This window comes from Pan paniscus, chromosome 1 (genome assembly GCF_029289425.2).
Source record: "Pan paniscus chromosome 1, NHGRI_mPanPan1-v2.0_pri, whole genome shotgun sequence".
NCBI classification, from domain to species: Eukaryota; Metazoa; Chordata; class Mammalia; order Primates; family Hominidae; genus Pan; species Pan paniscus.
This window is the reverse complement of record NC_073249.2, coordinates 127,717,035-127,789,123: the sequence shown is the minus strand read 5'-3', so window position 1 is coordinate 127,789,123 and position 72,089 is coordinate 127,717,035. Positions and strand designations below refer to the sequence as shown.

General features: G+C 36.1%; 1 protein-coding gene across 1 annotated transcript; it reads left to right on the top strand.

Annotated features, from left to right (window-relative positions):
• Positions 1 to 22,782: 22,782 nt before the first annotated feature.
• PLPPR4 (phospholipid phosphatase related 4) lies at positions 22,783 to 68,384 on the top strand. The gene is made up of 7 exons (XM_003808459.5): positions 22,783 to 23,326; positions 46,770 to 46,955; positions 55,541 to 55,670; positions 57,839 to 58,034; positions 59,712 to 59,769; positions 60,532 to 60,705; positions 64,487 to 68,384. Exons 1-7 carry the CDS (start codon positions 23,105 to 23,107, stop codon positions 65,810 to 65,812), a joined length of 2,292 nt encoding a protein of 763 aa, XP_003808507.3. The 5' UTR covers positions 22,783 to 23,104; the 3' UTR covers positions 65,813 to 68,384.
• Positions 68,385 to 72,089: the final 3,705 nt, after the last annotated feature.

The window sequence follows — 72,089 nt, the reverse complement described above, 5'->3', positions numbered from 1 at the left end:
AGACTGAGGAAGCAAAGGTGACTAATATTCTATGTATGTTTTCAAGTAACCTACAACATAAGGAGAGGTACCAGTATGCATACAAACAATTGTACCACAATGAAATAGATGCTAGAATAGAGTATTCAAATAGATACAAAGTATGATGGGAAGAGATGTGAGAAGAGTGATAAACTGAAACTGTAGGCTAGATTGTGTATTGCTTTTTCTTTTTTGAATGGTGTCATTGGATAACAAAACAATGGCCAGAAAGTAGCCTGACTGTACAATTCTTGGTCAAGACACAGAATGCTCTGTGAATAGTATCCTTTGCAATTAAGCAGCATGGCAGCCCTAAAAAAGGAAAATATTATGGTCTTTGGAAGTTTACAAAGACTTCCAAATGTTGGTTTTTGACTTCAGCACTTTCTAGCTCCATTAGTTGCTCATGCTTTTATTTGCAAAAGCTTAAGTCTATGACTTATGAAATAAAGATATCATTATCTCAAGTTACAAAAAAGTGAAACTAAATGCCTTAGTTCACTTGGGCTGGTACAACAAAATTCCACAAACTGGGTGGTTTATAAACAACAGAAATTTGTTTCTTCAAGTTCTGGAGTCTGGGAAGACCAAGACCAAGGTATCCAGTGACACCAAATCTGCAGGTGTCTTGATCTTGGACTTTCTTTCATTTTTTTGTCTTTTAATTCAATAGTTTTGGAGGTACAAGTGGTTTTCAGACGGATAAGTTCTTCAGTGGTGATTTCTGAGATTTTGGTCCACCCATCACCCAAGCAGTGCACATTGTAGCAGTGTAGAATGTATCCAATATGTAGTCTTTTATCCCTCACCTGTCTCCCATCTTTTCCCTCAAGTCCCCAAAGTCCATTAGATCATTTTTATGCCTTTGCAACCTGATAGCTTAGCTCACACTTATAAATGAGAGCATACAATATTTGATTTTCCATATCTGAGTTTCTTTACTTAGAATAACGAACTCCAGCTCCCTCCAAGTTTCCAAGTTGCTGCAAAAGCCATTATTTCATCCCGTTTTATGGCTGAGTAGTATTCCATGGTGTATATATTCCACATTTTCTTTATCCACTCATTGGTCGATGGGCATTTATGTTGGTTTCATGTTTTTGCAACTGTGAATTGTGCTGCTATAAACGTGTGTGCGTGTGTCTTTGTCATATATTGACTTCTTTCCTTTGGATAAATACCCAGTAGTTAGATTGATGGATCAAATGGTAGTTCCACTTTTAGCTCTTTAACAAATCTTCATACTGTTTTCCATAGTGGCTGTACTAGTTTACATTTCTACCACCAGTGTAAAAGTGTTCCCTTTTTACCACATCTATGTCATCATCTATTTTTATAATAGCCATTCTTGTAGGAGTAAGGTGGTATCTCATTGTGGTTTTAATTTGCATTTACCTGATAATTAGTTATGTTGAGCATTTTTTCATAAGATTGCCTTTCTGTAATATTTACCCCATCATCTTCACTACTTGACAAATCTTTATTTTTATATTTGTCTGTTTCCTTCTGTTTGTTAGAATGTAAGCTCTTTGAAAGGCAGGGACTTAGTCTGTTTTGTTTACTGCTGTATGTCCCATGCCTATTCTCCCATGTAGTAGATGCTCAGTAAATAGTTGCTAAATGAATAAATGAGTGGATGGCTAATATACATGCATGGCTACCTCACCATGTTTTTTTGTATACAAAGCATGTCCTTTGTGCAGTTCTGCTATACTGAGGTAAATCCTTTTTAATTCCTCCTATCTGATTCTCTCCCACAGTAATGTATTGGAATCCAGGAAAAACTGCAATCCTTGGAATGTACTTTAATCTAGCTCTTCAGACTTCCTCTGATCCTGCTTACTGTATTTCACTTGGGGAATTAAGTTATCTGAATTCAGTGCAACATTGCAAGTCTCTCCCTGTTTGTGTTTGGAAGTTGTAGTCTCTGAATGAATGTAGGAACACTAGGATAATCCCACAAAGTAGCAATTCCAGAGGAAAAAAAATTAGCCCCTCATTTTCCTGGTTTGTACAAAACAATTATTTGAGCCAGGAGCCATTTGATTGAAGAAGAATTTAGATTTTTTTATCTTTTCTCAGATGGGAAGAATTGCTTATCTTCTTGAAACAAAGCATGAGTAAGATATCAACTACATTTCTCAATTAATGGAAAATCTACTCTGGTTCTAACAAAAGATTAACAATTTTAATGTTCAGTGTTGTATGTTTTTATTATTTTATTATTTATTTTTCTGTTCTCAGTATGTTTTCTAGAAAATATGCTAAGCTGGTTTTCATCTATTAACCAGATAACTTTTTCAAGCTGAAGTCAGAATTTGTCATGAAGAAACTAGTAAACATCTGTTAGTGATGTTAAAGAAAAACATTCTGCATCCGATTTCTAGATTGAATTAGGTGAAATTTAAATTTTCTTCCAACTTTCATATGCTCTTGAAAGTAAATATATCTAAAATTTATTCGAAGAAAACATGTTTAGCAAATATAAAAACATTGCCTTACATTTACTTGTTTCTTTAGCATTCACATATTACCTGCACAAACACTAGGCAGAAACTGCTAATTGCTCACCTGAATGTCAGAATTGTGATTTTGTTGGGTTAGGCAATGTGCCCATCTTGAAAATTACATTACCCCATTTCTGATGCTGTTAGGCCTTTTCCCCTCCTCCTAGATGGAGAAGCCAACTTGTGACTAAATAAGCTCAAAGTAAGAATGCAGGAAACAGTAAAAGAAACCTGGGTTCAGGAAGGATTCATGGAATTTCTGTACCCAGCCTGGACTACCAACTTCTGGTACTGTCATGTGAAAAATAGCAAATTCCTTATTTGCTTAAGCCACTTTTGTGTGTGTGTGTGCGCTATTACTTGCAGCCAGAAGCAATCCTAGCTTTTTCACACTGTACATAAAAAATATATTATATATATTTCTCCCCATGCCATTTTAAAAATACTGAAGAGCTAATAGAGAGTAAGGATTAATTACTAAGCCAAAATTGAAAAAGAAAACAAGAACCTGGAGAGATAGTTGAGCACAGAAGCTACTTTTGGTCTTAAGGCATTTGTTAATACTGGAAATTCAGAACCTACATCTTGGTTGCTTGTAGGGCAACAGTGACAGAAGCCCAGAGCAGGCAACAAGTGGGGCTTACCCCCCGCAGTGAGCTAGGACCATGGTAGGTTACATCCTCAGGGTAAAAGTGAACCAGAAGTAGTATAGCCCTTTCAAGGAATTGCAGCCCCTTTTCAAGTTGTCTAATCAGGAAATCTCAACTTGACTTAAAATGATTTCAGGCTGATAATCCTACCAGTCACCCAGCAGGAGCAACTGCAAAACTACTATGTCAGAACTGACCTTAACATAAACTCCTCAACACATTGAAAAATAACTTTTCAATTATAATTACCAACATGTTTAAAAACAATCAGGCCTACAAAAGTTGATGGTGACAACCAGCAGAGACAAAGACAAAACAAAGATCCACAGGATCTCATATAATGGAAGTATTGGAGACAAGTTATAAAACATCTGTATTTTGAATATGTACTGGGCAATAAGAGTGAAACTCCATCTCAAAAAAAAAAAAAAAAGAAAAGAAGATAGTATAAAGCTTAAAATGAGGGGGAGAAACTGTCATTCTCAGACAACATGAAGAAAACTACAGATAAATCATGAGGATTAATGACAGAGTCTAACAATGTTTCTATATACAAAATCAATAAACAGATGTAACCCATTTTCCTATACAGCAGTAACAAACAGGAAAAAAAATACCATGTACACAGTAACACCAACAATACCAAATACCTCGAATAAATTTTGAAAAGAGATGAAAAAAATAAAAACCTCTGCCAAAAAAAACCCCTATAAAATCATTGTTGGAAATTTTACAGGAGACAAAAATATATTGAAAAATAGGTGTGTCCATGGATTAGAAGGCTAAATATTGTAAAGAGGTCAATTCTCCATAAATTGATCCATAGATTTAATGCTATTTCAGTTAAAAACCTCTTCTTGTTTTTGATTGTTTATTATTTCTGTGAAACTTGACAAGTTCATTCTAAAATTTATAAGTAAAGCCCCCAAAGAAGAACAGCGTGGAAGGGAATTGTTCTACCTTATATCAAGATTTATTGTCATGTAGTAACAATAGAGATCGCAGGGCAGTGGTGCTTGGGTAGACAAAACAGATAGACTGAGTAAAATAGAATTCTCACACAGAGACTCATGTATACACAGACATTTGATTTATGTAAGTGGTATTATAGCCAAGTGAAAGAGAAAGTTTTACTTTTCAATACATAATGTTATAACATTTGAGTATGTTTTGGGAAATAAATATTGTAACTCATTCCATAAAAAAATAATTCCAGGAGTATTATAGACCTACATATTAAAGATTTTAGTAGTTCATTAACAGACTATCTTCTTGATTTCAGATCTTGGAAAACTCTTACACCAGACACAAAAAGCCATAACTATAAAGAAAGAAGTTAATCAAATGCACATCATTAGGATTTAGAGCTTTATGATGTCATTTAGAGATATCATAAAGAAAATAAAAAGTGATAGACTGTATTTGTCAGAAAAAACTGGCAAAGAAAACATATCCAAAAGATATTTTTAAAAATCTGCATACAAATGAAAAACAAAAATGACAAGAACCTTCATAGAAAAACTGGCAAAGGATTTGAGCAAGCACACCACAAAACAGACTATTCAATGGCCCATAGATGTATGAGAAGGTGATCATCCTCATTAGAAGTTTAGAAAATGCAGCTGGGCACAGTGGCTCATGCCTGTAATCCCAGCACTTTGGGAGGCCAATGCAGGTGGATCACCTGAGGTCAGGAGTTCGAGACCAGCCTGACCAACATGCAGAAACCCTGTCTCTACTAAGAATACAAAATTAGCCAGGCGTGGTGGTGCATGCCTGTAATCCCAGCTACTTGGGAGGCTGAGGCAGGAGAATCACTTGAACCCAGGAGGTGGAGGTTGTGGTGAGCTGAGATCGCACCATTGCACTCCAGCCTGGGCAACAAGAGCAAAACTCTGTCTCAAAAAAAAAAAAAAAAAAAAGTTTAGAAAATGCAAAGTAAAACTGAAATGAGGTATCACAAACCAACAACCACATTTGTTGCAATTAAATAGTCTCACACTACAGAATATGTGGAGCAATGGGAATTCTCACACATTGCTGGTACTACCACTTTAGAAAACAGTTTGATGTTATATAGTAAAATCAAAATATTCATTCTCTATGACTAGCACTTCCACTCCTAGGTACACACCCTAGAGAAACTAGTGCACATGTGTACCACAAGACATGTATAGGAATATTCTTAGAAGCCTGATTAGAATCCCCAGAAATAAAAACTGACCTAACTATCTGTAATCTTTGAAATGCCTAAGTCATTGTGGTATTTCCACATGCTAAATTCCCTGAACTTTGGGAGGCCAATGCAGGTGGATCACCTGAGGTCGGGAGTTCGAGACCAGCCTGACCAACATGGAGAAACCCCGTCTCTACTAAAAATACAAAATTAGCCAGGCATGGTGGTGAATGCCTGTGATCCCAGCTACTTGGGAGACTGAGGCAGGAGAATCAACAGAAAAAAGGCAACAGAAAAAAGAAAAAAGAACTACATTTACATATCATACACAGAGGACTCTTAAAAATATCATGTTGAGTGAAACAATCAAGCTCTAGAGAAAGGACACATCGGGAGGTTCTGGTAGGCTGGCAACCTCCTACTTTTTGACCTGAAAATTACTCTGGAGTTAACCGTGTTGTACCTTATTAAATTATACATCTGTCTCTGTATTTTTGAATATGGGTGATTATATTTTACAATTTTAAAAGCAAAATAAAAATATAAGTAAAACCTTATATTTGTCTTGTAGGTTCATTATTCTTAAATATGTGGGGATTGGATACATTCGTGTGCAAAAGATATCTGATAAGCCAGAGAAATAACTCAATTTAGGACAACTTTCTAGAGTTTCAATATTTATAATGGGGAGAGGAGGAAAGACATCAATGCAAGTATGGAGGCCTTTGGAGGCAGTGAACAGATTTAAATGGTAAATAATTAAAATACACATGATTCAATGTGCAATTACAATGTGATGATTTTAAAAATAAATAAAATTTTAAAAACACCACACATGATTATATTACAGAATGACACCTTAATTCACATGAATTAAAAATAAAATACAAGTCTTCAACTAAGTTTTTCTCTTTTGTAGATATAAATTTATTATCCTCTTATGAAAAATGGAAAAGTTTGACAAGTACTGCTGAATGGAATGGGATACCATTAAAACGTGATCATAGGTGTATAATATGCTGAGGTTTGCATTTTCGACAATTACTCTGGCAATAGGATACAGTGATTAATCAGATACAAAACTGGAGACAGGGCTAACAGTTGGAAGGATTTTGCAGTATTCTCAATGAGAAGAGATTAGGGCATTGTGACATAAATGAGAGGATACCTCAAGAAATTAGCAAGACTCAGGGGCCAATAGGAGAGGTAAATAAGAAAAGTGTCTTGGGTGTCTGGATGAAACTAATAAAGGAATACAGGCAGAACGTTTTTTAGGAAAGATAAATCATGTGAGGTCATATGGGAGTTGGGAGGCATTAAAATGATATTTCCACCAGCAGCTCTATGTCAGCTTAGAGAGAGTATTGGGTGTCACTAGCATTACATAAAATTTAAAGTCTTGGTAACAGTAAGAGTATACAGAGCAAGTCCAATTTTTTTTTAAGTCATACCATGTACTCCCTTCTATCATATCATTTATATCTGAGGTCTTTAAAATGAGTAATGGATATCCTGTTCGATACACTAAGACTTCTCTATTGCATAGTTTTTTAAAAAATATTGTCCAAGTGCTAAACTGCCATATAAACTCTTTCCTAAAGTTGGTCTACCTCAGAAAACACCATGCTGTTCTCCTTTCTCATCTGCTTATTGGCAATCACCTTTCCCTTTATAAAAGACAGATATAATTTTCAGACACCTTGACTTGTTGCAGTAGGCAAGATCCCCAAATGCAATCTAAGATTTAATATGTTGAATTTTGAACAACTGGCTTCAATTAACTAGGATCGATTTATCCTCCTCGGATAGAGTTAAGTTAGTCAAATTCAAAATTGTAAATTTAAGTTTTAATCATAAAAATTATCAATTTCTTGGTAAGAATTCTTGTGTCAATTTCTCTTTTTTATATTTTTAAAGTACTTTGAGTGCCGTTTCAAACAGTTTTGGCATAAACTATAAGTTTTTACTTGTAATTAATGGGCAAACTCCAAATGTAAATAATACCTAATTTTATAGAGTTACTTTTACTCCTTCATCATATAAGTTTTACTGGATAAACAAAGTGGTTTTAAGTGAATGAGCAAGGTATACTTTATAGTCATTTGCTATGTCTTGGTAATATTTTTTAATATACTTCTATGAAATTGAGGAAACAGATGACCATAATGTCTAATCAACAATTTTTTAATAAAGGCAAAATTCATGGCATTTTAATTTTTATATACATTTTAGAAATAGATTGTCAAGTTGCTCAAATAAATATTTTGGATTTTTATCGAGACCGTCTTGAATTTATAGGTGAGTTCAGGAGAACTAACATTTTTTTATTATTGAGTGTTTCACTCCAAAAAAAGTATTACTCCCTTAGTATAATATCGAGAACTTTATTTTATCTCATTAAAATGTTTAACTTTTACTGTCGAAGTCCTGCACAACTCTAAGTTAATTTCTAGGGCCTGCATAATTTTTTATACTGTTGCAAATAAATACAGCTACCTTAGTTTCTTTTGGCTAAGTTTTTGTATGGTTTACTATTTCTCTTATCTATACTTTTAAATATTCAAAATCGGTGAATAGGATGAAATTAATTTTTAAATATCATGTGTTAATCCTTGCATTTTAACTATATAACTTAGTCAATATAAATTCATGTAATTATATACATAATATATATTATATACAGTATGCATATTATATATTTTAAATATATATCTTCCATTTCCTTGTATGCTTTTAATTTGTTCTACCTGTTATATTTTCTTTTCCTCTTTTTTTCTATAAGAAAATGCAAAGACTTAGAATACTCTAGATCTATGTAAGCTTTTCTTGACTTACATGCCATTTTTATCATGTTTCTTTTTCGATACTTTTATCAGGGTCTAATCTACTGCTAAACCTATCTATGTAATCATTCCGTTACATAATTTTTAGATAGTTCCTCTTCAAATATGCAAACCTAAATCCCTTGAAAAAATTGGTTCCACTTTTATCTCCATGAACAGTTACAGAGTGCTTGTTTTATTCAGGTATCCAATATCTAGAGTTAATTTGGATCTGTTTCTGTCTATTAATTCTGCTGATTCTCATTTGTGTGAACTTAACTCATTACATGTATTGTGATTTTAAGTTATTTGCCAGCCAATTTTATTTGAAAAATTATCTTTGTCTAGAATACTCCCTCAATAAATATTTGTTCAATTATCAAATTTTTAGTTTAGCTTAAATTTGATTGATAAATATGGATGAAAATGTAGCTATCTCTCTCTTACATGTGCATGTACATAAACATATATGTGTGTAGATACATGTATATGTATATCATTTTATATACTTTTGAAATTGTTATTGTGTTATGATGGTAATGAGTAGCTGGTCAACAATAGAAAACAACATTATTTCCATTAAATCTAGTCATATTCCTTTCTAATCAATACAACATTTGGTTTCGGTGTTTAAATAACATTAAGACTGTTATTCAAATGACATGTTGATTACATCTGAAAATCTGCTTTTCATGAAGTAATGTTTAATTTACTCTGATTTGCATGTCATTTTAAATAACTTACAAAAGACTCAGCACAGACTGAATAAATTAAAGATTTTTATAAGTGGCTTTTGCCATTTTATGACATTTTAAGGTTTAAATTTTGCTATGAATAATATTTGCAGAGGCAAGTAGATGTCTGAAATTTAAATATCATATTAAAATATTACTTCACTGTATTTTATGGCATATTAGGGAATATATTTCATTTCTGTCAACTTTTTTATAAAAATAAATTTTAAACTCTACTTTGTGTCCTTGTTATTCCTGTGTGTCTAAAGTCATGTCAGAAATTCACTGCACTAGGAAATTCACATCCATAGAATGTGACATTAAAGAGTCAAACACTATATATTGTGGTTGGGTAGAATGTGGTTTAAGAACTTGGCCATGAGGGAAATTAGTGAGAAATGGTATATGAGGAAAAAGTCATGGTCCATACTAGGGACAGTAAGATCAATCACATGGGTTCAGACCAAACTCAGAGACTAAAATTCAGAATTAGTGAGAATTAGGATAGATGAAGTGATGGAAATTGTGGAAGCTGTTGAATATCAGGGATGAGGATTTACTTTTCTATAAAGGGCCTGAGAGTAAATATTTTAGGTTTTGCACACTACATAATCTCTGTCACAGCTACTCCACTCTGCCATTGTAGGGTCAAAGCAGACATAGACAATACAGAAAGGAATGGGTGTATTTGTGTCCCAATAAAACTAATTACAAAAGCAAGCTGGATTCGGGCTGTGAGCCAGTCATTCACCAGCCCCTGCTCTAGGGGGTCCAAAACCCCCAAGGTCTAACTGGTTCATCAAAGAGCTGAGTCCACTTCCAATGTCAGAAGAGAGAGAATTGAAAATCTTCTTTTTGCCTGAGGCATTTTTGCTCTATTTGCTGCTGCATCCTGGTCCTCCACGGTCCAGTGCAGGTTACCTCGAGGATGCTGAGGCTCTCTCCCTCATTTGGAGCCTGACACAGACTCCATTAGTGCCCCACTTTGGGACTGCCAGGTTAGAGCTCTATTATTTCACAATCTTATGCTGATTCATGGTTCCTCAAAGCACAACACCATACAAGGTGCTACAGCTGAGGAAATGGGAGATGAGTTTCAAATCTATCTTCCCAATCGATCAAAATAAGGGGTTTATATAGTGGGGAAGGAATGTAGCTAAAGTGCAGGAAAACAAGAATTAGGGAGGGGTAGGTAAGAGGAGTTGGTCAATAGGCAGCAGGTGGTTGGTTAGGCAATCATGATGAATAATGGGTCTGGTGTTTCCTGGTCCAGAAGCAATGTTCTAGTAAATTTCAGTTCCTTGATACTACTTGGGACTCCTGATAGTCGATTTCCTGAGAAAGGAATGCAGGAAATTATCATCTCCATTGCTATCATCTTTATCTATCTATCTATCTTTCTATCTATCTATCTGTCTATCCAGGTAAGACAAATATGTTTCTCAACCTTTAAGACTGAATGGTTCACAATGAGATACCATCTCATATCAGTCATAGTGGCTATTTAATAATAAACAATAATTACATAATATTAATTTAATAAAATATATTGCTCTAATATTAATTATATATTAATATACTGTTTTAAATTAATAATTTTAAAATAATAAAATGGCTTTTTAATAAAAGTAAAAAATAACAGATGCTAGTGAGGCTATGGAGAAAAGGGAATACTTATACACTGTTGGTGGGAGTGTAAATTAGCTCAACCATTGTGGAAAATATTATCGTGATTTTTCAAAGAGCTAAAAGCAGAACTACCATTCAACCCAGCAATCCCATTACTGGATATATACCCAAAGGAATATAAATCATTCTACCATATAGACACATGCACGTGAATGTACATTATAGCACTATTCACAATAGCAAAGACATGGAATCAACCTAAAGGCCCATCAATGACAGATGGGATTTTTAAAATGTGGCACATATGCACCATGGAATACTATGCAGCCATAAAAAAGAATGAGATCATGTCTTTGCAGGAACATGGATGGAGATGGAGACTATTATCCTCAGCAAACTAATGCAGGAATAGAAAATCAAATACCTCATGTTGTCACTTGTAAGTGGGAGCTAAACAGTGAGAACTTACGAACACAAAGAAGAAAAAACAGATACTGGAGTCTACTTGAGGGTGAAGGGTGGGAAGAGGGAGAGGAGCGGAAAAGATAACTATTAGATACCGGGCTCAATTCCTAGATGGTGAAATAATCTGTCCCACAAACCCTTGTGACATGAGTTTACCTATGTAACAAACTTTCACATGTAACCCTGAATTTAAAATACAAGTTTTAAAAAATAAAAAAAAAAACATTAAGACTAGGAGGTTCAATTTCTATGTTTATTAAACTGTAAATATCAATTCTGTGAGACAATTGGGCTGGTTTCACTTTCTTACATGAGGATCCTAGCTTTTTAAATTAAATCAAACAGATTCATTTTTCAAAATACCAGAGGAAACAACTTTCGTGGCTTCCTTGGCCTTAAAAGTCTTCCTCAGGGATGTTGGGTCCTATTCTATTTACACCTGCCTAGATCAACTCTTTTTAAAGTAAAGATCTGCTCCAAGATGACTTCTCTCTTTTCCTGTAGAATGAACTTGCAATTTGTCTTCATAAAAATAAAATTTAGCCTTGTTCAAAAGAAACCCTTATTCAGGTGTGAGATCATTTTCCTGGAATGCAAGAAGTCCTTTCTGGAAGGGCTAGACATTCTAAATGGAATAGAAGCTCAAGTTTTTAAAATGCAAATTAAACCAACACTTTGTGTATTGATTCTTTTTAACTTGCCAGTGCCCTACTTATCTTTATTCTGGCATCACCTCACACCTGCTGGCTTCTCACACAACTTGCACAATTCACCAATCAAAATCTGCCAGCTGCAGTTAACCCCAGTGAGCTGCGCCCACGGGCAAGACGTATGTGCCTGCAAGTAGAGAAACTCCAGAATTACTATATAAGAGGGGTTGATGGGCATCCTTGTCATCACCTCTCCATGCAAGTTGTGGGTGGCAGCAAATTATGCAGTGGTGAGTAACTTGTGTTACGGCTTAATTTGTAGTCTATTGTGATGCGTCTCAGGATGATGGCATAGTAAGACTGATTATAGCTTGAAATCAGATAGTGATTGGTAACACTTCATACTTTAATCCCACAGAAAAAATCTTACAACATCGTTAGTATTATTCTATATTGCTTGCACTTTATAAAGTGTATATTGCACAGAGATTTTTGTTTATAAGTGAAAGGAACTCACAAACAAGTAACTTAGGCAAAAATAGTTGGGGGAGGAGGTGATTACAAACTCATATACTGAACCTCAAAGGTTGAACAGAAGGTTGTGTTGGAGCTCTTCTTCTAAGTAGTTGAACTCAGGGACTAAAAGCTCTTGAGAATTTCTATATCTCATCTCTTCTCTATTAATGCCAGTTTTATTCTCTTTCACAAGTGTAAGACTTTCTTCATTTGCTTGAGGCGACATGAACATAGGCGGCTTTGGTACTTACATCTGTACAGCTTTGCCACCAGAAAGAGAAGGACACTCTTCTCCTTTGATTCTAGTTAGAAAACTCCTGGGTATTCAGATAGGCTCCTACTGGTTTCATGATCATCTCTGGACAAATCTCCATGGCCAGAGGATATAGGGTAGCATAAATGATAGGCTTCACTTCAGTTGTGTGCTCACCCCACTATTAGTGTGGTGCAATCTAACAGAAAATGTCCGGGTGTCTCAGGACCACATATTAGCTTGTATTTGGAAGAGAGGACCTCTCTCAAAAGAAGGGGTCATTGCAAACCAAAGCGACAGATATTTCCTATACGTGGAATCAAAGTCAAAGTTTTATGAAAGAACATTTTATTGAATGATAAATTAATAACATACAATTGCATGTGATGGGCAAGTCAATGAATCTGAGAATTCTAAAGATTAAGTGAGCATAGTCTCCCTATTTGCAGAGACAGGACTAGAGATTCTCTGTTGTTTGTGACTCCACATCTATATGAAATCACATTTGCAGCCAAGAGTGGTGGCACATGCCTGTAATCCCAGTGCTTTGGGAGGGTGAGGTGGGAGGATCACCTGAAGCTAAGAGTTTAAGACCACCCTGGGCAACATAGTAAGATTCCAAATCTACAAAAAAAAAAAAAAAAAATTGGCCAGGAATGGTGGCACACACCTGTAGTCCTGTCTGCTCAGGAGGCTAAGGTGGGAGGATCATTTGAACTCAGGAGTTCAAAGCTGCAGTGAGCCATGACCACATCACTGCACTCCAGCCTGGGTGACAAAGAAAGACCTCATTAAAGAAAAAAATAAAAGAAAAAAGAAAAGAAAGGAAAGAAAGAAAGAAATCGAGTTTGTGTTACTGTTATGTATCAAAAAGGAGTCCAGTATAAATAGAGTCATTTTTCAACTATCAATGAACAAATCTATATCAAAGGAGTAACTAAAGGGTTAAAAATTATTTAAAGTCTGTAATTTTATGTATTTTATTTTATTATTTTTAGAGGGAGTCTTACTCTGTCACCCAGGCTGGAGTACAGTGGCACAATCTCAGCTCACTGCAACCTCCACCTCCCAGGTTCAAGTGATTCCCCTGCCTCAGCGTCCCAAGTGTCTGGGACTACAGGTGCATGCCACCATGCCTGGCTAATTTTGTATTTTTAGTAGAGATGGGGTTTCACTGTGTTGGCCAGACTGTTCTCAAACTCCTCACCTCAAATGATCTGCCTGCCTCAGCCTCCCAAAGTGTGCGATTACAGGCATGAGCCACCACGCCTGGCCAATTTTTATGTATTTTATATACTGCTGTGAAATTGAAATAAACTTTAATTCTATATGTTTTATTTTAAAGTTATGAAGTGTCTTAATTTTAGCAATAATCTTGCTTCAGCTCTTTTGATAGGAGCTTCGATAACAAATAGTATACATGAAAGTTTTATGAGTGTTAGTAAAGGTGGTTTTTCATATCCAGGAAGGTGTTTTCTTTCATTAATTTATTCTAAAATCATTTGGACTTTTGCCCCAATTTTTCTTACAATTGGTTCTGAAACATAATGTCTATCATCACAACAGTCAAATTAAGAGAGGGTGTAAAGAAAAATTGTATTTTAATGTGACAAATAAAAGTCCCAGCCCACAGAAGAGTTCAACAAGTAAGGAGAACAGGACAGGTGGGAAGATGTATGCAAGAGCCACATAGATGCACAGGTAGAGAAAACGAGGACAACTAACATATAGATTATAGAACCATTTGGAGCTGTCTTAGCCTGGGAACAAACCCGGAAACTTCAAAGGGGAATCAAATCTTTAGTAGAATTTAAGATGCAATATTTAAGAGAAGGCATGGGACTAGAAACTGCGGAGAGAAGAGGGGACAATAAAGATCTACTTTACTGAAGCATATTTCTCAGCAGCTCCTAAGAGATGCTCAAAATTCCCATGTTGTACTAATCATAATACATAATCTAACTTGCAACCAATGGATAATTACTAAAGGATTGAGAGAATGCACTTCTTGTTGGAGCCGATGGCATTCTCATAGTGTCAGGAGAGAGAAAGGGAGAGAGACAGGGTGCTTATTCATTTATATAAATTATAAAATCAGTAATTGAACATTCAAAACATTTATGTTGTTCCAGTTTTATAGTCATCACTGTAGAAGGAAGGGTAAAAGGAATGAAATTTATTTATTCAATAAAGATTCGCTGAACTCTTGATATGTACAAAATACTATGTTAAGGGTTCAAAAAGGAAGAAAAGGTGAATTAGATATGGCTTATACTTTCAAGAAGAAAAATATTATTGGGGGTAAATAAGACAATCAAGGCAAAATTTTTATACGTGATCTACAAAAATGTCCAAAGAAAGCTCTAAAGGATCACATAGGAGGGAAAGTTTGAGGAAATCTCATAAGGAGGTTACTTTGGTTTGAAATTTGAAATATCATTAAAGGAAGAGTACAAAAAAGGCTTTGATGCAAGATAATATGGTTTATAAAATGCCATGTAGCCTAGGATGTCTGGAGTTAGTGTCTGTACAGGGAGGAGAGGTAAGATGGAAAGATTGGTGGAGGCCAGGCAGAGGCCCTTATATGCCAGGCTAAAGACTGAATACAATTTTATAGGCAATGAAGAATCATAAAGCACTTTTGAGCAAGAGAGTGGCATGATCAAAATTGTGCTTTAAGAGAATTTTCATGGCGCAAAGTTATAGACTTGATCAGAAAATGGAAGATTCGTAGTTAGGGAAATTAGCCACTAGGCTATGATACTGTCACTGAAATAATGAAGTGAACAAAATGGTAAGAGCAGACATGGAAAAGAGGAAATGGAGAAAAGAGAAATGACGTGTTGTTTCTCCAATTCACTCATACAATTTGAAGTACAAGATGAGAATATATCAAATAAAATAAAATGATTTATAGCCTTGTGCTAGATTGTGCAGTCAAAATAAGGTCTACTGGTATTCAGAGAGATGCCTTTGAGAGCTAGAGTAGCAAGGACAAAATTCAGAAATGTGAGATATGAGTGCATTCCAGGAGAGTAGAACAGCATGTGAGAAGGCACAGGAACAGAACAAAGATGGTGCAAGTGCAGCTCAAACAAGCTCATCAGAGGAGAGGATACATCTCTGCAGAGCGGGACACAAGACAAGTGTCTAGGGGGGCAGGACTTACCCAGAGGGGTGTTGTATGATGGAAGAGCCTGAAGGCCATAGCTGACTTTTTTAGGAAACCAGGCATTAATTGATGCTAATGGAAATACGGAAGAGAAAAATACGAAAGGGCAAAAGTTCATTGGAAATTCAAAAGAATTTGGAGACTAAATATAAGGGACACAGGCATGCATAAATCAAGGATGATGACAAGATTTTTAGATTGAGTGGTTTGGATCATCTTATACTTTAAATAGCTGCTGCTTGTTACTTTGCAGGAATATAGTGGAGAACCAGTTGCAGTGTGACACTGAAGAAAAAGGAATGGCCAATTTATATGTGTGTATTTCTCAACCCTTTCACACATAAACTAGTGTATTAACACAGCACAATAAGGTAAATGTTTTAAAAGGGAATTGAAGGCAGCTTTGCAGAACTTAGTAGGAAAAGCATCACATTTTTGTAGTATGTGAACATGAAGAAAAATCAAGTTTTGGAGAAATACTTTAAATTTAAAACTTCCAAATAAAATCTATTCAATTTTTAAATGAGAAACTTGAGCTTACTTGAGCTTACTTGTGCAGAGAATGGCTACATACATTTTCTCATCAGAATTTTTACTTTTGACCTCTTTAAATTCTTGATAGTAACCATTGAAGAGAAACTTTGCACAAGTAGGTGATAAAAATCTGATATCATTGCTTTATAGTCATTAAAAATACAACAACCCTTGAAATTACATGTGAAGAATTCAATAGCACTGCCTTCATTGACAAAAGTAATGTTTAAATTTCTTGTGATAAACTTAGATGTTTCTAAATCCAATTAAATATCTTTTATCACATATTGCAAAAGAAAAATAATGCTTTATTTGCAGAATGTACATTCATTTTTAGAGCCATTGCTATGCAGGTAGCATGGAAGCCATAAACAAGACATATCTGTACCCATGGACAGAATTTACAGAGAGAAGACAGAAATAGCAATCTCTTCCCTCTGTTGTACCTGTGAGGAGAACCGTTGGATCTCTCCACTCTCCAAGCACCTTTAACAGACCACACCTAGGGGTGTGCCCGGTGCTCCTTGGGCAATAACATATGCTGCAGCTGGTTGTCCAGTGGGTTTCCAAGTAGTGGGGCTCCCTCTTGGCTATATTTAGTACATTGGGGTGCAGCAGCAAATTCTGAAGTTGTTTCTCTTCTGATTTATAGCCTTCTGAACTTGCTGTCACGCACTGTTCCACCTTGAATCTGGATTATTGCAACCAGAAGCAATCTGCATTGAGACTTTGCACAGACCCTGCTAAGGCCCTGAGGGGATCAATATCTTATGGGACAGTTGAAACCCATTCACAACACACTGGTATGACAATGCACAACACAACTCTGCAATGAACTTTTTGTTTTGTTGCCTATATCACTGCTGTAGGTTATCCTGGGGAAGCCACTGATTTCCAGGGCAAAGTTATGTTCCTGTGGGATGAAGCTCCGTAGATTCATGTAAATCAGCTTCTACCATATCCTGATAGGGAATCACAGAGGACCATAGTGGACAAAAGTCATTGATGGTAAAAAAAAATAAAAAATAAAAAAAGGTAAAATTATATTTAAAAAATCTCTTGCCTGGGTCAGGCATGGTGGCTTACACCTGTAATCCCAACACTTTGGGAGGCCGAGGCAGGCAGATCACTTGAGGTCAGGAGTTCAAGACCAGCCTGGCCAACATGGTGAAATCCCATCTCTATTAAAAATACAAAAATTAGCCTGGCGTGGTGGCATACACCTGTAGTCCCAGCTACTCTGGAGGTTGAGGCAGGAGAATCACTTGAACCCAGGAGGTGGAGGTTGCAGTGAGCTGAGATCGTGCCACTGCACTCCAGCCTGGGCAAGAGAGTGAAAATCCATCTCAAAAAAAAAAAAAAGAATTTCTTGCCAGAAGAATTGCCGTTAGGTAAATTTGATGTTAGATTAAAAAACAAAAAAGTCATGTCTTCTTATCAAAGGTATGTGACTTTTTTGTTTGATTGTGGGCACAGAAAATGTTTTTACTTGTTGTGGGCACATAAAATGGGCTCTGGCTAAATTAATGAGAAAGACAGGAAAGAGGAGAGGAAAGGATATATTTGGAAAGAAAATGGGGATATAAAAGGAAACAAAAGAAAAGAAAAAAGCCAGACTTCTTAAGGGAAAGGTAAAAAGGACAGTTCAGAGAACCAAAAGGCCGGCATTAGTTATCATTCTCTTTTCTTCTATCATGCATCAACACCAACAATTTTCTGTCTCTGTATCACTTTCCTCAAGATTCAGATTCCTGGGGAACGGGGTCCAGTTGCTCACATTTGGTCACTATCCTATCTGGCCTAGGGCCGACTGAATACCTTCATTTACAGTCCTAGTTTGGACTGTAGAAGTGGGACCGTTTATCATGAAAATTCAAGAAACCATCACAAAAAGAAGGAATGATGGCTCCTGAACAAACACACAACAGATGTCCATTTCACTCCTCTAACCTATACATTTTAGATGTGGAAACGGAGTCCCTGAGTTAAAATGCTCTTATTTACAGCCGTGGAATTAGTCAATGATGAGGCTGTAACTAAAACATCACTTTCTCATCCTTCAGAAGCTTCTCATTTCAGTGTTTTTCCTACTTCACACATCTGCATATTCAGTTATGTTAAGTTTCTTCCATTTAGAAAAATGCAATAAAATCTTACATTGTCCCCTTAAAATGTGGTGGAGTGGGCTGATATCTGAGAAATACGTAACTAATTTAAATATATTTTTATGACCTTAAAGATAAATGTCATGCAAATACCCAAAGGGCAAATAGTTGCCAGGAAACAGAAAAGCAGTTTGCATTTGGCTATGGGCACACAAATCCAATATAGAGAAAAACGACTTCTTTCTTGTCTGAGAAGTCTGACACTTTAAATAATAGTGTCAAATGCATTTTCAGGCATATTTTTTCCAGGTTATTTGTGCTATGAAGTACTCTGTCTCGCGAAATGTCAGAGGGCTGCTTTTTCAGTGGGTGCCATTTTTCATTCGAATGCACTGAAACAGGATTTCCATTGAAAATGTTCAAGTTCTGTGAGGCACATTAAATTGTTTTTAATGTCACTATTATAATGTAGGGCTGCAACTAGCATACATGAAGCAACATTCAATATAAAAGTTTTGCACTTGGCTTCAATGTGAATTTATGTGGTAAAGATGGGATGAAACATATTTTTTAGTTTTGGAGTGTTCTCTAGTAGCCTCTGTGCTGTAAATGGTTTGAATGTCAACTCCTCTCATGGACTTCCTTGACTACCTTTCTTTTTCTTTTTATTATTATTGTTATTATTATTTTATTATACTTTAAGTTCTGGGGTACATGTGCAGAACATGCAGTTTTATTACATAGGTATACATGTGCCATGGTGGTTTGCTGCCCCCATCAACCCGTCACCTACATTAGCTATTTCTCCTAATGTTATCCCACCCCTAGCCCCTCACCCCCCGATAGGCCCCAGTGTGTGATATTCCCCTCCCTATGTCGATGTGTTCTCATTGTTCAATTCCCACTTATGAGTGAGAACATGCACAGTGTTTGGTTTTCTGTTCTTGTGATAGTTTGCTGAGAATGATGGTTTCCAGCTTCATCCATGTCCCTGCAAAGGACATGAACTTATCCTTTTTTATGACTGCATAGTACTCCATGGTGTAAATGTTCCACATTTTCTTTATTGATGGACATTTGGGTTGGTTCCAAGTCTTTGCTATTGTGAATAGTGCCACAACCACCATTCTTAAGAAGTTTCTCATTGTGATTACAACTGCACCTTAATTGTTTGTTTAGTAGTCTATATCACAAGATATAATTATATGTTTGTAAAGAGAGGCAGTAGGTGTAGCCCTTAAGATCACATAGCCTGCAGCAACCTACTGAGTTCAACAGTCTCAGCCCTACTAATTATATCTATGGTCCTTCCATAAAATCATAGTTTACCCCCTGAGTCTCAGTTTTTTAACTATAAAATGTGATAATAATGATACTAATTTCATAAGGATCTTGTGAGTACGTGAGGTAAGATGCAAAGTATTGTTAATGATGCTTATTCCATAGTGAGCTTCATGGAGGTGTTGTCTATTACTATTACTAATTTATTGTCTGTGTCTGTCTTCTCTTCACCTACATTAGCCTGTGAATTCTATGAAGGCAACAAGCATATATACTCTTTTCTCCAGTGGGTGTCTTGTGAGAAATATGCCTCTCACATAGCCGGGGATCAATAAATACTTGTAGGTTGAATGGATGGACTGATGAATGGATGAGCCAGTTTTACATTTCACCAAGTGCTTTCACATATATCGTCACAATTAAGCTACCAGGCATTGTTGTCAGATAGTACCAGTACTCTTCTCATTTTACATAATAGAAAACTAAAGCTTGGAGATACTAAGTGATTTGCTTATGAGCAGAGTTCAAACATTACAAATCCTGAGCTCAAGTTCATGTCTTCTGACTCCAAATTTTATTCTGTTTGGGTTCAAATTTTTCTATTTATTTATTCTATCTCTGAGTTCTGTCTACTGATTTTTTTTATAAAATAGGGAAATCATTTGCCCTGTTCACTTCATTGCATTGTTTTGAGTATCAAAAGTGAAAGTAGGTAATATATATCAAACTGTTACCCCAATGTAAGACATTACTATGGTGTTTAGTATTTAAGGGAATCTTTAGCTTGATTGTTTTATGAAATGCTATATATTAGAAAAATAAAATTCAAAAGAAGAGAGACAGAAGGAAGGAGAATCTGACCTAATGAAAGATAAAGGATTTACAATAAGTATTGGCTTTGAATTCTGAAACATTTCCTGATCCTTGACAATGTGAGCAGGTCAATCTGGGCAGACCAGCTAGGGAGGAAAAAAAGAGTACCTTTCTGATGTTTTGACAATTTGTTGAATTGTTGATGTATGGTCAGCATACATCTCTGATATTTCATCACATACCTTCAGGTTTTTTTGCTATTGAAATTAGGTGGGTATAGGTTTAGTCTTATATTTCACCTCTTCTCAAATAAAAACACTGAGTTTCCAGGATGATAACATCTCTCTTAAGTTTAATATGTTCTAGCTTATTTTTTACCTCACCAAAAATTGTAAATTTTCTTGAGGTACCAAGAAGGTTGAAAAAAGAAAGGGCTCCAGTACCCACCCCCTCCACAAGACAAAGTAACATTGGTAGTAATGAAAAGTATAACTACTGATTAATGTAATAGTTAAACAGAATCAACAAGCACTTAATGAACATATACTATGTGAAAAACTATGCTATACGGTTATATAAGCATCACTTAATTTTATTGTTCCATTTATTTCTTCACTATGTACTGACAACCTACTCTTTGCCAGGCACACTTGTAGTTACCAGAAAACACAATAATGAAAATGTGCTTGACTTTACGGAGTTCACTAGTGGGTGAGGCAGACAAGATAAAAAAGGACACAGAAATACTTGATATACTATCAAATGGTGACAAATTCTATGAAGAATAAAATAGTATAAAAGAATAAAGAGTAACAGAGTTCTGAGATTATGAATCTACTCGGTGCATCAAACACAACTTCCCTGAGGAGTTAAAATTTGTGCAGAGATATGAATTAAATGAGGGGTTAAGCCATGCAATTTTGGCGGAACAGAGTTCTTGGACAAAGGAACAGTAAGTACAAAGCTCCTGAGGCAGTGAAAGGCTAGGCTGGAACGGCCAGACCATTGAGGTGCAAAGTGATGTGAATGAGGTCCTAGAACCAGGCAAGGTGGCCAGGCAGGGCTTTAAGGAAGAGACGGGAGGTTTGGACTTTCCATTGAAGTGGAAGAGAGCTCTTGGAGGGTTTGGGTAGGGGAATAAAACAATTGGGTTTACTTTCCAAAGGACCTTTCTGGCTGCTGCGTAGGGAATGGTTTGTAGGTTGTGGGAATGGCAAATGCAAAAGCTGGTAGAACAGTTAGAAGGCCGTTAGCTTATTCCAGTCTAGGCAAGAGATGGCGGTCGCTGTGTGTGGTGGGGGGTGAGGGCAAGCATTGAGTTTAGGAAGAAGATGTAGTTCTCTTCTGATTACTTCTATTTTCTAAGTGAAATAAGAGTTAATGTCATGAACTGAGAATGAGGAGATTTGAGAAGTGAGAAGTTGTGAATGGGAAAATGGCTGGACAGAAAAAATTATAGAATCGTGGCGGCAACTCCAGGACCTACTTGGAGTTTGTGGTCATGAGTTGGATGTGAGACAGCATCATGCGGTTGTGTGTTTTTCTCCAGCCACTTTCAGTTGCTCTGGTAAGGGCAGAGAATTGGGTTCAACTAAGCCGGGATATTATCAGGTGAGTATGGCAAATTGGGAGGCGGAAACAAGCAATTATATTGCTAGACTTTGGAACCCAAGCCTGGCAGAGGAAAGTGGGGGCAAGAGTGGTGTTGGCAGTGAAATGAGTATATTATTAGATAGGATGGTCCCATACTGCCAAAGACCTATTGGAGGAGCAACTAAAAAAGGGAAATGGATAAATGAGTTGGGAATTGGCCATCACATGCTTGAAATGGAGACTTGGAGATATTGGAAATGGCCTGGGACATGTGATCACAAAATTAGGTCATCTTTATTAGTATAATATCATGTCTCGTGTTTGCTGGGTCTTTCTCTCTTCTATATCAACTTGATACTTCTGGTTGCCAAAGTAATCACAAAATTGAGACTAGCCATGTATACTGCCAACAAGATGAAGGACTTTAGATTATTAATATCTGAAGACATACTTCTTTTTACTGTTATGATTGCAATACTGACACTGTTCTGGGGGTGTGACAGTGAGATTAGAACATACAGTAGCCTCTGGGCTCAATGAGGATGCCCATTACCTGTGCATTCACACATCTGCCTCTCTGGATGCAAGGAACTCACATCATTCCCACACAACCGGTAGTGTTTGTTAGTGGGTGCTTCGATATGGAAGGGAGATAAGGAGTCTCCTAGGCAGAGAATCCCCCGTAGGAGCTGCCATTCCTGGGTAGCAACAAGCTGTCAGTTAATGCCTACCTCAGCCTACTTTTCAGTATGGGATCCAAGATCTCATTTCGTGCAGGTAGGGGTTGGTTTTCTTGCTATGGGTCAGCGCGCTGGAGCAGGGCTTCTGATCCTTAGCATTCTTTAGTGGCATTCCTAGAGTGACCTAGGAGGCTCCCCAGGAGGAGACTAGGTGGCTTAGCTCCTCAGCCTAACTACTGCAGAAACCAGGAGTGCGTCCCCCTTTTCGGATTCTTGACGTCAAGCTCCGACAGCCTTGGAGCGTCGCAAGGGCGGTAGAGAGCTGAGGGAGGGTGACAGGGAGGGGAAGCCATTGCAGCAACAGCTTGGAGGAGGGAGCTGGACGTCGTCTCTCGCCAGAAAAACGGGGAGCAGGAGCCAGACTAGGGGAGGAAGAGGACTGGCCCGCTCAGGGAATAGCTGGGTTGCTGCAAAAAGGGGCGGGGAGAAGGCGGGGGCGCTGCATGCAGCGCGCTGGCTCCAGCGGTGGCCGCGGGGAATGTGACATCAGCGGCGCCGGGCGCTTGGGGCTGGAGGAGGCAGCTCGCCTCAGCTGCGCTGTGCACACCTCGCCCGGGGGAGGACGCAGACCCGGGCAGGCGGCAGGGATGTCGGCGAAGGAGAGGCCAAAGGGCAAAGTGATCAAGGACAGCGTCACCCTCCTGCCCTGCTTTTATTTCGTCGAGGTGAGTTGGCCCAGTGCCTTGGCATAATGCAGATCCTCTGGGCATCTCCTGAGCGAATTCAGGTCCTGGACAGTGTTGGAGGCGCAGAGATCCTGCCGGGCGCGCGCGGCTGTCCCCAAATGCCCGACCCTCCCCTCTTCCCCTAGATTTCACAGCAGCTCCCCGAATGTGCCTGTGAATACCTGTCAGCCCGGGGTGATTACCATTAGAGGTGTCGCTGCTGGGTGGCCTGCAGGGAACGGATACCTGTGTGAGTGAGTGTGGTTTTAGTTCCTTGGCCCTCCTGTAGTGCCTGTGTGCACAACGTCCGCTAGTGCCCCAGAGGGGCCATGATGCCCATATTTCGGGATTTGTGTCTTCAACCTGCCGAGTACGTGTCGGGAACTCCGTGTGCACACAGCTATGCCTAGGGCATATGAGGGTTGAAGGTGTTTACATAGTACAAATATTGTTAATTGCTTTTATTGCTCCTGCCCCCCCCCAAATCCTTCTCCTATTATATTATTTTGGTGCTTACATACGCTTCTGAAATTGGATCTGCATCTCTAAACATCAATCATCAATGTACTGGCCTCTTTCCACAGTAAAAAATACATATTATATATGTGTGTATACATAACTATATATAATATTTTAAATCTATGACATCATCTGATTTTACATGATTTGTATCTGAGTATTTACTGTGCTGAGCAGTATTATAGATAAGCAATTAAATGCAGATGTATCCGTAATGACCCTCTAACTTACCAAAATGCAGTATTTGAAGGAGAAACAATTCATAGGAGTGTTATAAAGATTGACAGATACAGTGATTCCATGTACTGTGCTCCATTGCATTAGGAAGACATTTTTAAGCAAGAGGTTTATTAAATTACAGATACTAAAGGGTTGTATTGCATAGGTTTAGGGAAATCAGATGGTTTTAGGCACAAAACTATATTCTGTTTAGTTAGAGTCTGGGTTGCATAGAGAATTATAAGACTGTTGCTGAATCATAAATATCCTTCTCTGGCCATCTTTTCAGCCAAATATGGAGGTTTAGCCCTTCGAAGTGCAAACAGTAGATTCTGTATTCAATGATTGTAAGGCTTATCTGTGCTGAGGAATAGTCACTGCCTTGAAACTTGGGAGAAGAGACATTGTCGGACTGTTCTTATAGGTAACAATATATTTGGAAGTTTTGTAGAAGTGTCATAAATTTTTTAAATAATTTCAGTTTCAAGAAAGATGTATGTGACTTGCATAAGTTTCAGAGAAATGATGGGTGACCCCTGCATTCATGAACCATAGAAAAGAAGCAAATAAAAAAATCTATGTATTTAAAATAATGAATCCATTTATTATCCTTTCTCTTTTCACAAGAGATTTTTGGGAACATGGTTTAGGTAATTTTTGTTGAAAGATAATAAAGAGCTTTCTCAAGAAAAATGTAGGTAGCAGAAGATTCCATGATGAAAAGGGCGAAGGAATAGAAAGATGAGATACCTGCCTTCAAGTTCAATCCATCAGACCACTTGTCGCATGGCTAATCCGTGTAGTTTTGTATTATAGTGATTTCATTTGTGTCTGAATCAATGACATTTGTCTAGGAGAAATCAGTTAATGGCTGAGTTCCATCTCCAGGAAGGAACACACCTGAGGTCAGCTAGAAGCTGACTACATGTGGGTTGCAGCTATATGGCTTCAAGGAAAATGCCCTCATGAAAGAGGAGGCAAACCAGAGAATTAAGGATGTGCCTTTACAGAATGTACGTGGGCGCTTTTGAGGCATCTTTAACCGGAGTACATGTCCCTTAAGCAAGAATTTTAAAAGTACAAGTGCCTCATAATGCATTTGAATTGTGTGTTTAGGAACAGACATCTCACAATTGTTACTTCTTTTCCATGAGTGGAAATAGCCCAGATTCATTACTTTTACTTTGGCCTATTCAGATACCCTCTATGAATTCCTTAGCAGGGCAAGCTGTAGAACAATTACTTGAACACAATTCACGGAGTTTACATGAGCATTGATGACACTGTATCTTGGGGTTAACAGACTTCAAAGACAGAGTCACACAATTCGATTGCAAATTATCTTCCTAAAAATTAAATGCATGATGAACCACTAAAGAGCCTCCAGAAAATGGGAGACTGCATTAGTATAAAAATTATTTAAGGGTTTGACCACATGCACTATCACGCTCCTTTGAAATGACTCATTTTGAAGGTGGTGAGAATGCACTAAATTTACATCTCCTTCGTAGGATGAATAAACATAGCTTGAATTTGCATGTTAGTAAAATGCTCTAGAGTAATGACACTTTGCTTTACAGCATAGTTTCCCAAGACCTTAGAAATTAAGATGGAAAAGTGAAACATGAGTGAATCTCCTTCTGTCACATATCAGTCTAAAGCATATATTCTTAGCCTTCTCTGTTACTCAAACCATAATTTAAGTAACAAGAAGAGGCTAACAAAACAGATCTCAGGAGAAAACAGTCCCTGGTTCTCAAGTCAGTGACACCATGAGCAACTTACACTTTGCCTTTTTTCAAGGAGTTTAGAAGTTTTAAATTACTAATTCATGATAGGTATGAGATGTGAAGAAACTTTAATTGGGAAAATGAGGGAAGGGAAACTTACACTCGAGCCAGAGGGGGCTGAAATCAAGATGGACTGAGTTGTGTCAGGAAAATGGCAGCATGCTCTAGGAAAATCCTGGGCCTTGCAGACAGATTGACTTGGTTCAAACACCGCCTTTGGCAGATACTACATGAATAATTCTGGCCAAGTTACTTCTCTCATCCTTAGTTTCTTCACATATAATAGAATTTACATAATATAAATATAAATACACCTGTATTCATACATAAGAGAAATTATTATACCTACATCTTAGAATATTGAATATATTATGAGGTTAAAGGATCATGACTGAGATATGGTAGGCAATCAAGATATGTTAGTTCCTTTCCTTTCTTATAACTGTTCTTGACCTGAAATAAATTATTTTACTTATAGTTTGGACTTAAGGGATCAAGTCCTGACAAGGTCTAGCTTAAGAGTTCCCATTGTTGAGAAGAAGTCATCTTCTCCCCAATTTCTAGAAATAGTTTGGGCTCCACAGGCTTCTTGAAATGGACTTGTATTAATTGACACAAATGGGGAGAGTGAAGTACTATTTACAGTTTGTACAAGAATAATGACAACCATTTATAAAGTACTTAGTATGTACTAACAATAAAGCTAAATGCTTTACATCCACCATGTTGTTCAATCTTCAAAGTTTCTCTTTAAGAAAGAGGCCATTATTATCTGTGTTTTGAAGAAGAAACTGAAACTCATAAAAGTTAAACAACTTGCCCAATTTTATAAAGCAAAGTTAGAGGCAGGGCTGGGTATTAACTCAAAGGTCACGCTCTTCACCACTGCAATAACAATCTCTCTCAACTTGTTGAAAGAACATTCACATAGGCAAAGTTACTTTCTATGGTTTCTCACTGGTAAAAAATGAAGATGTAGTAAGGCAAGGGCACACTGACAAACAGGGTGATACAGTTTTCTCTGGCAACAGATCAGCTTCCTCAGCTCAGTTCCTCCTCCACTGGGAGTGTCCAAGCACAAAGAGTTGGAGGACAGTGCATACTCCCCACATTGGCTCATCAGTTAGTGGCTAGTGCCCCTCAACAAGAACTCTGGATAGATGCAAGGAAGGAGTAAAGATGTTGGCAGCCCATTTGCAGAGTGTCAAGGTATCTCTAATTATACCCCAATGGGCATTAGGCTGAGGTGTTGGTGTTCAGCCACTAAAACCAAGTAATCTTCTCCTTGTTCACCACGATACCTGATGTTAAAGCACACATTAGTTGAAGGGATAGAATTTAGGGATAGAATTATTTTTTTCTTACATTTTTGGTTTATGGTGCTGCTTGCTAATGAAATGGCTTATGGTTGACAGTAATATTAGATGGTGACTTGAAAAATACGATGATTTTTAGTTTTGCACCTCATTTTATGAGCAAGTTTCTTAACTCAGTTTTACACTGTACAGCCTGGGAAAACAAAGGTCAAGTTGTGAAAAGAACTCTCAGACAAGCATACTCACACCTTATTAGGATAAAGAGAAAAGCAGGTAAAAAGCAATGTTCCACTAGAGAAAAGGTTTATCATGCCCTTAAAGTTCCCAAGTACACTGCAAGTGATGGCTGTATCACTTACAGTGGCAATTGCAGCCAGCAGTATACCTAGAGTTAACAAAAGAGTATTCAAACTTTTTGTTTATTATTATACTTTAAGTTCTGGGGTACATGTGCAGAACATGCAGTTTTGTTACATAGGTATACACGTGCCATGGTGGTTTGCTGCACCCATCAACCTGCCACCTATATTAGGTATTTCTCCTAATACTATCCATCCCCTAGCCCCCCAACCCCCACAGGCCCTGGTGTGTGATGTTCCCCTTCCTGTGTCCACGTGTTCTCACTGTTCAGCTCCCACTTATGAGTGAGAACATCCGGTGTTTGGTTTTCTGTTCTTGTGTTAGTTTGCTGAGAATGATGGTTTCCAGCTTCATCCATATCCCTGCAAAGGACATGAAGTCATCCTTTTTTATGGCTGCATAGTATTCCATGGTGAATGTGTGCCACATTTTCTTTATCCAGAATATCACTGATGGGCATTTGGGTTGGTTCCAAGTCTTTGCTACTGTGAACAGTGTTTCAATAAACATATGTGTATATGTGTCTTTATAGTAGAATGAGTTATAATTATTTGGGCATAGCCCAATATTATATGTGATAAGGCTGGTTGTCTGGGGCTAGTGCACTTCCTTTATGCAAAGGATTACAGTGGTCCCTCTGGGGCTCAGGCTCACAATTTTATTCTCATTAGTCATCCTGCTCAAAGATCAATTCACTATATAATGTAAACAAATGACAAATTACCTTTTTAAACCTAAAAAAATATAAATTCCTAACATGAAATAAATGGGAAAGGGATTCTTTTTACTTAAACATTCTGCTATATGATATAACATTTTTATAACAAACCTGATGCTAATTTTATGAAGGCAGAAGAGTTATGCTTGACCTATATGCAAATATATTTTGACAGGGCTACAGATAGAGAAAAGAGTTTGAAATTGCCTGTTATTCATACGAGAAAACACACAAAGACACATATGTATGCACACACTTCTGTGCATAGGTATGTACAAATACACATGGAGTAAGAATATCATCTCTCTCTCCACTCAGCATAAAATTACAGTATCTGAAGCATTCCAATTCAGAATATTTTAATCTCAAAAAATTAAGATTACTCAGAAAGTTTTCATTCCTTTTGTGTGTGTGTGTGTGTGTGTGTGTGTGTGTGTGTGTGTGTGTGTGTGTTTGTGGCAGGGTCTTTCTCTGTCACCCAGGCTGGATTGCAGTGGCATGATCACAGCTCACTGCAACCTCTGCCTCCCAGGTTCAAATGATTCTCCCACTTCAGCCTCCTGAGTACGTGGGACTACAGGCATGCACCACCACACCCAGCTAGTATTTATAATTTTTAGTAGAGACAGGATTTCACCATGTTGCCCAAGCTGGTCTCGAACTCCTGGGCTCAAGCAATCCTCCTGCCTCAGCCTCCCAAAGTGCTGGGATCACAGGCATGAGCCACTGCACCCGGCCTACTCAGAAAGTTTTCATTACTTTGAATGTGTACTTAGCAGTAGATACGTTGCAGGATTTTGTTAATGGAGCTTAATTCCTATAAGGTCAGTAACTAAACAGTTTGTTCAGAAGAAGAAGCCATTGCTGCTACTCTGTTGCCATCCTACCTGGGGAAGTTCAACAAGCCTTTGAGCAAAAACACACATTTTGAAATTGTGGCATCTTGACAAAACCTTAATACAATTTTTATTTTCTTTCCATTGGAAAGTGTCCACAGGTTTTTAATTGTAGCAAACATTAATTCACAAGATTTCTGTTCTATCTCATGATCTATGTACAAATTATATAACTCATTTGATTTTCTTGCTGAGAAATATTGCTAGCCTATTCCCTTTTACATAAACTTTAGCATCAGTAGGAAATACAAAATCACATTTCTGCATTGCATATACCAAAATAGTAGCTGTAGATTTTTTTCTCTTCTCTAGATTGTATAGAAGTAGAGTCTGCTTAAAGAAGTACTTCAAACCCTGCCAAATGAGATGAGTTGGCAAGTCTCTTCTCTTTCAAAGTCACAATGCATAAAGTCTGATGCAAAATAAAGTAAATAGAGAACAGAGTCCTAAGTTTTAGAGATAGAGTTAAATGAGGACATTTCTACAAATCTAAGCATCGAACATAGCACTTGCTATTAGGGAATTATTTTCTATTCCTAAACACCACCACTATCTTACTGTTTCTTCATGGCCAAGTTACTCAAAATGTGATTTTTTTCTACTTTTCTCTATCAGGAAATAAAAAATACTTGGTTTCTGCCAATTTCAAGGAGATTTTAATAATGATGATAATAATCATAGTAATAACAAAGAATAGTTCATTTCAAGTCTTCTTTATATGGCAGACTCTCTAGATACATTATTTTTAGTCCTGAGAACTACCCTACTGAGAAGGCATTGTTATCTTTATTTTTTGAATCAGAAATTGTAGCTCAGAGAGCTACTGTTTTTACCAGGGACACATAGCAATGAAGTGAGGGAGTCAGGATTTCAGAGCCTGTCCATCTTGCTCTTGCATTATGACTACACCATACTGTCTCACACATGCTTCCAGCAACAATGCTAAACCTAGTGATGAAGTGCAATGGAGAGCCCTGTCTGTGCTGTGACTTGGCTAGCTTCATGGTATCTGGATGTATGCATTTGAAACATGTCTGTTTGTGGCTCTGTCAGAGTTCTGGAACAGAGTTTTTCTCTACATTCAGCTACTAAACTTGGCTGTGTTAGTGGTATTTCCTACTTAATAGTAACTGGTTTAATTTTTGACATGTCTAGAATGCACAGTGTCCCCTAAAAAGAAGCTTCCTCTGGGCAAGCACAAATGGCACCCATGAGTCTCTGATGAAGATTAATGAGGATCAGTGGGTGGGGGTGAGAGGGAAGACTTGGAACTTAAATAGAGTTTAGGAGAGTAGAATATGTAGGTGTGTCCAAATGATAGAAAGAAAGAAACTCAACAAGGTAATAGAAACAGAGAGAGGTCAAGTAAAGCAGGATTAGAAGAAAAAGCATTAGAAAATTGAAGGTAGGAGTGAAGTGTGTGTGTGTGTGTGTGTGTGTGTGTGTGTGTGTGTGATGGAGATCCAATCTGTGAGCAAACCATGGAGACCCCTTTAAACATTTTGGTTTTCTAAGCTGGCTTGTTAAATAAAGATTATTTGAGACACAATTATTGCTGTTTATGTTGGAAATGTATTACAAATATTACTCAAAGCAAACACATTTTCTCTCAGCATATGTACACAGCATAGGCTATTTCTCAAGCAACTTTTGTATTTAAAAGGTGAGGAAATGTCTTACAGAGTTTAAAAGTCTTATTACAGAGATAAGGCTAATAAAATTATGCGATCGAAGAACATATGGCCTCACTGTTTCTTCTACCACCTAAGAAAATTTTGCTTTGAAAAGGTTAACTGAGTTAACCTTTGGACACATCAAGTATGCCAGCATTACCTAAGGACACACTGGTTAATATCAGATCAGGAATAGAACCTAGGTCTCCTGACTCCTGTTCTAGTGCTCTTTCCTAATTATTACTATTTCTAGAATTCCTTTTATTAGAAAGTTTCCCTCTGGATTATAACATTTAAAATACAGGTCATTCTAATTCTACATGTGAACAAATTGTGCTGGCTGTTTGTGCTAACTTCCAAACACATTTCATGACCACCTTACATTAAACAAGTCAAAGCAATTATGAATGGATCTTCCACTGTTCCAAATTGTTAGGCTCTTTGAAAAGCATGGTAATAGCTAAAGATTAGAAAATTAGGAGGGATTTTTCTCATTGCCTAAGTGCCCACCTGTAATTTCACAATTAACTCCCTTGACATGAGGTCTCTAACAGAGAGTACAGGGAAGTATAAACATGGGAAGTAGTAAGAATATAATTTATGTCATCAGTTATGGAATAGCTTTGAATTTTCCCTTATACTTCAATGTAAATTTTTCATACATTATCTCATCTGATCCTTTAAATGCAACTGAGAAGTAAATATAAACTCTATTTTAAAACTTAAGTAACGAAGACTCAGGGAAGTCCAAAAACTTGCCTAAAACTCAAGTAGTGCTATTTTTCATCTTGGTCAGAAGAAAAAAAAAGGTGATATTTAAACTGTGAAATGTCTAATTATGAGCATCATGGTAGCCTTTTATTGTATGAATTAGCTGAGAAATGTATTTACAGATAACTATCAAATGGAGTAATCTTTTCATGGTCAAGTGGATTTTGTAATATGGATGCCAAGGATAGAAATACTAATTTTGGCAGAACTAACATTGAGGTGTTTTTCTTACCAATAATTAGACTGAACCAATTGCACTTAGGTCCATTACTATCTGGTTGGCTGTCAAGCAACATGGAGGATAATGGCTTTCTTATTTGCTGTAACAAGATGGTTTCTGCCTGTGTAAAACTGGTATTTAGATCACTTAAGAATAAATTAAAGAAAAGGGGAAAGACAAGTAATTAAAATCAATGTATTAGTGGGAAAAGGTAAACATGGAATCATACATTTAACAGAAGAATGATGTTTGGGAGTGAGAGCAATGGAAGTAGATGTGACTATATCGTTAACAATTTAATGCTCTTACCAAAAGTCTGCGCTATGGGTTTGCTTAGAGGTAAACTGCCATTTAATGAAATCCTAGGCATGCTTCAGAAATTAAGTCCTCATGGATAGAGTCCAAAAGAGACTAATCTTTTATTAAATGTTCTTCAATAAGGAATGCTAAAATGAAATTCCAGGATATAACCTGTTTTGTACTCTTACAACAATTTATTTATGTGTTGAATAAATATTTATCAATTGCTTATGATGTGACTTTTGGTAAAAGTAATAGAAACAAAATGGAATCATCACTGGCATACTTTCCGGTCTATAGTAGGATTTCAATAAATTTTAACTGGATGTAATAAAATAGGACTAATCATATGAACATAAATTTTTCTTTAACTGTCTTTTATCAGCTGGTGGAGACATTTTTATTTGTAAAGTGATCATAAATTGCCTATCAGAGATATTGCTCGGCCTTGTGGATTATTGAACAGTTGAAGATTAGATCAATATCCAAGGTCTATATGAGTCCTCATCTCTTAATTGTACTTACGTTCATTTTATAATCTAGGACTTACCTATGGATTGTTTGAGATTTGAAATTTCAAATAAAGGCATCACTGAAGCAAAGAACTTTGCAATTTTAATTTTCATAGAAAGTTATTTTAGTTACATAAGGTGCATATACCAGCAAACAATTTTTTGCGCCTATGGTAAAACAAACTATTAGATATTTTTTTTTTACTTTTTTAAAAGAATATAGTTTTCTTCTTTACTTGATCTACCAATTAGCTTTAGAATCTTGGGCAATTAACTTATTTTCTCTAAGCCTCATTTTTCTCATTTGAAAATGATGGAACTATTGTGGTCAGGTTAGAGTAATTACGACCCTTTAATCATATGCAAATTATAAAATATGGCCAAGAATTCTAAAGCAAAGTCAGGCCTAGTAAATGAATTTTCTCTGTCCCATTTACCAACACCCCCTCTCCCATCTTGTCTAAAGTAAACTTTGTGGTAGCTTTAGATGCTACCTGATTCCCTGGAAAGGGGCTGGTTCTCCTGATTGTTTTTTATTGGTATCACACATTTATGTATGTTTTATACAGTGTGCATACAATGGTGGAGCAGTTTATTACAATGTATAATACAACAACAACAAATATTTACTGGAATTCCTGCTCATTTTTATAGATAGAGGGACATATGCACACACTCACAAAATAGAGACCACTTTTTTTCAGTACCCTTACCTTGACCTAGTCAGTGGAGGGGAATTCTCATTTACTGTGTGTCTTCTAAACACAGTGCCCAGGTAACACTCTACTGAAAGTCTCTACTCCAAGGTTGTTGGTAGGCCCATAATCTGTAAGCCACTGCCATTCTTATCTTTCCAGAGTTCTAAAATATCATATATAAACTCGTCAGCAGCAGTGTCTGTTCAATGCAAATTAAATATCTTCCCATGCCTCAACTGAACCATCTGTGAAATAAAGAATATTATGCTTTCTAAAAATGATGAATAAATTAGATTTAGTCTTTGGGAATGAGTCATCTCATTTAGGCTATTGTATGATTCATTGGAATCTTTTTTTTTAAGGCAGTTGGATACACCCTGAAGAATTAATAGGTTACTTATCCCTTGGGTGATGATCTGAAAATGCCTGTATTGTAGCAACTGAGATTTGAGTTATTAAAACATGGAGAACATCCAACTGTGAAGATTTGGACATAAATAATGTCTTCTTCATGGCAAAACCTGATAAAAAGGATGGTCAGCAATCTGTTATAAACAATATACTATAGGGAGATGAATTTTTGAAAACTCTTCTGCTTTAAGACCTCATTTGATTTCTAGCTTCCAGTTGAATTTTATGTACATGAAGAAAAATTATTTGATGGTGTTACATCTTTCAATATTTCAGTCTCAGACTAATGGTTATTCCATAGATAATATTGGTTCTGGTAATTTTTAGATGGTTGGCCCAGGACATAATTAAGGAAAAATTCTTTTTATTATTTATTTTTAAACTCCAGCCTGTAGAACAATGCAAATAGCTGAGAGCAGACAGTCTCTCAATAAATCTGTGATGGATTAGTCATTGCGTAGGTCAATAAATCTAGCAGCTTAATTAATGAATATAGGGAGACAGAGCCTGGACTGAACCTCAGCTTTGGCTTTGGCCTTGGCCACATTATTCTTTGGCTGACCTTAAAGGCTAGTGGTTCTTTCAGTCCTGTTCAGAAATAGAGGAAGAGATTGCTAAGACTTCACTGCTCAAATGTATGTTCCAACATGACTAACAAGGGCCAAGTGTAGCACATCCTAGAAAATGCCTACTCTATGGGACTACAAAAATCTTTAAGAACTGCTCATTCCAAACTCAGCAGGCTGTTTCTTCCTCCACCACTACCCTTCACCTTCCTAAGATTCCAGAGGTCGATGCAGCACAGTAGGGAGAGGGAGAGGGGTATGAGGTACCTCATATGAGATGACCCTAAGAATCACAAGGACTGACGTTTTCCAGTAAAACACATAACACAATCCTACTTACTTTAATTAACTTAATCACAGCATTAAAATGTTAGAAAATAAAATAGAAGTTATTAATGTCCCACATTAAGTGCTCAACTTCAATATCTCTTTTACATACACCAAGCCTTTTCAAAAATGAAACTTAAATAACTAAGGCCTTCAGCAGCATTGGAAACTTAACTTTGAAGAAGGGCTCATAATGGGCATCTAAGTGTGCATCTAAGTGTGTATAAAGATGTGTATGTAGGAGACAAGCTTAGAGGGAAGAGAAGCTTGTGATATGCTAGAGCGTTCTAATCTCTGAAATTAGATGAGAAATTCCTTTTCTGGATAATTAATAGGTCAAATAAAATGTATCAGGCACATGGAAAATACTAAAAAGTATTTGTTAAGTATTGAATGTAATAGAAAATACGAACTTTCATAATGTTTAAGTAAAATGGTTTAATAATAAAATTGATACTTTATTTTAATAAACATCGTGAAAACATAATTAATTTAGAAACACTGATGGTCTTTAATTCAGTCATTCCTGTGTATATAATGTTAAGATTATATGTCAATTTAAATCTCAAAATCAGAAATTTGCTTCTCTTATGCTATAACTCAAATACAAGGGGACTTCTAAAAGTTCATGGAAAAAATGGAATTAAAAGATAAACACAAAAAATATAAACTTTATTTCTCAACATAAGCTCTATCAAGTTCAAGATAGTTTAGTAAGCAATGATAAAAACCATTAGTCCATTCCTAAAGAACTGATGCTAATGGGAATTTAACCATATCATTGCAATCTTTTTTACATTATCAGCTAAAGAAAAATGGGTGCCTTTGAAAGATTTCTTAAGAATAGAAAACAAGAAGAAGTTAGAACAAGCCAAATTAGGACTGTGAAATGGATGCCTAATGATTTCTCACTGACACTCTCACAAAATTGCCCATGTTTGGTGAGAGGGATGAGCATTGTTATGATGGAGAAGGATTCTCTAGCAAAGCTTTCTTGGGCTTTTTTCTGCTAAAGCTTTGGCTAACTTTCTCAAAACACTCTCATAATAAGCAGATATTACTGTTCTTTGGCCCTCCAGAAAGTGAACAAGCAAAATGCCTTGAGCATCCCAAAACGATGTTGTCATGAACTTTGCTCTTAACCAGTCCACTTTTGCTTTGCCAGGACCACTTTCCCATCTTGGTAGCCATTGTTTTGATTGTGCTTTGTTTTCAGGATCATACTGATAAAACCATGTTTCATCACTTGTTACAGTTCTTTGAGGAAATGCTTCAGGACTTTGATCCTACTTGTTTATTTTTGTCCATTGAAAGCTCTACTCTTTGTCTGCAGCCAATCTGGCCACAGTTGCTTTGGCACCAATTGAATGGAAAGTTTGCTAAACTTTAATGTTTCAGTCAGAATTGTGTAAGCTGAACCAAGTGAGAGGTCTATGTTGTTGGCTATTGTTTGTGTTGTTAATAGTCAGTCCTCTTCAATTAGGGTATGGACAAGACAAATGTTTTCCTTGCAAATTGATGTGGATGGTCTGATGTTGTGGGCTTTATCTTCAACATCATCTTTTCCCTTCTTAAAATGAATTATCCATTTGTAAACTGCTGATTTCTTGCATTTATAAACTTTCTGCAAATTATCAATGATTTTGCCATTCTTCTACTAAAGCTTCATCATAAATTCAATGCATGTTCTTGCTTCAATTTTAGCAGAACTCATGTTGCTCTGACAGGGGTTCTTTTCAAACTGATATCTTATCCTTCTCGGTGCTTCAAACTAGATCTTTTTCAGATATGTTATGAGTGAGTATGAGCTTATTTTGGTGCAAAAAATTGAAATCCATTCACAGTTTTTTCATAATATACATGTTCCATGACTTTTGAAGATCGCTCATGTAGAAGTTTTAGTTATGTCACATTTGCCTGACATTATTACAAGGTGAATATCTGTGTGCTTTCTATGTGTGAATAAAGCAATCCCACTAATAGTGAAAACACTAATCTAAGTATATTAAGATCTTACCTTTTTAGAGGATATGAAGAATATATACAATATCACGCACTATAGACATTGTAGGGTAGCATTAACTATCTATAAAGAGAAATATTCTCTTTTTTATTTTGTTATTTCTCAATGTCTTTGGAAACCCATTGATCCATTGTATAAGCTTCTAGGAAGAGGTAGAATACAGTAATTCTGTACAATAATCACAAACATGAATTGGGAAGCCAGATTTCTTGAGTTTGTAATCCAGCTAACAAGCTGTATAACCTTATACAAATCATGGAATCTTACTGTATAACCTCATACAAATCATGTAATCTCATGTAATCTCAGTTTCCTCATCTGTAAGATGGCAGTAATAATAGTATCTTCATCAAAAAGGTGTTGTGAAGATTGCATGAATTCAAACATATAAAGTACTTTAAATGGTACCTGTCAAACATTAGTAGCATTAAATTACTATTATTACCCAAATTTTTAAATGTCAGCTGTATGTTGTAAGGGAAGAGAAATTACAGCTGGAAGAAAGGATTTAAAAGCAATTACTTTTAATAATTGAAATACAGATTCTCAGCCTCAGGTCTTAGTCTCTAACGGTTTAAAGAATAAAATGCTTTCCAAGACAATGCACATACTTCAGTGTCTAATTATGTAAGAAGAACAAATTTTCACTACCTGAGGTTAAGTCTGGTGAGTGCAAAACCAACTACCCCAAGCCTAGTGCTAGATCAATATTCAGGTAATAAAACAACCATTTATCATTATTTTTGACTTTACTGTTACATCAGTGTGATTGTATTGGTCCTTTTAGAGCTGTAAAGATGTAGTTTCATATTCAGGTATAAAAACATAGAACAGATTTTTTCCCATTCAACCTAATACATCTATTAGGTGAGGTAGCTCTTCTCTATTAATTATCATTGCTATGGAGGGTCCAATTTAAGTTTCTTGATTTTTTAATGCTAATGAAATCATTAGAGTTCTAGAAATTCAAAATAGAAAGCATTTTCTTGTGGTAGAATAAATGAAGATCTTTTTAAATGGTGGATATTTTCTTAACAATACTGCAAGAATGTCTCAACATTTGGCATCTCTCTTCAAATTGTCCATGTATGTATTAGTTTACTGTATATTGGGGACACCTAGTATGTCAGGGATAAGGAGATGGATAAGACTATTTCTCTGCTCTCAAGGATCTTGTCGCTGAGTAAGAGAGAATGTAAAGGAACAACTGCCATCCCATATGACAATTGCTATGATCTAGACATTCATCAGGATATCTCTGTATGGTCAGAGAAAGTGATCCGAAGGAAGCACTAAAAGCAGGAAAACATGTGGAACCTTAAGTTTGCCTAATTTCTGATACTTTATATTAGAAATCATTCACTAGGGAAGACAAAAGTGAAAATAAAAGCAGACCATATCCAAAATATAATTAAATGCTCTTAAGATATTCCCAAAACCAAAATAATACAAATAACTTCAAAGAAACTGCACAAGGAATAACGTTCAGGACCTGAGGGCACCACATCAGTGAGAGTGTGATTTGAAAGTGCCTGCCACCCCTTTCCTGTTGTTGCCGTTGAAACCCCTTGACACATGGCCATCTCTCGCCTTGAAACTGCACAAGGAATAACGTTCAGGACCTGAGGGCACCACATCAGTGAGAGTGTGATTTGAAAGTGCCTGCCACCCCTTTCCTGTTGTTGCCGTTGAAACCCCTTGACACATGGCCATCTCTCGCCTTGTGTCCTTTAAACTGGCAATCTCATTGAAGCCTGGGGCTGTCCTTTCCTGAAAAGCACCAGACTAGTGCCAGATGGTGACATGTGGCAGAATGACAGCAGGATACACGGCGGTGCATGCTTCCAGGAATTTAGCAGACCAGGTTTCAATTACTGGCCTTTGAAGCCAGGCATGCTATTTTACTTATCTGGGGCATGCTCCTTATCTTAAATTTATCTTAGGGATCCCAAGGAGGTTAAGAATTAAAGTAGATAATTAGGATGAAACGTCTAAATAAAAACTCAGTAAATGTCCTTTGCTTTTTAGGTCTGAGTACATACCTAATAAATTCTACTGAAACTGAGAGGAGCTCTAGAAAAGACAGATCTCAGATTGGAACAAACAAAGCAATTTTCATGTTTGGGTGATAAAGAATAAGTGAGTAGAGAATGTGTTTAAGAGTAATAAGAATTAAGAGAAACAGAGTGGCGTTTTTCAAACTGCACCTTTCCCCTAGGACCCCCTCTCCCCACATGGGCACCCCACATGCAGTTATCTTAGCAGTGTGGAGGAGGAAAGCCAGTTGAGTTCCATGAGCAAAGAATTTTGAGCATGTTTCCCAACTTAGACACCTGGGTAGGAGTCTGGGTGTTCCCAATTTGGGGGCTTTGTGGCTGTTGCACAATTTATATAACCTATTTCTGCCTCAGTTTTCTCATTTGTAATCTGGGGATACTAATAGATACTTTATACAGTGTAGATTGAATATAGCGATCTTTTAAACTTAACTAGTATCTGGCACCTAAGTCCTCAACACATGCTGTGTACTTTTCAGAAATTGCCTATGTTTTTTGTTCCTTTAATCATAATTTCTTGATTTCTTTCAATTAAATTCAGTGAACATTTACTGGACACCTAAAACATTAAAAGCACTGGGTGAATTGCAAAGGTTTCACTCTTGAGTACTTGATCTTAGGGCAAGGGTTGGTAATATATAAATAACTATAATCAAAGGCAGACTAACAGATCCTTCGATAAAGTTATATATGAAGTCTGTGAGACGGAGTCTTCAATTCTGAGTGGAGAGCCTGGAGAAGGTTTCAGGGAGAAAAAAATTACATGATCTCAACCTGAAAGAATAAGTACAATTTTTATGAGAAATAAATGTGGAACCATAATGTGAAGCAGAGACTAGAACATGTCTTTTTGAAATATAAATATAATGGGAACATGGGCTGTCTTTCTGGTTTAGGAGAGTGGAGAGTAGGTGGAAAGCAAAATCAACCAAGACAGGCAGACCAAGGCCATATTTTAAAAAGTCATAAATATCATTCTAAAAAATTTGCACTTTATTTTGTTATTAATGGGGCACCATTAAATGCATGATGAGGTGTGAATTCTAGGAAAATTAGTTTGGAAACATTGCGGAGGATGAAACAAATTATGAAGAGAATAGAGATTTTTTTAAAGGCCCTAATGCTTTATATAAGGCAGTGACAGTGTGAAAGAAATGAGAGAAATGATTCTTAATTCATGACAGTATATGAAGCATTTCAGTATTAGATGGCAATGTAAAAAAACCCCTCATTTCACTGATAACAAATGAAGCCCAGAAAGGTTAAGTGACTTTCCCAAATCCCAAAAGCTGGCAGAATAAATGAGGGGAGAAACTGGATTCTCCTGCTTCTGAGGCCAGCACTGGTTTCCCTCAATCACACTGCCCTGTTTCAATTTGTATCTATTCATGTCATACAAGCCACATCCGTTTTATGTATAAAAACTATTTTAGATTTCTAGACCTTAAGTAATGTTGCAGACTCATTCTGACCAATTATTTCCCTTAATGACACTTCAAGTGTTAGTCTGTGTTTATAATCTATATTTTTGAAGTTCTTTGCAGCCAATCTGAATATGCTATACTTAGAGTGAGGATAGTTTTATATACCATAAAGCCTAATATTATGTTATTATTATTATCAATATTTGAAGAAAATATTAATCTGTATTAGCTACAAGGCAAAAAATACTACAGAATACCACTAAAGATCATACTGTAGGAAGTAGAAAATTCCCTCACCACGTGTGTGTTGACCTGCGACAATCTTCTTCATGGCTACAGGCTTTAATACAATTGCTTTGATCTGCTAGTATTTTTCCCAGTTTTAATTGAATTTCAATGTATTCTGTTATTGTTTCAAATTTCACATTATATATGATTTTGGGATATTTATCAAGTTGGTTCCAAGCCTCTCATTTTAAATGTGTTATTAATATTAAAATCTTGCTTAATCTCTTAGAATAGCTCTTGCATATGTTTGGCATGAATATACACAACTATTTTCTTTGACTTCTTGTGACATTACTTATATCAAAACTAAAATAATTTAACCTTGAAATCTCTTATGATAGTGTTGTTCCCCAAAAGTGAGGATTTTGCTGCTTAAATCATCTTGTACCAATAATTTTCAGCTTTATGCCTCCAGCCTTGGACTCTCCTGTTAGCTCCAAATTGACCTCTTACTTTAGTAACTAAGAGACGTAACAGTTTTAATATTTTCAAAACAGAATCTTCTATTCTTTCCATCCAAACTTCTCCCTATCCCAAGGAATGACACTACTGGCCTAATTCCTCAAACCCCATCTTTGAAATCAACCTTTATTGTTTTATCTTCTTCATTGATCAAGCCATAAACAAGGTTTGTCATATCTATCTCCAAAACCATATCAACAATCTGCTGATTTCTTTGTATCTCCAGTACTAAACTCTAGTACATGCTGTCTCATCTCTCCTGGATTTCCGCCATTGCCATGCATCCACTAGAATGTAAGCTCTGTGAATGCATGGAGTTTTCTCTGTTTGGTTTACTGCTACATTCCTTACACTTAGAGAAGTACCCGATGCCTACTAGGTATTTAATAAATATTTGTTGAGTTTTGAACAGCCTTCTAAATTTTTACCCTATTCCTACTTTTGACCCACCATGATCATCCTCAATCTAACAGCCAGTGATCTTTGTAAAATACATTTCAAATCATACTACACCTCTGCTTGAACTCTCCAGAATGTTTCTGATCCTACTTTAAATAAAATTCTAACTTCCTCCTTGGACGTCAGGTCTCTGCAACGTCTGGTCCCAAATCTACCTCTCTGACTTCATTTTGTATCACTTCCTCCTTTTGATTATGGTCTTTACCTGGTTTTCATATGGCTAGTTCTTTCTTGCCCATTCAAGTCTCTGCTTAAATGGCACCTACTCAAATAGGTCTTCCTAGATCTAAAATAGGAATTCAGGCACTTAATTACACAGCCCTCTTCTTTATAGTATGTGTTCTTTCTGATATATATATATCTTTCTGATATATATTTAATATATATTATATATTATATATGTGAAATATATATTTAATATATAATATACTTATATAATATATATTATATATATGAAATATATATTGTTTACCTGGCTTCCTCAACTAGAATGAAATATTCATGGGAACAGATATTTTGTTTTATCATAACTGTATTCCCAGGACCTAGAACGAGGCTTGGGACTAGCAGGCTATCAAAGATATTTGTTGAATGAATAAATGGATGAGGCACCAATACCATACATATAAATTGGCCCTTTGTGACTATGGTTTCCACCAGTTCAAAAGGATGTTATAGGACTCTGAATTCACAATGGCTATGAGAGAGGCAAAGAATGGAACTGATCTGTATTGCCCTAGGCTCAGAGCAAAGTGAACTCTCCCCAGTGAAAAGTAGTTTGTCTTTATTATAATCAGGCTAAAAACAAGAAAGCTATCTGATCTAGATAAAATATCATGATAGATTTGATAAAATGTTTCACTAAAATGGATATATAATCTAGATTTGTCTTTTTAAAGTTGGCATCAGAAAAATCAATATTATCTAGCAAATGTGGTATTTTAAAACACCTTTCTTTTGTTTGCCCTGTTCTCTAAAACAGTTATAATTTTTCTTCTTAAAAATTGCTCTATTATTTTCACTCACAGGTTCCTCAGCAGATGGTAATTATAAGAATCAGTCTTTTCCTTTTGAAAATAAACCGCTTTCCTAATCCTCAGGTAATTTCCCTCCTCTCTATTGCTGCATAAAAATAGCTCGGTTCGGCTGGGCACGGTGGCTCACGTCTGTAATCCCAGCACTTCGAGAGGCCAAGGCGGGCGGATCACCGAGGTCAGGAGATCAAGACCATCCTGGCTAACACGGTGAAACCGCGTCTCTACTAAAAATACAAAAAATTAGCCGGGTGTGGTGGCACGCTCCTGTAGTCCCAGCTACTCAGGAGACTGAGGCAGGAGAATCGCTTGAACTCGGGAGGTGGAGGTTGTAGGGGGCCGAAATGGCACCCCTGCACTCCAGCTTGGGCGACAGAGCGAGACTCTCAGAAAACAAAAAAACAAAACAAAAAAAGCTTGGTTCACACTTTTTTGGGGGCTGTATCATGACTAGAGAATAAAATTTGTAGTTCTTGGCTATGTAGACTTTTAAAAAATCTCTTTAAATCTCATTTTCAAAATCTCATTTTAAATGCAATCAAAACAAGTCTGTGTAATTTTATTATGTGCATATCAATTCTATATGTATGCCGAAACCGGCACATACCGTCTGTTAAATTCCTTACACTCAAAAAAAATCTGTTGTTGAGCATTTCAAAAGATAAAAAGGTAACTCTGAAGACAATTATGTTAGAAATAAACATTGTCATTTAATTCATTACATTGGGTAGTAAACTACAGTATGGGAACACCATGTATAAAATTATTTATTTCCAAAATATAATGAATATAATGAAGATTTTATACAAATAACTATTACAAACAAAATGATGTAAGGAACAGAGTAAATATGCTTTTTAAAAAATAAGATAAATAAACATCAAAAAGAAAAAAAGGTTCTTTTTAGTAGAGATGGGGTTTCACCATGATGGTCTGGCTGGTCTCAAACTCCTGACCTTGTGATCCGCCTCTCTCCCAAAGTGCTGGGATTACAGGTGTGAGCCACTGCGCCCAGAGAAAAAAAGATTCTTATTAGGAAAACAAATGAAGGTTTTAAAACATGCTTCTATAGAAATATAGAAGATATTAATATATATATGGAAAATTATATAATTAGAAAAATGATATAATTGGAAAAATTGTCAGTTTCAGGAAGGCTACTGGCTGAAAAGACTAATGCATAATATTAATGACAAATTACTTTAATTCATATGTTAATGTGGCATATATGTATATATAGAGATACATGCATATATATTTGGAAGTCACTATAACGTGTATCAGTGGCAACATAGAAATCAGTACGATTAGGCCCCTGCCTTAAGGAGATTTTAGTTTGGGAAGCAAAGCAAAAGACTAAACCTAGTTTATAGCAGATAAAAAAGAGCAGTGGGTAAATATTTCCTAAAAAGAAGTACTAGGGGATTAAAACTGAAGAAATTAATCTCAAAAGGTATTATCAAGTAACGCTTCATGAGAAAGGTGATGTTTAGTGAACATATTATTGTTACTGGTTATAACAATAACAACAATACTTAATAATATTTATAAACTATTTATTCCAGATATTGTTGACTTTGGAACTAGAATTCATGGATTCAAAATCCACCTCTGTCACTTATGATATGTAACTGCTTATCCACCAGCAAAATGAGGATACTGATAGCAACTATCTTATGTCACAATAGAAAGTTTTAGGTTAAATGAGTTTAAAATATGTCAAATTAATTAAAATTTCTAGAACATAATATTGGCACGTAGTAAGCACTTTATGAAGTATTTGTTAAATTAATACTTAAATATATTTATATGGATTTAAGTGGAAATTTCAATAATGTGCATGCACCATGGAGAGCTGATTTATTGGTCAAGACTGAAAGCTACTATTCGTGCACTATAGGAGAGGGAAGTAGTGAGGCAAAATGATCAGATATTTGAAGTGATCGAATAATAGCCAATAAGAAAAACTAAATGTTTTTGATATACTTTTTGTTCTCTGCAAAGCATGCATCTGAAAAACAGAAAGATTATGCAAGTTTACTCACTATGTATTTCTTTTTTTTCCAGTAAACCTAATTATTTCCTAACTACAAAAAAAAAAAGACCTCTTGGGGATAGAAGACATAATGCTGTCTTCTAAAAATAAAAATTAAAAAACTGTTTTTTCAAACCAAACAATCAGAAATCATGGGTAGCTAATATTGTCTTTATCAAAAACATTTCCTGTTTGCTTAAATAAATATTATATCCTCCAAAGGAACAAAGCCTTAAACTAAGCAGTTCTTTGAGTGTTATGTAAGTCCACATTTTTGAGTTCTGGAAGGTCTGGCACTAGGTTAAGCATGTGTGATATTTTCTCTTTAGCTGAGAGCAGGTCTCTCACTAAGCTATTGCTCCTTGATGACCAAGTCTATCTCTTATTCACTATATTATATCTACCTACATTAGTGCCTAGCACATTCACACATGAATGAATAAACAATTAAACACAAAAATGGTACACAAAGCCTAGAAAGTACACTGTGCCTAGTTTAGGGAGACCAAATAGATGAGACCCAGTGAAGTCAGGATTTTCAGATAAACAATGAATAACTTTTAGTGTAAGTACCTCTCAAATATTGCATGGGGTATACTTACACTAAAAATTATTCATTGCTATCTGAAAATCTGATTTCACTGGGTGACTTGTATTTTTATTAGCTAACTCTGTTAACTCTAGTCTAGTTATTGTAATTAAATTAAGGTTTACACATTTATTCAATTATCTAGTTATCAACAAGTATTGATTGCTTCCTTAAATTATTAAATGATGTATTCCCTGCCTACCAAGTGCCAGGACTTATAAATAACACTGGCAGACTCTCACTTCATAGAGCACTTATTTCAGTGGGAGACTGGGAGAGATGAAAAATAAATAAGTGAAGTATTAAACTGGCAAGGTAATTTCAGTTAATGATAAGTGTCATGAAAAAAATCAAGCAAGATGATAAAGTAGAGAGTGAAGGATGGATCAAGATCTACCTTGGGTAAAGCATGCAGAAAGGCATCATTAAATGATGTAAAGAAGCAGTAGTATAAAGAGCCAGAAAAAGAGCACAAAAGGAAGAAGAAACAGCAAGCACAAAGGACCCTGGGCAGAAATGAATTTGAATATTACAGGAAAAGAATGAAAACCAATTAGATTGCAGTGAGCAGAGGGCTGAGAAGTGGTGAAAACGTAGTACAAGAAGAATCAAGAGCCAAAGCATGAAGCAACTTGCATTGCATGGGATGGCATTTGGATTTTATTCAAGTTGAGTGGGAACCACTAGACTGATGCGATCTGAAATACTTTGTTGTTGTTGTTTGTTTGTTTTCTTTATTTCTTCTAAAATAAAAGGGATACATGTGCAGAATGTGCAGGTTTGTTACATAAGCATATGTGTGCCATAGTGGTTTGCTGCACCTATTGACCTGTCTTCTAAGTTCCCTCCCCTCAACCCTCAACCCCCAACATGCCCTGGTGTGTGTTGTTCCCCTGTCTGTGTCCATGTGTTCTCAATGTTAAACTCCCAGTTATGAATGAGAATATGTGTGTTTGGTTTTCTGTTCTAGTGTTAGTTTGCTGAGAATGATGGCTTCCAGCTTCATCCATGTGCCTGTAAAAGGACATGATCTCATTCCTCTTTATGGGTGCATAGTATTCCATGGTGTATATATACCACATTTTCTCTATCCAGTCTATCATTGATAGGCATTTGTGTTGGTTCCATGTCTTCGCTATTGTAAACAGTGCTGCAATAAACATGCATGCACATGTGTCTTTATACTAGAATGATTTCTATTCCTTTGGGTATATACCTAGTAATGGGATTGCTGGGTCAAATGGTATTTCTGGTTCTAGATCCTTGAGGAATTGCCATACTGTCTTCCACAATGGTTAAACTAATTTACATTCCCACCAACAGTGTAAAAGCGTTTCTATCTCTCCACAGCCTCACTAGCATCTATTGTTTCCTGACTTTTTAATAATTGCCATTCTGACTGGCATGAGGTGGTACCTCATTGTGGTTTTGATTTGCATTTTTCTGATTATCTGTGATGTTGACCTGTCTGATCTGAAATATTTCTACAAGACCCTTTGGAATGCTGTGTGGAAAATGAATGGGTATGGTGGGAGGGTAGGAGTGGAGGTGTAGCACCAATTAGAAGGTTGGGGTCAACATAGACGCGTAACAGGCTGTGACTAAGGCGGGTGAATTGGAATCCATGTTGAAGGTAGAAGTAATAGAACTTATGAATGATTTTTAACTCTGGAATCGGAGAAGAGTAGCGAGAGAAGGAGAGAAAGCCACTTGTTTTCTATGTATGCCCTGTATATCAGGTAGAATAAATTGATCTTCTTTGTCCTTCATTCTTAGTTGCCTATATTGGCATCATCGGTGGTTAGCCTCTATTTCCTCGAACTCACAGATGTCTTCAAACCTGTACACTCTGGATTTAGCTGCTATGACCGGAGTCTTAGCATGCCGTACATTGAACCAACCCAGGAGGCAATTCCATTCCTCATGTTGCTTAGCTTGGCTTTTGCTGGACCTGCAATTACGGTAAGAATTACCCCCAAAATTGTGTTTATCAGTCCTGGAAAACTAAAAATCACCACATTTGTATAATAAATGGGTTCAAAGCAAACAAAACGTGAACTCTAAATCCTAAATCAAAGTCATGTCTTTGAGATATATTGACAGTATCATGTGGAAGTTAATAGCTTAACATTATTGGCATTAAAATTTAAACATTTTATGATTGGAGAAATGATTGATTCCTAGTGTTTATTTTTATTAATCATTATGAAAAGTTTTGTAACTTTATAATTCACTTTGAATGGCTAATAGGACATTTCTGATATACTTCCTAATTAACTTACTTTACATGTGTTTATTTAGTATCTGAAGCCTGAAAAAATGGGGGAGAAATTACATAGCCAAAAGTGCATTTGCTATCACTCACAGTTTTATTTTTTACTAGATTATCAGTGTTTATTGATTATGGATACTGAGCATAAATAATTATAAAGATATAAAAACTCATTCCAGCCATGCATGCATGCACACATACACATACATACAGACATACTCAAATAATAAACTGTTTTATATTCAGAAAAGGCATTTTCATTTTAAAATATGTTCATGAATTCAAAATAGCTAGAAGAGAATAATTTAAATGTTCCTAGCATAAAGAAAAGATAAATATATAAGATGATGAATATCCTAATTACTTTGATATGATCTTTACATGTTATATGAATGTATCAAATTATCAGCTATACCCTGAAAAGATGTACATCTATCATGTATCAATAAAAAATCTAAAATAAATAACTAAATAAATAAAATATGTACATAAAGAAATGCTCTAATGTACTGGAACTGAATTCAAAACATAGTTGTTTTTAATGTGTTAATATACATTGTGAGTAACACACTTTTAGATAAATCTATTAATAAATAAGACTGGCCAACCCTTTTCACCACCTCTTTTGCCCCAAAAATACTACCTAAGAGGACAAGAAACACTTTTCAAGGGAAATGGTATTTATTTCTACAGTGAAAAACTCTTGTTTTGCTTTTAGCATGTTCATGAACGTCAAAGGAAATGGCTATTAAATTAAAAGCTTTATTTGAAAGCTCCATATTCTAATGAATTCGCCTATTCAGGTTCAGTACAGCAGAGTTTAAGAAGAGTCTCTGCATAGATGTTCTAAACTCTATATTTTTATGTAGCTATGGATTTTTTAATTCCCCAATATTAAATAATTATAATATGCTGTTTACAATTTAAATACATAGTGTATAAAATATTCTCAGAAGATAAAATTGAAACTTAATTTTCATAGAACTTTATCATATTTGAAAGGTCTCTAAACACTTTAAAAATTAATGAGTTATTCTATATTGACTGTCAGATTACTAGAACTATTAATAATGTACTTGGAAGAAGCTGAGACTCTGAGACTAATAAAACATTCTTGGAGTGCGATATTGCTCAGAATAACATTATTTTCCTATTATTTACTAAAGTTTTAACAAAAAATTCATATTATACAGTCATTTTACCAGGGCAGAAAAACAGAACTAAAGACAAAAGCCACATGATTATCTCAACAGATGCGGAAAAGGTTTTCAATAAAATTTGACATACCTTCATGTTAAAAACTCTCAATAAACTAGGTATTGAGGGAACATACCTCAAAATAATAACAGCCATGTATGACAAACCCAAACATCATATTGAATGGGCAAAAGCTTGAAGCATTCCCCATTGAAAAACAGCACAAGACAAGGATGAACTCTCTCACCACTCCTATTCAACCTAGTATTAAATTCTGGCCAGAGCAATCAGACAAGAAAAAGAAATAAAGTGCATTCAAATAGGAAGAGAAGTAAGACTATTGCTGACTAGTCACCAGATGGCATGATCCAATGTCTAGAAAACCCCATTGTCTCAGTCCAAAAGCTTCTTAAGCTGATAAGCAGCTTCAGCAAAGGCTCAGGATACAAAACTATTGTGCAAAAATCACTAGCAATCCTATACCCCAACAACAGTTAAGCTGAGAGCCAAATCAAAAAAGAACTCCCATTCACAACTGCCACAGAAAGAATGAAATATCTATGAATACAGCTAACAAGAGAAGTGAAAGAGCTCTGCAAGGAGAACTACAAACTACTGCTCAAATAAATCAGAGATGACACAAACAAATGGAAAAATATTCCATACTCATGGATAGAAAGAATCAATATCATGAAAATGGCCATGCCATCCAAAGCAATTTATATATTCAATGCTATTCCCATTGAACTACCAATGACGTTCTTCATAGAACTAGAAAAATCTATTTCAAAATTCATATGGAACCAAAAAAGACCCCAAAGAGCCAAGGTAATCCTAAGAAAAAAGAACAAAGCTGGAGGCATCACATTACCCAAGTTCAAACTATACTACAGGGCTACAGTAACCAAAACAGCATGGTACTGGTACAAGAACAGAGACATAGATCAATGGAACAGAATAGGAAACCTAGAAATAAGACTGCACACCTACAACTATCTGATCTTTGACAATCCTGACAAAAACAAGCAATAGGGAAAGGATTCCCTATTCAATAAATGATGCTGGGATAACTGGCTAGCCATATGCAGAAAATTGAAACTGGACCCCTTCCTCACACCATATACAAAAATCAACTCAAGATGAATTAAAGACTTACATGTAAAACCCAACACTATAAAAACCCTGGAAGAAAACTTAGGCAGTACCATTCAAGACATAGGCACAGGCAAAGATTTCATGATGAAGACATCAAAAGCAATTGCAACAAAAGCAAAAATTGAAAAATGGGATCTAATTAAACTAGAGAGCTTCTGAACATCAAAATAAACTTTCAACAGAGTAAAAAGACAACCTACAGAATGGGAGAAAATTTTTGCAAATTATGCATCTAAAAAAGGTCTAATATCTAGCATTTGTAAGAAACTTAAACAAATTTACCAAAAAAAAAAAACAATTAAAAAGTGGGCAAAGGACATGAACAGACACTTCTCAAAAGAGGGCATACATGCAGCCAACTAGCATATGATAAAAAAGCTCAACATCACTGATCATTAGAGAAATGCAAATCAAAACGAAAATGACATACTATCTCACACCAGTCAAAATGGCTATTATTAAAAAGTCAAAAAATATTAGATGGTGGTGAGGTTGTGGAGAAAAAGGAACGCTTATACACTGTTGTGGGTTCAACCATTGTGAAAGACAGAGTGGTGATTCCTCAGAGACCTAAAGTCAGAACTACCATTCAACCCACCAATCCCATTACTGGGTATATACCCAAAGGAACATAAATCATTCTATTATAAAGACACATGTACACGTATATTCATTGCAGCACTATTCACAATAGCAAAGACATGGAATCAGCCTAAATGCCAATCAATTATAGACTGGATAAAGAAAATGTGGTACATATACACCATGGAATACTATGCAGCCATAAAAAAATGAAATCATGTCGATTGCAGGGACATGGATGGAGCTGGAGGCCATTATCTTTAGCAAACTAACACAGGAACAGAAAACCAAACACCACGTGTTCTCATTCATAACTGGGAGTTGAACATTGAGACCACATAGGCACATAGAGGGGAAAGACACATACTGGGGCCTACCTGAGGGTGGAGACTGGGAGGAGGAAGAGGATCAGAAGAAGTAACTAATGGATATGGGGTGTAATACCTGGGTACAACAAATCCCCATGACATGTGTTCACCTATATAACAAACCTGCACATCCTGCACATGTACCCCTGAACTTGAAATAGAAGTTTAGATAGATAGATAGAGTTTGTAATATATATAAATTTTATATATATAGATGCTTTAAATGTATCATACTGTCACACCAGAAAGCGCTTATCCTAAAAGTGCTCAAAATTATTATAATTGATATATTTGAATTTGAGATAAATTACTTAAAATACTACACAAATGATCATGCCTCTGTTATAAAAACTGTATTGATATGTAATCATTGAAACAATTTCCTTTGTATATATCTAGAAGTCTTTCACCTCCAGGGTATTTTATCAAGTTGCTAGGAAAGCAAATTTAGTTGTGGCACTCCCTGCCAGCACTATTTATTTCATGTTGCTTCCTTTGCTGACACTGGTACATGTCCTGGGGACAATAACCTTGGTGTCATCACTGTGTGCCTGCTTGTGTTGACTCCTTCTCATCCTATAATAAATTCTCAATATACAAGTTTGAGATGCTTTCTGAGAGATTTGGCATTAAAACTTTCTTTCTTGAGGCCTGAGAAATAAAAGGGAAAATACACCATGGCTCCCTTCCACCAGGCTGACGTAGGAAGTCCAGTGCCAACTCCTCCCAGAAAGGTGCCACTCAATTCCTGCATCTCCACAGAACCTCCATAGCTGCTGCATGCCTCTTCATGGAAGGAAAGGCAAACTAGGGGACTATTTACACTTCAGGATCCCTGATTTCCCTATATCACTTCAGGATACTCCAAGATGACAGCAATTCTTTCCTACCGCACTGGTTTTATAGGTTTTAGGTAACCAACTGGATGGTGAGACAGATTTGACTTTGCTGACATCAAACACTTTGTCACAGCTTTCTCTCCAAACATATACTATACTTCTAGATTTCACTCTACTTTCATTTTTTTTTCTTGGTTTTGAAGGCCTTCTCCCCAAACATACATTTTCTCAGCAGTGATCCTCCAGTGTCTGCAGTCATCTTGTTCTAGAACCATAATTCTATCTCGAATCTTCCTACATATACAGCTATGCTAACTCCTTTCCCTCTCTCTTCCTGAAAGTAAAAATAACAGGCTCTAATTTCTGACTTCAAGGATGCCAGTTTCTTTTCTATCTTCAGGGTGGCATAAGCCTGTTCCAAAAATGGGGTCATGAGAAGGGGTAGGGAGGTAAGCAGAACTCTCCGTTTGGGAATGAGCGTCCAAAAGGACTTGTGTGAGGAGAGCTGACACCCGCCACGTGGAGTGGGAGGAAGGCAAAGCAAAACAAAAGGCCTCGCTTCAGCCAGATTCTCCAAAAGGACCTTCATATGAATAAAAAGATCGGCTGATTTGTATGCAGGAATTTAAATATGAATCATTCAGTATTTGCTTCCCAGATTTTTTTAATGCTTTGAGAGAAGTTTAAAAATAACTTGTCTTCGTGATGTTATACATGGAAGTGGAAAAATGTATTTCATTTATGTGAAATGTATATTTTTATTTTTCTGAAATTGCCCTTAAATTGAAAAATTTATTCCTTAATATTCAATTTTCATTTACTTTAGAGTGATAAAACAAGCATTCTGTTTTCGGTTCTTTGGAGATTATTTCTCAGAGAAAACAAGAAAGACTATTTGGGTTTATCACAAATCTTCATGAAGTCTATGTGAACAGAAAAAAAAGGGCGCTTTTTCTTCCTGGAAATACAATTTTATTACACATTGTTAAAGAATTAATATATCTAATTTTATAGAAGAATTCCATCAGAATTTAATTCTAGCTCCTGGAATAGCCTTAGCTTTAAAAGGCTACACAATCAATATGCAGAATATTAGACATGTTAGGGCTTCCAAAAAACATTCATTGAAAATTGAAACATTGAAGATACTATGATGAATACTATAATAATTTTTGTTGTTTTGTTTTACAAGAAAGACTTTTTGGACTGTGAGTTCTCCCTATGATGACTGTTCCATGGCTAGGGTCCTTATAGTACTAAGAAATATATTTCCTCTCAAAATCTCCCCTGAAGTAGTCATTATAATATCTCCTCCCAAAACCTGTCCACAACAACAACAAATTGCGTCCTTTTCAGGGTTGGGTACAGCACAAAACAGAGATTGTGAAAAGATACTTGTTGTAAACTGTTTTCTGTTTACAAATGCAACAGCAACAAATAATTTTCTTATCAGAACCTAAATTCTGACACCATACCTCAGTACAACACTGTGCCATTCAAAAAAAAAAAAGGAGAAATAAGCTGGGCATTTGGAAACGTACTGGGAAACATCTCCCTATACCCTGAGGAGACCTATCTTTATGCCAAATTGAATTATTTTGAAAACTCGTGAATGACATTAGCTGAGGTTAAGTGACAGAAGTGAGTGTGAGGAGAAAATTAATGTCCTGTTTAATGAAAGGGATGGTTGGGTGATGTCAGAATACTGACAAGAAACCTCTATCCATATTACATGGTCTAGACAAATAAGTATTGATGCATTTTCTTTGCATATGAGTTTTGAACATATTCAAACAACTAAAATAAAACTCTTGGCCGGGCGCGATGGCTCATGCCTGTAATCCCAGCACTTTAGGAGGCAGAGGCAGGTGGATCACTTGAGGTCAGGAGTTTGAGACCAGCCTGGACAACGAGGTGAAACCCTGTCTCTACTAAAAATACAAAAATCAGCCAACCTTGGTGGTGCATGCCTGTATTCCCAGCTACTTGGGAGGCTGAGGCGGGAGAATGGCTTGAACCCAGGAGGCGGAGGTTGCAGTGAGCCAAGATCACACCATTGCACTCCAGCCTGGCCTGCAGAGCAAGACTCAGTCTCAAAAAAAAAAAAAAAACTCCTGAAATCTCAAGGTCTCAAGCTCATTTGAGATAATGACTATTGTATTGTATGACAAAACACACTTTTCTATACAGATAAATTCTTATGTAATTCAACACTCATGGACAAGATGTGAATCATTACAAATATAATTATACAGAGAGAAAAAAATTATTCACAGAATTTTTATTGAAGAAGTGAAGGTGAAATTAACCTCTTTTAGCTGAATACAATACATTTCAAGAATAAGTGGTTAATTTTCTGGAAATGATGAATTTGAGGTAGCAGTTATATTATTCTGTGTAATTGTTGTACTATGTTGTATCTGTCTACACAGAGTACAGAACCTATTGAATTTCTATGTCTAACTTGAAGTGTTAATGTAGGACTATATTTTTCAAAAAGTATAAATGGTTAACTCAGCATCCAATGGTTTGAAATGAATTACTTTTGATTATTTCTATAATGATTGATCTTAAAATAGTTTATTATGCCACATGATTTTCACACATATGGTTATAGGTAGAGTTCTACTATGATAATTACTCTTTAAATTTTTAATACAAAGTAAGATTCTTTATAATTAAACATGTACCATATTCCCTACAGAAGTAAATATAGCAATTTAAGCATTCAAAGCAGAAGGCCATAGGCTTGCTGTCATTAGATTTTTTTTAAAAACTATAATTTTGAACACTTCATAAAATAAATGTTAAGCTAGTAATGACAACTGAGAGGTTTTCTATGGAAAACCTGTTTCAGTCCAAATCAGGGTTATAGTATTTACAGTGACATGATTAGTTGTATTTAACAGACTGTTAGTATCTCATTTAAGAGACTGTTTGTATCTCATTAATTGTACTTTCCTCAGCTCCACGCATTTATAGCAAATCAATATTTAATTTCACAACAATCTTTTAGGCACAATTATCTCAAATATTTGAAAGACTTTTTCATGAATAAAATGGATAATTTTAAATCTTGCTTCTGTTGTACAGAATAATTGACAACCCAACGGCCTAAGGTAGTTAGCAAATGTGAGTCCCACAGTAAAAGTCAAAAATGCAATTCTCACCGTGCCAGGCACTGTGCTTGACAAGTGAAGGTGAAAGGTAAATAAGAAATGGTTCTTCCCTCAGAGGGCCTTAGTCTAGTGAGAGACAGCCAAATGAACAATTTCATAAAGCTATGCTAGAAGGAAGGATAAGATGCTAAGGGAGCCACATAGACGGAGATGTGATTCAATTTAGGGTACAGTAAGAGGTTTCAAAGAAAACTTACTGAGGGAAATCATGCCTAAATCATACTGAGTTCCTTCATTAATCTCACAGGTCCTAAAATCCTGCAGCAAAGTGCCATGTTCCTTATCTTAGGAGAGTCCTCTTGATACTACTGTATGACATTGTGAATACATTGTTTAGACGTCTATATCTAGGAAATACTACCCTTCTGACCTAGATTCTCTTGTAATCTTCATTCTCTGATAAGATAGCCACTAGCCACCTGTGGCCACTTCATTTTATATTTAAGTGTATTTAATTTTTAAATAATTAATACAATGGCATAAGATTAAAAATTCAGCTACTCATTTGCAGTAGCTATATTTCAAGTGATCAATACCCACATATGGGTAGTGGCTACTGTACTGGACAGTGCAAAGTATAGTTCCATCATTGCAGAAATATTTATGGGACAGCTATGCTATAGAAAGCACCTTTCTACACTCACATACTTTTCATGGATTGATCCTTCTGCTCAATCCCAAATTGGTTTATGGACCTAATCTGCTGGTAAAATGTTCCAGTACATGAGAGTCCAGAAGACCCTACAAAATCTCATTACAGTGGCCTGATTACTTACTTCTCACTGCTTGATCAAATTCTCAGAAGAAATTGCTGTGCCTCTACAGCTTTTAAGAAAATTTACATCTTTACTTTATTGAATTGATATGTTAAAAAGTGATATATAATTCCTTTATACCTGTTGGCTTAATAGGTATTCCAACATGCCTCTTCCTGAATACACTTCTATCTTTGCAGATTATGGTAGGAGAAGGAATTCTCTACTGTTGCCTCTCCAAAAGAAGAAATGGGGTCGGACTAGAGCCCAACATTAATGCTGGAGGCTGCAACTTCAATTCCTTCCTCAGACGAGCTGTCAGATTCGTTGGTGGGTGTGGGGAACCACAAAGAAAAGAAATGGTTTTTTTTTCAAATTGAAATGTTATATTTAATTATAGATATTAAGTCTCGTACGCTATAATTTAGATGTATAATTTCAGTACATGATGAGTTTTATATTGTACAAGAAACTGTTAAAACACCAAAATTTGGGTTTTGTATCTGAAATGTGTTTTTTACAGTTGTAGCCCTTGTTTTGAGAGCTAATATGCCATGCGTTTCAACTTATTTTTGCCTTAGCTCTGGTTGAAGTATGAATTTATTTTAAAATGGCTTCACTGGATCTGTGGTCAGTTTTTCAAAATGGAGAACAAACGTCAGCAGGCCAGAATGAATAGACAACTCTTCAGAAATTACTTTAGCCACATTAATGATTCCATTTCAATTGTCCTGGAGTGTTTTCATCCAGAAGTTACTACACTTTGAAATGTCACTATTGAGTACTGCATCATGGCCATTTTTCCTTGGTTGTAGCCCCTAATGTTACCTTTCATCTTTTATGAGACCTATAGAAAATCTATAGACCTGGCTACCAGCATCTGAATCAAACCGGTTTTCAAACCTTCATCTCTTCTGCTTAGCATTGGACCATCCTAATGTTGTTCCAGTCATAGGTCTTTTTTTTTTTTTAATATAGTTGAACAGTCACACACAATACATCACACTAACCTGAATGTTTTCTATTCATTCCCAATAAGTCCGCATAAAGTTATTTTTATCTGTAACATGTAAGCTCAAAATAATTGATGGCTTTGCTTAATCCCTAGTAGATAATTATACACAAATTTCTTTCCCACAAGAGGAAAAATCAGGTCTAACTCATGCCCCAGACTCTGCTCCACTAAGCATTTTCTTACCATCACATTGAGATGATAAGAAAACAATAGACAGCTTAACAGCGTCGCAAACTCAGGCAAGGAAATAAAACTCCAGGACATGTAGCTGCACACAGAGAAAATATTCCCTAATGTAACAAAATACTCTGGACAAAGGGCCACATACCCTCTCTCGACTGGAAGGATGATCCATTCTACCCTAGAGAACAATGTTCCAGAGCCTGCATCAGCGACAGGTCTAGAAAGTCCATTATCCAAAGGAAAAAGTAAGTCTTTGCATGCTTCTAGGAATTAGAATGTAGAAATAAAGTTTCTGTGTCATGAATCCCAGGTGTGTGGGTGGAGAAGCAATTGGAGGAATGGTGGTTAGGTGACAGTAAGCAGTGAAGAAAAATGCAAAACAGGGTAATGTGCAAGCCAGCACTCTTGGTCTGGAGGCGGTGACTGAAGAATTACCCTGGTCCTCTCATAATGATTTCTATGAGCAACTCATGAATCAGAATGCAAGCTGTCAAGTCAGAATGAATCTAGGGTGACAAGAAAACCTAGAGTGAGAAAGTTCCAGAACACGTGCCTGTGAGCAGAGAGCTGGACTCCCAAAGATAAGGCCAAGCAAACAACTTCAAGCAGGCATGGAGTTTGCATGTACAAGTGCAAGGATTTTTTTATTTCATGGTTTAAAATTGGTCCTAGGAAAGACAGAAAAAATAATTTGGACCAAGATATGTAAGAACATCGTGTCCAAATTCCAAACACACACGTGGGCTCCCCACATTCGTGTACCTAGGATACGATTGTCATTTCCACGTTAGGGCCTGTCTGACTTCTTCTCTGTTTTAATTAGCATTCCTAGTATGATCACAGCTTGAAGAGAATTAGAATGGATTCTGTAGGGTGTGAAAACTGTGGCTAGTGTTAGAGACCATCAGGGAGAAATAACCCTGGCAACTTAAAAATGCTAAGCAAATTAAAACTACTTTAAATTTTTCTTCATTCCACACATGTCGTCGCTCTCAAATCATACCTTAGCATGCTCCAAGCGTCTTGACAAGTGACTTACAGTTAATGTTAAGAATTGGCACTTTATCACCAAATTAACAAAAGTGCCTAAAGTTACTACTTTGGAGATACTCATTGCCTTTATTTTGGACTTAAGTATCTGTTTAGAAGTTTAGGAATTTTCTATACTGTCTTCTTGAAATCAACTTAGAGAAAATGAACACAATAGATTTTAAGATCTTAATTCACTAATGTTTAATGAATATGTTTGATGCTGACACAACCACCAACTTGGTAACAATTTCTTTCATTTTGCCTATAGGTGTTCATGTATTTGGATTATGCTCTACAGCTCTCATTACAGATATCATACAGCTGTCCACAGGATATCAAGCACCTTACTTTCTGACTGTGTGCAAACCAAACTATACCTCTCTGAATGTATCTTGCAAAGAAAATTCCTACATTGTGGAAGATATTTGCTCAGGATCTGACCTCACAGTTATCAACAGTGGCAGGTTAGAAACAGATCTAAAAACACTCTGCATCATTGTTTTCATTATTCAATTGCTGCTTGGAGTATCACTTTAAGCATGCCTCTTTCAATCATAATGATTTTGTTTTTATTTTTCTTTTCAATTCAATGACCTCTTCAATTACTAAACCATAGAAACTCAATGGGGGCTTATTCCAAATTCTTCTCTATGTCTCCAAATTTCAGCCTCACATTTTTGCTACTAGTCCCTATTTCACCAAACTCCACCATGTTTTGTGATCAATCCTATACTCATTATGGTTTTAGGTTACTATAAATGGTTTATTTCAGAATATTTACAGTCAGTCATGGCTGGCAGTCAATATAACTCTTGTACTGGTTTAAAAACTAAACACATATGAAAGTTACATCTCCATTATATGTTCTATAAAAAAAATGTGAATTTTCCTTTTTGTAAAGTTTGAGAAGGGGTAACATCTAGGATTGCATGTTTTCTTTGAATCAGATCTAACTCATGCCCCAGACTCTGTGCCATAAGTTCATTCATTCTTTGAATGAACCTGGGTGTGCATAGCTTCTAGCCTTACATGTCAGAAAACAAAGGAAACTCAAGAAATTACCAATGCATTAAATTTCTTAATAAATAAAGCAAAAATAAACTTACATGACAAGAGATAGTAGTTTACAGGCTCAAAAGAAATAAATTGCAGAGGGATAAGGGCCAATCGATTATTGAAAGAATTGAATTTTCCATTCAATAAGTTCCCAAATATTGACTAAAGAGTCAAAAATAAGTTAATAGGTACATCTGAATAATTAAAGCCTGATGTTATGTGATTATACACATTAAGGTTCTCATGTATCATTCAATAATTTTGGACCTACAGTCAAGACCTATGTCCTCTATTTTTTTCTCAGTCCTATTACATTAACTTATCTCTATTGAATGGGGATCTTGTTTATCATGGTACCAAATAATTAGGAAGGCACTAATTTAAGTGAATTTTATTTTTTCTAATTTTTTAATTCATTGAAACAAAGCTCTATTCTTCTTTTGCCTGCCTTTTTCAGAGTCTCTTCACTATCTTTGCCTGCTCTTTAAACTGTCTAAATTAGATAATCTATAATTCTTGAGATGAAATTATTGTAAAGTGTACTAAATTTTGTTAATTTTGTAGAGAAACATTTTGTTAAAATTAGACTTTTCTTATGCTTTCTAGAGTATTAACAAAACACACTTAGATCCAATGCCATGAGAAAATAACTTCATTTTTTAAAATTTTTATGTAAATAAAACAATGTGTTTAGGAGCATAGAAAAAGTTTAAAGCTTTAAACCCCTAGGTTTTATGAGCTGTTACTTAGAACTGGTATAATTCTTACACCAAAGAACAATGATGTTTTCCAATCCATTTGTACTTTCAACCATCCTTCTAGTGATGTAATGAAGTGGCCCCTTGCCAAGCTAGCAGTTTTTTATACTGGAAACTACATCACTACTATTTGTTAATATTAATGGTGATTAGCAGCATTTATTTTATCACTAAGGTCTTTCACCAGAAAGCTGGACATAAGGTAAAATTATTGCTTATTGCCTTGTGACTTTTAAGTTGAACATTTTAACCACTCAGTGTCTTTGAGATGATTGTTAGCAGTGTATCTGAACTACAAGGCATAATTTGACTATCTTCTTTTGGCAGAAAGTCCTTCCCTTCTCAACATGCAACCCTTGCTGCCTTTGCAGCTGTGTATGTTTCGGTAAGTAACTGGTTCTTTTTTGTTAAGTTGTGTTCTACAGAAAATCTGAGGAATGAATGTTGTCTCCAGGTGACTAATTAGATGATATAGCCGTGTGATAACAGAATGGTAAATTTAGCGCTGCAGCCTTTCAGTACAATGGCATCCAAAGCAGAAATCAAACACTACTATAAAAAATAGTACAGTAAAAGAATTTTTCTATACAGTTATAATAGTATTTATTTATTCTGGTATCCCTTTAATATTATACTTCATAGGAGGATATTGTGAATTATAGGAAGTTACAAAACTTGAAAGAATCACAATAAGTACCCACAAAGACATACAACGTGCACACACACACACACACACACACACATATGCTACTTTAGTATTTCTGTAACAATAAGTTTTAGGTCAGTGTAAATTTAGAAATGTTGTACAATGAATAGTCATTTTATCTAATTTGTACAATAGTCCGTGAAGTCTTTCCTGAGAAAAATGAGCGAAATTATATGACAAGTAACATGGAGACTAAACAGTTAAATGGTTAACTCTACTGTTTTGGTATTTTTCCAACTTTCATGTAATTAGTTTGTTACTTATTTGATAAATTTCATCAAGCATATCCCTTCTTGGCAGGTACAGAACATAGCCATAGGAAGAGGGGGTGAAACAGTAAAACTGAAGTCAATTGTATCAGACTTTTAACTTTTATTTGATTATAATTTACTAATAAAATGGCCTTTCTAACATACTTAACCCACTTCTTCCATTTTTAAGATGTACTTCAATTCCACATTAACGGATTCCTCTAAGCTTCTGAAACCTCTCTTGGTCTTCACATTTATCATCTGTGGAATAATCTGCGGGCTAACACGGATAACTCAGTATAAGAACCACCCAGTTGATGTCTATTGTGGCTTTTTAATAGGAGGAGGAATTGCACTGTACTTGGTAAATAAGTTACTATTATCTTATAAGCCAAAGTTTAAAATGGAAAACATGCATAGAATATTTTGCACTATAATAGCTTCCTTGCAATATATTTTATATTAATGAGAAAATCTCTGGCCGCATCTCCATTCTATGCCAAAACACATATCCCACTTTCAACAAAATCATTTATTGAACTCTTACTATGAGCCAGAAATTGTAATTTTAGAATGATTTCTGAATTTTGTCTTTATGCCAACCAAACAGGAGGTGGGCAGGGACTACTATTACTAGTATAATTATAATGCTACAGATGAGGAAAGTGATTATTGCCAAAAGTAAGGTTAGTGAAAGCAAAAGTTTAGTTAAAGGTTATATAACTTGCCCCACACCACAAATTTAGCACCTGAATGTAACTGTGATCCAACTAATACTGACTTCTTTAACACTACTCTTTTTTCAAGCCTGGTCTCCCTCTAAGGGAAATATCCTCAGCATAAGGAAACTGAGATTGTCCATTTCATTTTGTCATGCATGCATGCATTCATGCATTTTACATTTATTCAATATCTATTCCGTGCCAGGGATTATACTGAACATTGTAACACTGAGAAATGAGATGTATTCTTTTTTATTATTATTATTATTATTATACTTTAAGTTTTAGGGTACATGTGCACAATGTGCAGGTTAGTTACATATGTATACATGTGTCATGCTGGTGTGCTGCACCCATTAACTTGTCATTTAGCATTAGGTATATCTCCTAAAGCTATCCCTCCCCCCTCCCCCCACCCCACAACAGTCTCCAGAGTGTGATGTTCCCCTTCCTGTGTCCATGTGATCTCATTGTTCAATTCCCATCTATGAGTGAGAACATGTGGTGTTTGGTTTTTTGTCTTTGTGATAGTTTACTGAGAATGATGATTTCCAATTTCATCCATGTCCCTACAAAGGACATGAACTCATCATTTTTTATGGCTGCATAGCATTCCATGGTGTATATGTGCCACATTTTCTTAATCCAGTCTATCATTGTTGGACATTTGGGTTGGTTCCAAGTCTTTGCTATTGAGATGTATTCTTCAGAAGTTTACAATGTAAAGACTAACATAAATATAAATGGTTACAACATGTTGAACGATATAACAGGGTATGAACAAAGTATTTTAGGAATAGCAAACTGCCTGAGGAAGTTAGAAAAGACGTCACAAAAGTGATGTGTATGTGTGTAGCTGTTGTTGTTGTTTTTAATGGGAGTTCCATGGGGTAAAGAAAGAAGGGAGGGCATTCAAGAAGAAGAAACTACATATGCAAAGAGACAGGCATCTGAAAGAGCAAGTGGAAGTGGAAGGTGGGGGAACAGGAGGAATGAGACATAATGGCCAGGTTTCCAGCATGGAACACTGGACAGATGATGACTTCATTAGCAGACCAGGTAAATGACAGATGAAGCAGATTTGTGGGGTAAAGGGAGTTGAGGGGATCAACTGAATCAATAAGCAGTTAAGTAGTTGCTTCTGGAATTCAAAAGAGCAATCAGTATTGGAGAAGGATATTTAATGGAAGTACCATTGTAGTTACTACGGGTATATAAAACTGCCAGGTCATAAAAATAAAAGGTAGCCAGGGAATACCAATAAACAAGTGACATGCGGAGGAAAAGGCAATAATGAAAGAAACTGAGAAGAGCTGACAGAAGTAAAAATAAATTATCTGTAGCTACAGTTCTCAATCATGTGGTCTTAGTGCCCTTGGAAAGGCATTACAAGAAAATGATTACCAAAATACAGGTAAAGTACTGAAGTGTACTATAATTTTATCAGTTTTTTTATTTTCATAAACAGGCACAGTCAAGATTGTCACTTTAAAAGTTATTCTTACTCGCATGCATTCTTCACTGCAGGAGAAAGGGATCAAATTAAAGTTGGTGTGCCAGGAATTGTGCATAAGCCTGGGTTGCCCATGGGAGTGTTAGTTGGCAATGTGCATTGCAGAAGAAATAAAGGAGACTGGAAATGCCACTCTCTAGTTTATGTATTGCTTTTTGCATGTGTGTCATTTCATGATGTCCTGGAATTAGCATGGGATTTATAGCACAAAGGATTTGGTTATGAATCCAAATTTTCCTCCACTTAGCCAAGTTACACAGCTTCTCAGAAGCCTGTTTCTTCACCTACAAAATAAAGATACTAACTCTCTGTCCCATGTCATAACAAGAATTAAACAACTACAGACATGTGTCACATAATGATATTTTGGTCAACCACGGACCCCATATATAATACCATGGTGATCCCATAAGATTAGAGTACTGAATTTTTTCTATATGTTTTCTATATTTAGATATGCAAGTGCTTACCATTGTGTTACAATTCCCTGGAGTATTCAGTATAGTAACACACTGTAGGATTTTGTAGCCTAGGAGCAATAGGCTGTACCATAGAGCCTAGGTGTGTGGGAAGCTATACCATCTAGATTTGTGTAAGTGAACTTTATGATGTTCACACAATGACAAAATCACCTGTCAATGCATTTCTTAGAATGTATCCCTGTCATTAAATGACACATGGCTGTACTTGTATGGAGAGCTTATAGTTTAGTGGAGGATCTTCCCCAACTTACAAATTTAAGTACAATTATTAATAGAACATGAGTTAGGGATTGCTCATTCTGGTGAGAGCATAGACAGATATTTAGAAGAAGGTTTCAACCAGGAATTAAAATACTTGAAGAGGCAGGAGCTTGGCTTTATTTCATTTCTGTCTGCACTCTTGCCCTGAAATTGGAAAATTTTCAGTTCTAAGCCAATGCTTTGTTCATTGTTAAGCATTCTATAAAATGTTAAATCAATATTTTTTTGTTTTGAACTTGAATAGTAGACAGTGGTTACCGCCTTTTGAAATTAGCACACAAACAGGTGTCTGCTGCTTGATTTTTTATCTCTAATACCAAGTATCTCAAAAACTGAAAGTCCAGCAGGAATTAGATCTTCTATGTGCCAAAAGGGTAATGATTTTGAGTCTGAACTTTAGCCTTTTTCCAAATTTTTGCTTCCCAAATCTAAAACAAACAAAAAAAGATACACTGTGTATGAAGACAAAATTAAATAAAATCTGGCTCAAATTTAGTGCAATGGTACTAAATTGATCAAATAGTATTTCCCAATTTATGACCAAGTTTAAATCAGGAAAGAATCTAGGTGCCCCAATCTGGCAATGGTTTTTGCCCTGTCTTCCAAGAACACCCTGTACAATGCTGAACACACAAGGCTGTAGTCAGTGTGAGTCGTAATAACATATGTCTCCGACCTTCTTTCAAAACCAGATATCATTTTTTATAAATGATATATTGTTCTATATTTTGTACACTTCTTCTACTTTCCATCATATGATTGAAAATGGAAGGTAAAATAAATCATTTAAGCCATTTGAGATGTCACTCAACAAGAAGTTCCTAAATCCAGAAAAATGAATTGCTTTGAAAAGCAGAAAAAAATGTCCTTATTTCTCTCTTGTCTGCTTTTTCTTCTGAAAATATACACAGGATAAGATAGACAAAAACATCCAGTAGGATGGAGAAAAGAATGGGGTTCACATTGCTGAGCAATTCATGCAGCGATTTATGATATAACTTACAAAGTATTTTCCTGCAAAAATATAGTTTTCATGTTTCATTATTTGTACTAGTCAATGGTGTATAGGAAGTATATACCTATGTATGTACTTCAGTGGGTACTCTAAGGAAACCCTAGTGACTGTCTTCTAGTGCATGATATTTATTGCTTTCTCTCAAACACTAGGGCTTGTACGCTGTGGGGAATTTCCTGCCCAGTGATGAGAGTATGTTTCAGCACAGAGACGCCCTCAGGTCTCTGACAGACCTCAATCAAGATCCCAACCGACTTTTATCTGCTAAAAATGGTAGCAGCAGTGATGGAATTGCTCATACAGAAGGCATCCTCAACCGAAACCACAGAGATGCTAGCTCTTTGACAAATCTCAAAAGAGCAAATGCTGATGTGGAAATCATTACTCCACGGAGCCCCATGGGGAAGGAGAACATGGTTACCTTCAGCAATACCTTGCCGCGAGCCAATACCCCATCTGTAGAAGACCCTGTCAGAAGAAATGCGAGCATTCATGCCTCTATGGATTCCGCTCGATCAAAGCAGCTCCTCACCCAGTGGAAGAATAAGAATGAAAGTCGAAAGTTGTCCTTGCAAGTTATAGAGCCTGAGCCTGGACAGTCACCACCCAGATCCATAGAAATGAGGTCAAGCTCAGAGCCATCGAGGGTAGGGGTGAATGGAGACCACCATGGTCCTGGCAATCAGTACCTCAAAATCCAGCCTGGCGCTGTCCCCGGGTGTAACAACAGCATGCCTGGAGGGCCAAGAGTGTCCATTCAGTCCCGTCCTGGGTCCTCACAGTTGGTGCACATCCCTGAGGAGACTCAGGAAAACATAAGCACCTCCCCCAAAAGCAGCTCTGCTCGGGCCAAGTGGTTAAAAGCTGCTGAAAAGACTGTGGCCTGTAACAGAAGCAACAGCCAGCCCCGAATCATGCAAGTCATAGCCATGTCCAAGCAGCAGGGTGTCCTCCAAAGCAGCCCCAAGAACACTGAAGGCAGCACGGTCTCCTGCACTGGCTCCATCCGCTATAAAACCTTGACAGACCATGAGCCCAGTGGGATAGTGAGGGTTGAGGCTCACCCAGAGAACAACAGGCCCATCATACAGATCCCATCCACTGAAGGTGAAGGCAGTGGCTCCTGGAAGTGGAAAGCCCCTGAAAAGGGCAGCCTTCGCCAAACTTACGAGCTCAACGATCTCAACAGGGACTCAGAAAGCTGTGAGTCTCTGAAAGACAGCTTTGGTTCTGGAGATCGCAAGAGAAGCAACATTGATAGCAATGAGCATCACCACCACGGAATTACCACCATCCGCGTCACCCCAGTAGAGGGCAGCGAAATTGGCTCAGAGACGCTGTCCATTTCTTCTTCCCGCGACTCCACCCTGCGGAGAAAGGGCAACATCATTCTAATCCCTGAAAGAAGCAACAGCCCCGAAAACACTAGAAATATCTTCTACAAAGGAACCTCCCCCACACGGGCTTATAAGGATTGAGTGATGTCCATTCCATCATTAGGGCTACTCCCAAAAGACCATATGTTGATTCTACCTGTGTTCTGTTCCAGCGAATTGGGAAGTCTCACCAAGCTAGATTGTCTACCATCAGCCCAGAACTCTGTAACTTTTCAGAACTGCTATACTCAAACTTGTAGATCTCACATCAAGGAGAGGGAAAAGCACAATGCAAGAACCTAACTAACGTGATGATATGAAGAGTTTTCTTAAGACCTGTCGTCAAACTTAAAAGGTTTTGCAGAGGGCAGTATCAAAAGAAAGTGGTTTTCTTCAAATGTATACTATTTTACTTCCTGAATGTGCCAACTTTGGGGATTTTTCTTTATAGTGAGCTGTGGGAACCCAGAACACACACGTTTTCCCTACAGCAGAGGCCATGCAGTATTATATATTCATTTTGCAGAATCTGCACCTACAGCTCAATACGGGTGGTGCTGATTATTATAGTACATATACCATGTAAACTCTCAAACTCTATTTAGCTGTGAAATAGTGGTGTGCAATTCCTTGTTAAAGAAATGCTACTTTATTAAGAAGATGCTGGCTGCTTTGTGTTAGAATAGGACACCCCGCAGCTTCTCTGTAGTGGCTCTGTCACAGTCAAAAAATGAAAAGGTTTTTGTGCGTTTCTTCAAAATTCTGCTTTCTTCAACATCAAAAATTGTGTAGAAATATTTTCAGTGAAAGGGAATAACTAGTACTTTTCTGCATAGTTTTTCTGCTGCTTACTTTTTATTTAAGTATAGGTACTGCTAATGAATCTGTTCTCTTAGTGAGTAAATTTGCATAATTTTATAAATATTATTTTAGAGAATCTTTTGAAATTGTTGTGATCATATTTTGCTTTCTATGGCTTCTCCTTAACTTATTGATTAATTTTTTGAAGTTATAGATATGTTCTCCTATTTTAAAAGCAAAAATAACAATTGACATTCCTTGAGCAAAATATACTGCTGTGAATTTGCAAACAAGAAATCTGAGCCAAAACTTGACATTGTGGGTTACATTGCCAGAAATGTTGGTCAAGTTTGCCCTTAGATGTGTACAACTAGCTGGCATAGGTTGCCATCTTAACAAGTAATCTAAAAGTCCCATTTGGTTCTACATCATTAACTTTTTTTTTCTATATCCTGATGACCAGTAAATTAGAGCCACACTGGTTAAGTTTGACTCGTCTCTAAAACATTTTTGTTAATTGGACAGCAAGAGGAAGAATCTGAAAAAAAATGCATGTTGGTAAGTAAAAGTATCTCACGGTATAAATTAAGAATGACTTTCTTCAAAATATCTGAGTAGGTGCAGTTTTAGTTTAACATGCAAACAACCATTGTTGCTACCTATCCTGAATCAAGCCTTGAGCCTAAATCAAAGCAAACCAATACCATTGATAAGAAGAAGATAAAAACAAAATATTTTGGAGTGTTTTCCAACTTAAAGTATGAAGACATACTCAGTTCTTGGAACTTAGTATTAAACCTTTTTTACGCCATTTCATAAGAATTCCGATATATACTTGATGATTGCCAAGGGGATGAAAGGAAACAACAGAGATGGTTGATCTGATCTTAGCTCACTTTCCAATAACAGAAGGAGTTGTTTACAGATGAATAGTATCACATCATTATCAATTTCCACATGAAAAAGGCGGAGCTTTCTAGAAAAACCAACCTCTAAGGCATTAGGAATTTAGCTGAAACCAGCAGAATTGAAAACTCTGGCAATAAAACATGGACTCAACCATATCCCTTCTGGCAATTTCCTTCTCAGAGAGGGGAGTGGGAATAAAATGTTGCCTTCCCCACTTCTCACCACCACCGCCATCATGACGCTCATACTGGCTTTTGCCTGTTTGTAGAGGGAAGGGTGGGCTGGTTTTAGTACTCTGAAGGACAAAAACAAGCAAACAAAAACCCCTGCTGCAGCATTTCAGGTGCAGTATGATATTTCCTAATCTTTCCTATTTCTTAACAAAAGATTTTAAAGTACTTCTCTTGTCATTGAAGTTTTTTTTCTTTACATAAATATTGATATATTCTTTTTCTACTCAAAGTGCCAAAGGCTACAGTTTTTAATGACTTAACAAATTGTACCACATTGTTAAGGACATATAATGATAGACACTAGAACTCAGACCTCTGCATGTATATTTGATAACATGTCTTTTGTAAAACAAAAATTACAAAAAAATTTGTTTACATTCCACTGGTACCTTAATTTAAAATAAATCAGACTAAAAGGTGGTATCTCTTCTTAGTGTTCTATTTATCTTATTTGCTAATGGGAGCACTTCTTCCTTTGTTAGGCTGTGCTTTACTGATAAAACCAAGTATTGAATAAAGAGAGTTAATTATCTTTTTAAAGTAAATAAAATTATGAAAATATATATAGTATATATAAAGTATTGTGTTTAAAAAAATGTTATGCAATGTTTTCCAAACTGATAAAGTTTGTAAAGTGCTATAAATGTATTTTGTTAAGTACAGATAAAAGCTATTGTGTGGGTATATTGTGCTAAAATCATAGAAATAAAGATTAGATTTCTTCATCAAAATTGGAATACTTTGGTTTTTACTTCAGAGTCTGAATAGATAATAGCTTGGCTTGTAGGAAAATAACTGAGGAAATAAGAAAAAATCAGAATTGATTAAATTCATAATTGTTTAGGAATGGGTTACAACTAAGAAAGAAAAGTTTCTCAATCTATGACATGTTTTCTTATTGTTTAGAATTTTTTTTACGCTTATTAAAGGAGCTCTTTTATACTTTACACATATTTTTGCATATCAATGTTACAGTGTATGAAAAAGAAAATATGAAGGACTTGACTAAGAGTAGTTGATGTACTTATTTTCCCAAACAGTAGAGACCTTTATGTCATCATGGCCATTGGCGTTGCAGCTTTTCTTAAAAGAATGCTTCACCATTAACTCCACGATATTCTTTCAAGCCATTAAGGCTCATTATATTAATTTTACTGCTGATGATTTGTACATCTCACTGGAAGGTATTAGCACAAGTTTTTAGACCACAACCAGAACTTAGGATTTACTCAAATGGTCCTAAGGAGTTTGTTGAATGATATGTGAAGTTACAAACATCCAGTAATGCCACCAAGTTCATGTAGCTGTCCAATTGCAACAAAGTTCATACATACCAGGCAACAACATCACAATCACTACCTGGCCAACAGCCAATGTAAGATACTATTGATTGTAGGAAACACCCTGGTTTTAGAGAAGTTAACATGTGAAAAAACAATATGTATCTTATATAATGGGTGAAATACAGTTTCTCTAGGTCTTTAAATTAAACTTCTCTAGGTCTTGATTTTTTCATTTCTAAAATGGAGACATTCAGCCATATTTCCCTTCTAAAGGATGTCCTAAAGTTCTCAATTTCTATGGATTATCATTATGTATTTTATCCAATGAGCAAAAACTGGTAAGAAAATAGGAAATAACCTGATGATCTAAAATAACTAACTAATTAGTATTGCCATCTTTGACTACAAGGTTAATAGAAGCAAGCCAACTGGGGCTGCTGAAAGCCTACATCAACTATTTCACCACATAACATATCAAAACAGGTGACCTGTATACGTATACCCCTAGTCCTAGTACCTTTCTCATGAGGCAACAGTTGAGTAGATTCTTGGTTATTATACACCTAGGAAGCTATCATTAAGGGCCCTGCTATTTCTGTCTTTTATAGGTCAAGTCTTTACTTGATCTCTATGGGTAATTTCATATTACAGGTCAAAGGGAAAATGAATATGTATGCATGATTCAGAGAGTAATGTAATTAATATAAATGAAAAAATCAAAATGAATTAAGATGATTTAATCTAAAAAAACAACAACCATGACTTGGAAAATTGTCAAAGGCCTGTCTGTGATTGGATATTTCATTTCCTCTGCATAAATATGTTTCTGCCTTTATTCTGTAAGAAGATTCTAAAATGCCCTAGGATCAAATATTCCCATTTGAAGAAAGCATATATTTCAGTAATAGTATATAGATTGCAAGTAAGATCTATTTATAGAAGATCCCCATTGACGATGCTTTCAAGTTGAAAGAACATTTAGATAAGCCATTTGATATAGAAGTGACTTTTATTTCACTGTCAAAACAATTGTCAGCCAAAGAAAGTTCCTAATTTTGTGTATTTGTGCACCACAGTAAATGACAAGTGAAACTATAGTTCTGCCACCAATTCTACTTCACGAACTTGAATGCCCTTTTCATCTCCTTTACTCCCCTACCTTAAGATTCTGTCATTGCCTATGAGAAAAATGTATCTAAATTCTAAAGTTACATTTTCAAAATGGTACAACTGACCATTAGATAAATGAGTTTGAAGAAGAGAAAATATGAAAATTGCATTTGTATAAAATCTCATTTTCTATTTATCACTTTGTATGCCTGGCTACTTCCTTATAAGAATGAGAGAAAGGAAGTCAAGGATAAGCCTCTTTGTCTTTAAAAAGATGACATAAGGCCAGGCATGGTGGCTCACGCCTGCAATCCCAGCACTTTGGGAGGCCAAGGCAGGCGGATCACCTGAGGTCAGGAGTTCAAGACCAATGTGGTGAAACCCCGTCTCTACTAAAAATGCAAACATTAGCTGGGCATGGTGCCAAGCACCTGTAATCCCAGCTACTCAGGAGGCTGAGGTAGGAGAATCCCTTGAACCTGGGAGGCAGAGGTTGCAGTGAGCAGAAATCACGCCACTGCACTCCAGCCTGGGCGACAGAATGTGACTCTGTCAAAAAAAAAAAAAAAAGAAGAAGAAGAAGAAAAGAAAAAAAAGATGATATAGAAGTGACCGTCATTTATAATCCACTTGATTGACCCAAACTAGATCCAGTGAAACTTTTCCTTTTATGAGTAATGCTTTTAAGGTCAAATCTAGAATATTAACATAATTCTCAAAACTCAACAGTAGAAAAAAACAGAGTAAATTAAAAAAGTAAAAAAGTAAAATAAAAATGGACAAAAATATGTACAGAAGTTTCACCAAAAAAGCATATACAGATGGCAAATAAACACATGAATAGATATTCTGCATTGTTAGCCATTTGGAAAATGCGAATCACAACCACAATGAAATATCAGTAGTCATCTATCAGAATGATTAACATTAAAAATAGTAATAATATCAAAAATAGCAATAATGTGGAGAAACTGAATCACTCATATACTGCTGGTGGGGATGTAAAAGGTACAACCACTCTGAAAAACAGATTTATAATTTATTTTAAAAACTGAGCATACACTTAACCACACAACCCAGCAATTGCACTCTTGGGCATTTATCCCACAGAAATGAAAACTTATCTGCCCACAACAAAAATGGTACATATATATTCATAGCTTCTTTATTACTAATAGCTAAAAACTAGGAATAACTCTGGTGTCCTTCAATGGGTGAATGATTAAACAAACTATTATATAATCATATCACAGAATATTATTCAGCAATAAAAAGAAATGAACTATTGACACCCCCACTAACTTGATTGAATCTCCAGAGAATTATATGGAATGAAAAAGCCAACACCAAACAGTTATACAATGCATGAATTTATCTCATGTAATAAACGTATAGATACAAGCAATCTGTATTTGGAGAGGTGGATTTTCATCTTTAATACATGGCTTTCAAGGTTGTTCTAATTGCCACAATTTCCAAGCAGAAGTAGGAGTAGGAGGGAGGAAGTCAAGGATAAGTAGCTTTACCTTTAAGAAGATGACATAACTGGCATCCGTTATTTATGATCTACCCAACTGGCCCAAACTATTAGTCTGGTGAAAAAGTAATTATTATGTTGGTCCCATTGAAAGTAATGGCAAAAACCGCGATGACTTTTGCACCAACCTAATAGATTACCTTGCTGCAAGACAGGCTGAAGAATGTACTCTCTAGCTGGGAGGCCCTGGGCCCAGCTAAAATTGTGTGTGCATCTTTTCTAAGTAGGTAGAAGAGGATGAGAATAATTCCTGGGGACTAATGATCAGTCTCTGTCATACCAGCTTCAAAACTCTTCACAATCTAACCTGCAAATTCCTATAGTCTACTACTTCTCCAGGAAAACCTGTTTGATAGACATATAGATAGATGATAGATAGGTAATTAAACATTTTTAAATAATCAAATAATTAATCTTCTGACATCACTAGAGTTAGTACATTTTTTAAAAGGGCTAACCTCATCTCTCCTTTTTGAAACTACTTAAAGATCCTTGATCTGTATGAC

Coding starts and splice junctions, on each gene's coding strand:
- PLPPR4 (XM_003808459.5), top strand. CDS start 23,105: ATGCAGCGCGCTGGCTCCAGCGGTGGCCGCGGGGAATGTGACATCAGC. Junction 23,327..46,769: donor CCTGCTTTTATTTCGTCGAG/GTGAGTTGGCCC, acceptor CTTCATTCTTAG/TTGCCTATATTGGCATCATC. Junction 58,035..59,711: donor ACAGTTATCAACAGTGGCAG/GTTAGAAACAGA, acceptor TTCTTTTGGCAG/AAAGTCCTTCCCTTCTCAAC.